Source organism: Alnus glutinosa, chromosome 6, assembly GCF_958979055.1.
Source record: "Alnus glutinosa chromosome 6, dhAlnGlut1.1, whole genome shotgun sequence".
Classification (NCBI taxonomy): domain Eukaryota; kingdom Viridiplantae; phylum Streptophyta; class Magnoliopsida; order Fagales; family Betulaceae; genus Alnus; species Alnus glutinosa.
The window spans coordinates 27121643-27181553 of NC_084891.1; the positions used below are offsets into that span (position 1 = coordinate 27121643).

The 59911-nt window shown below is 36.8% G+C and overlaps 8 protein-coding genes across 14 annotated transcripts; 5 read left to right on the top strand and 3 right to left on the bottom strand.

The window, feature by feature from the left end:
* Positions 1–2969: 2969 nt before the first annotated feature.
* On the bottom strand, positions 2970–7184 carry LOC133870460 (zingipain-2). 3 transcript variants are annotated; one of them, XR_009900739.1, is made up of 7 exons: positions 6698–7184; positions 4881–5116; positions 4593–4733; positions 4078–4509; positions 3701–3818; positions 3376–3432; positions 2970–3245 (listed from the first exon to the last, which is right to left on the bottom strand). XR_009900739.1 is itself a non-coding variant. In XM_062307589.1 (6 exons), exons 1-5 carry the CDS (start codon positions 7104–7106, stop codon positions 3720–3722), a joined length of 1317 nt encoding a protein of 438 aa, XP_062163573.1. In that variant the 5' UTR covers positions 7107–7184; the 3' UTR covers positions 3444–3527; positions 3701–3719. The 3 variants fall into 3 exon arrangements, 2 of the variants coding, with proteins under 2 accessions (XP_062163573.1, XP_062163572.1); XM_062307589.1 differs by lacking the exons at positions 2970–3245; positions 3376–3432 and adding an exon at positions 3444–3527; XM_062307588.1 differs by lacking the exons at positions 2970–3245; positions 3376–3432 and having other exon boundaries at positions 3444–3818; positions 6698–7182.
* Positions 7185–8169: 985 nt separating this feature from the next.
* On the top strand, positions 8170–16602 carry LOC133870254 (pentatricopeptide repeat-containing protein At4g32430, mitochondrial). The gene is made up of 5 exons (XM_062307338.1): positions 8170–11840; positions 13504–13552; positions 13746–15802; positions 15913–15976; positions 16058–16602. The coding sequence occupies exon 1, from the start codon at positions 8504–8506 to the stop codon at positions 10868–10870; it is 2367 nt and encodes a 788-aa protein (XP_062163322.1). The 5' UTR covers positions 8170–8503; the 3' UTR covers positions 10871–11840; positions 13504–13552; positions 13746–15802; positions 15913–15976; positions 16058–16602.
* A 2466-nt stretch (positions 16603–19068) lies between these two features.
* On the top strand, positions 19069–24879 carry LOC133871263 (uncharacterized). Of its 3 annotated transcripts, none has more exons than XM_062308667.1 (7): positions 19082–19334; positions 22165–22306; positions 23177–23324; positions 23402–23477; positions 23568–23679; positions 23852–23943; positions 24394–24879. In XM_062308667.1, the coding sequence occupies exons 1-7, from the start codon at positions 19302–19304 to the stop codon at positions 24439–24441; spliced, it is 651 nt and encodes a 216-aa protein (XP_062164651.1). In that variant the 5' UTR covers positions 19082–19301; the 3' UTR covers positions 24442–24879. The 3 variants fall into 3 exon arrangements, with proteins under 3 accessions (XP_062164650.1, XP_062164651.1, XP_062164652.1); XM_062308668.1 differs by having other exon boundaries at positions 19083–19334; positions 24397–24879; XM_062308666.1 differs by lacking the exons at positions 22165–22306; positions 23177–23324; positions 23402–23477; ... (1 more) ...; positions 23852–23943; positions 24394–24879 and adding an exon at positions 19773–21899 and having other exon boundaries at positions 19069–19334.
* A 427-nt stretch (positions 24880–25306) lies between these two features.
* LOC133871855 (probable GTP-binding protein OBGC2) lies at positions 25307–32735 on the top strand. Of its 3 annotated transcripts, none has more exons than XM_062309294.1 (11): positions 25307–25497; positions 26202–26704; positions 26972–27063; positions 27430–27513; positions 28088–28165; positions 28741–28941; positions 29024–29131; positions 29789–29863; positions 30017–30237; positions 30732–30882; positions 32470–32735. In XM_062309294.1, exons 1-10 carry the CDS (start codon positions 25403–25405, stop codon positions 30829–30831), a joined length of 1557 nt encoding a protein of 518 aa, XP_062165278.1. In that variant the 5' UTR covers positions 25307–25402; the 3' UTR covers positions 30832–30882; positions 32470–32735. The 3 variants fall into 3 exon arrangements, with proteins under 3 accessions (XP_062165278.1, XP_062165280.1, XP_062165279.1); XM_062309296.1 differs by having other exon boundaries at positions 26205–26704; XM_062309295.1 differs by lacking the exon at positions 32470–32735 and adding an exon at positions 31669–32014.
* Positions 32736–32881: 146 nt separating this feature from the next.
* Positions 32882–34465, top strand: LOC133871856 (dehydration-responsive element-binding protein 2D-like). Its single transcript, XM_062309297.1, has one exon. It carries the CDS (start codon positions 33548–33550, stop codon positions 34172–34174), a length of 627 nt encoding a protein of 208 aa, XP_062165281.1. The 5' UTR covers positions 32882–33547; the 3' UTR covers positions 34175–34465.
* Positions 34466–36440: 1975 nt separating this feature from the next.
* LOC133871376 (purple acid phosphatase 2-like) lies at positions 36441–41412 on the bottom strand. Its single transcript, XM_062308819.1, has 9 exons — positions 41286–41412; positions 40926–41172; positions 40418–40618; positions 40214–40325; positions 39328–39557; positions 38754–38892; positions 37938–38158; positions 37018–37139; positions 36441–36916 (listed from the first exon to the last, which is right to left on the bottom strand). The coding sequence occupies exons 2-9, from the start codon at positions 41106–41108 to the stop codon at positions 36718–36720; spliced, it is 1407 nt and encodes a 468-aa protein (XP_062164803.1). The 5' UTR covers positions 41109–41172; positions 41286–41412; the 3' UTR covers positions 36441–36717.
* Positions 41413–45076: 3664 nt separating this feature from the next.
* LOC133871675 (protein NRT1/ PTR FAMILY 8.2-like) lies at positions 45077–49195 on the top strand. Its single transcript, XM_062309100.1, has 5 exons — positions 45077–45112; positions 45441–45549; positions 45667–45884; positions 46663–47222; positions 48352–49195. Exons 1-5 carry the CDS (start codon positions 45077–45079, stop codon positions 49193–49195), a joined length of 1767 nt encoding a protein of 588 aa, XP_062165084.1.
* Positions 49196–51747: 2552 nt separating this feature from the next.
* LOC133871149 (protein WALLS ARE THIN 1) lies at positions 51748–54554 on the bottom strand. Its single transcript, XM_062308526.1, has 6 exons — positions 54253–54554; positions 54104–54166; positions 53899–54015; positions 53375–53789; positions 52410–52561; positions 51748–52282 (listed from the first exon to the last, which is right to left on the bottom strand). The coding sequence occupies exons 1-6, from the start codon at positions 54471–54473 to the stop codon at positions 52084–52086; spliced, it is 1167 nt and encodes a 388-aa protein (XP_062164510.1). The 5' UTR covers positions 54474–54554; the 3' UTR covers positions 51748–52083.
* Positions 54555–59911: the final 5357 nt, after the last annotated feature.

The following is a 59911-nucleotide window of genomic DNA, read 5'->3' on the forward strand; positions in this document are numbered from 1 at the left end:
CGTGGTGTTTGGTTTTCTTCATCTGCTTTGAAATTACCACTTTAATAGCCATGGTAATTTTGGTACATTTGTTTGTTAAGCTTATTCAGAAGTTTTTCTTCAGTAAAGTTCTTCGTCTAGCTTGTAAAGAGGTTTGGGTGAACTTTGCTGAGAGGTTGGATCATAATGGTTATACTGTCGTGTTTAAGAACTGAGTGATAGTAATCTCACAGAATACAGGAACAATTATAGGTTCATGCAAGGCTAATTTCACCTTGTATTTGATTTATCCATATATGCAAACATGACATGGCTATCATTACCTCATTTTTTTCCCCCACAAAATATCTCTTTTACATGCAAGGGTGAAAAATTGTGTTTTAAGTTGTTACTAGAATTGCATATTTTTTTTTTCCAAAAAAAAAGGAGCCAGAAAGAAAGAAAGGAGGGAAATAAGTTCTTTGATTGCTTCAGGATTGTCATAATCAGCAATCAAGTAATATAGGTGATCAAGAGAATCAGTACTTACATGTTGAAATTGTTGTATTTCTAGTTAGGTGTTTCTCTTGTGTACTCCTATGGACTTGGGTTATGTGTTGATTACTTTTATGTATACCTCCTAAACTTCTATTGAACCCAGCAGGGGTAGCACCCTTAGCCTAGTCTTTGGCATTAGTGGTGTTTGGGATGTTTTGGCTAACAGCAGATAACAAAAACAGATAAGTTAATTGGATTTTTAACAAGAATTGCCATGGTTGGGCGTTGTTAGATGGCTTTCCATTACCAAATTGGGTACTATTTGTACATGTTTCTCGAGTGTTTAAACACGTGGGAATTTATGGAATTAAATTTTAGGGTGATCATCATGCATTGATAAATTTTAAGTTGAGATAGAAAGGAATCCATTGGTACTGGTGGAGAAGGACTTATTTAGATTGGGGGACAAATGCTAGGATCCGGCTTCCATGCGGTAAAAAAAACTACCGGACATCTGCAGTAGAAAAAAGTAACGGTCCCCGATTCATTTGAACATATTTTTACTCACACGACGTCGTGGAAAAGCGTTCGATGAAAAACAGCTTAACGCCGTTTCAAATGGAAGGAAAAAAACACGTTCACGATTTCTCCCTCTTGATTTGCTCCATCATGCCCACCTTTATCACCTTCACTTTCGATCTCCACCACCTGTCCACCTTCATCGCCACGCCACGCTCTTCCCGGTCTGCAAGTTCCTAGCGTGGTACACTTTGCAAAATTACTGTGACCCAGAAGCCGACAACTTTCAATGCATGTCTAAGCATTAAGGTAGCTCTTTTAGTTATTCTTTAAAACTCACAAAAAAGTAGAAACAGACAATCGTGGTTGGCTCGATCTCAGGCCTAAGCTCCCAAGCCAAGTCTGAATGAATTTGCTCTCAATTCTTGTTACTCTACTCTCTCAATCCCTCAAAAACAATGACCTCATCTCTCTCTGCTGGCTGGCCTCAAAGTGCTCCCAAACCCAAGACTTTACGTTGGTCCACGATCCCACTTGTCTCCATAGAGATCCAAGAGATAGGAGTTGACCATGACTTGTCCAAGCCAAGCAGGATTCAAATCCAACCTGTCCCATTTCTTGAACCAGACCCTAAACCCAGTTCGCGGAATTAAAAGGCAAGCCCTACTGCCACTACATCTTTTACCCGCATTGACAAGGGACGTGAAGCAGGAAGCTCCAGCTTCATGGGTGGCCTCTGTTTAGATTGTGAAGAACAGGGGAGAGCAGAGTGAAGGTTGTTGAAGGAGGCAACGTATGTGGATGTGTTTTTTTAACCTCCTTTGAAACGCTGTTGAGGTGTTTTTCATCAAAACGTTTTTCCACGACGTCGTTTGAGTTAAAATATATTAATATGAATCTGGACCGTTACTTTTTACTACCGCAGATGTCCGGTAATTTTCTTTACTGCATGGAAGCCAGATCCCAAATGCTAACCCTCCATTTTTTAGATACATGTATTTCCTACGAAATTACATCAGCTCAATCAAATTTTTATATCTTATTGCATTTCTGAACAAACTCTATTTTTCTCACATGATATCCATGATTCTAAACTGTACTTATACAAGTTCTGATTTGGTGTGCATTTAGTGTGCTGAACATTATTTAAAGCCGGGAAACTAGATTTGATCAAAAGGTCCAAGTTGCATTTTTGATGGTCTGTATTGCTTCTTGTTCTTAAAAAAGAATATAACTTTTTCATTGTTTATATTTGGCTATTTATTGGTTAAAGCAGCTGCTATCTATCAGAAAATTGTTTCATACATTTTGATTGCCTTTTGTGGTTCCATGGAGCTTGGAATTTCATATTTATACTGTGTTTGATGATGGTACCTACTACTCAATGGGAATTGAATATCCCAATATTGTATGCTAGCAGAGCACCCAAAATGCTGGCCAAATGTTTGATACGATGGGGTAGAGAGAGTAATTTTGTTTATGGGTTTTAAGTTGTGGAGATCTTAGCCTTTAGGCCATAAGGGAGCTGAAAGAAGCTGTTATGCTGCTTTTCGAACCATTTACAGCATTTGGTTGTGTAAGGTCACTCTAATAGAAAGGTGAGGGGCTCATGGTAGGCTTTACTCTCCGCTTGCTTGAATAGACCTACAGCTACAAATTGACATCCGGGGTTGTATATATAACCAACTCACTGCAGAAAATATTTACCATTTCTTCTTTAGGACCGTGTGCTTTGTGACTTTTGAAATCCAAAACGGCGTTGCAAGCCTTCATACCATCGTTTCAAGACTTCACCCGAATAGCAAATTCATGGCATGAGAGTCGGATGAGACTACACGTTCATTAATGTGTAACCTAATTACGCTATTATTCCATTCTGCACGTTTATAAGTGCTGATGCAAGAAATAATTTTTGCTGTCATATCATACAATTCATATAACAATCTACTAAATAACATTACTCTTTTGTCAATATAAGATCCGGCAATGTAGCTTAACATACTCGCATATTCTTGATTTTTGTTAAAATTCGCCAAATGCTTGGGCATCACCAGATGCATCTCAGAATGCAAAACATATTATGAAACAATAAAAATTAACATAATAAATGGAAGCAAAACTAAAAAATTAGCATCACTCCAGGACTCGAAGACAGCAGGAAAGTTTCAAATCTGGGCCATCTCGTGGCTTGAGAAACCCGACGATCCCTCATTGTAGGGTGGCAAAGCATGCTCCACGCCTCCATCTTCAGTTGGCTGAACTATTTAATCCTAAAAACAGATGTCAATTATTCTAAAAATAGATAGAATTTATAATTTTTTTCTACTCAAATTGCAAGAAAACTTGATCCTTTAGCTCGCTCACTAAAGGTTTAACTTAAAAAGGATCGCATAGGCATACCTATGATACAAAAGGACAGACATGGCAACAGGGCCATTACAATTTGCTGCTTCGAAACTGGAAACGTTTAAAGGCAGAAATATTCTCTTATTAGTTATGATGGGGCTTAAATCTTCAATAAATTCATCCGTACAAGAGCATACCACATCAATCTACACCACATTTTGGCACTAATCAATCGGTCAATCTCAATAATTGAAAACAATTGGCTTCATGTGTACACCAATCCCATATCTTTTCCAAGCTAGATTAAGGACTTATCGTCCTTGTGTGGTGAAACATACAACTTTTGCTACAAAACTAAGGCAAGAAAAAAATGACTCACTGGTAAAGACTGAAAGTCTTTACAGAATCCAAGCCTCAATAAAGGAGCTCCAACTGCCTGACTTCCCAGAAGAGCGTCTGTTCTCAAGTGCTTCCATTCTTGTAATGTTCCCATTTTGCTGCAAGAATTTGGTATAAGATCTATTAAAATTGAAAAACCTCAACCCCATAACAAGGATAAACGACCCGTTTGTAATAAAAAAGAGCCGTCATGAAAAATTAAGTAATCCTTCAGTTTGTTTATACCATAAAGTTTCACATGTGATTTTGTTGTTTTGAGAAGTAATCGAAATTCATTAAAAAGGTATGGGTGCAAGTCAAGTATACAAGAAAAACACATAATCAGAAACAGATGTGATTAAAGAAGTTGATACAAACCTTTAGGCATTGGTTGCTTTTTGTATCACAAACGGGATAATCATTTGGACAACAATGAAGGTGGTCCTTACAACACACGGCAGAATTCGACTCACAACATTTCCATGAAATGCATATTCCGAAAAGGCGCCTTGCACAACAACAGGTTTCTCCTTCTCCACAGAAACTAAAAAGATCACATCTAGTTGGACCTGGGGGAGGTGGGGGAGGAGGATTTGGGCTAGTCTTGGTTGGATATGAAGCTAGCATGTTGATACCACAAAGCCCTTGTGAATTGCCGCTGTTACGCAGCATGTGAACATAACCATCCATTCCCCAACCTGTTCCCCATGAGTTCTTGGTAATCCAATAGTCAACTCCATTTTCTGAACCATACCCTACAATCAATACAGCATGATCCAAAGAAGTTGAACACGGGCCGGTGAAAATCCCCTATCACACAAGTGAAGTTGAAAACTTATCATAACAATGGTTTAAGAAATCTAATGTATCTGAGATTGAAGATTAGGACCAACCTTTGAATACAACTGAAATGCTCTCTCACTGCCACATATACCTACACTCACAGGTTGTGCTGCCACAGCTTGTAGTAGCTGTTTCTCATTATTTGGTGGCACATCAGTGTAACCATCAATCGTCACAACATGCCTTTTTAACTGCAGTACAGAAATATTAGGAATGTAAGAAAATGAAAGAAAGACGAAGCTTGTAAGCAACATGGGAGAAGAGGAAAGAATTGTGTTCAAATGAGATTTAAAAGTATAGAAGTGAATGGAAGAGAAAAAAAAAAATGAAATTATTACCCTTTCCTTATTGCAGGACCTGTCCCGACCTTGATAAGGGTAATCTTCCTCAGTGTCAATGCCATGGTTATCTATCACAAATTGATATGCATAGTCCATGAGCCCGCCTTCGCAGCCACTATTGTAAGAATTGTCACAATCAACTAACTCCTGTTCAGAGAGGCTTAAAAGAGACCCTGTGACAATCTTATTAATACCTTCAATAGCTCCAGTAGCTGAGAATGACCAACAAGCACCTATATAACAAAGCAACTTGATTAATTTCTGAATCACATCAAAATATATACAGCACATGATTTAAAAACATCAAAATTATATTAATTGTAATAGAACAACAAACTTAAACATTAAGAAGCAATAACTACCGAAACTTAATGATTTTGCAATAGTTGCTCCCCCCCCCCTGTTAACTTTAAAATGGTAACCGGAACATTTTAGTTCTTTCCATCATGTAAGGAGTAACTTAAGAACCATGTTTATTGGAACAGTGATAGATCTTAATATTTTCAAATCTGTTGTATACTGGCTAGCTAAGCCAAACTGGTAATTAGCACAATTAATGAAGCAGACAACAACAAAGCAAGAAAACCATATAATAACTATTTGCTAACCAAAATTCAGAAGCCATAGAAAAAGTTTGTCAAGGAAGTGGCATGCTCAATACCATAAGTATTGCCCATAATAGCTAATTCAGTTCCTCCGATCAGTGTCTAGAACAGAAGGTTGTATGATGCAGATATCATCTCCCAATTCCCAGTTAAACCTCTGTTACTCAAGCACACAGACATAAAGATGACAGATGAAGATGAGTGGTAGCCCTCCTGGCAGTGGTATGAGGAGGTTCTTTTAATTTTTATTTTATTCTTATAACAAAAGAATTCAAAAGCCTGAATATATTTATCCAGGTCACAGTGGATTAAAAGATTGCAATTCCACAATATGCAGTGCCTCAATAGAATGGTATCATTGCCAATTATGACTCATACCTTTGGTGCATAAAAGGTCTAGCAAACTTGAATATCAACAAATGGAGCAAACACTTAAAGTGAGTTGCACTAATAGGCCAATGCTTGGGCAAAAAGACCCCAAAATTGATCCCAATATGTTATAAAACCAACATTCAGTATCAATTCAAATTAGAGCCCCTAAAACCTGAATCTGCTGGATTCCATCGAAACATCCATCTACAATGTGGACTAATTTGGAGGAAACACTCAAAGTGGCAGAAATAGGCTCTTCTTAAATGTGATCATGGCACCTCCTCCAAGCACCAGAAAACATCCCTACCATATGGGGTAAGAAATGCAGTAAAAAAAAAAAAATCAGCAACTTCTTTGTCTTGAACTAGATTTTTGCACATTAAAAAAAACAAAAAAAAAAACTCAGTCTAGTTGTATAGGACTCTGCGCATCACTGCAGCCGCAATACAAACGCTAAATGTAACTAAGAAAAATAATCCGATGATGTACTTAACTCAGTATTCATGTTTGTTTTCGGTTCAAAAATATATAACAAAAGCGAAAGTTTGGACAAAATACAAGCAGACATCTCAAAATTTATGTTATGCGGACTGACACCACAAACTTGTGATCCTATTTAAACTCATAGACAAATCACAGCTCAAAGTAACGAAAAGTAAATAATTATAATCAAACAAAGCATCAAACTTTCAAGTCAAAATACCTACAAGAGAATCTTCAAACATAGATATCACAGCTAACAAATAAAACCCACAAAATCTTCAATTCGCAGGCTTTAGAATTTCCCATAAAGTGCTTAGATTTATAACTAAAATATGAATACAAGCACACTCATACCACAACTCCGTTGATCCTTGACATGGGTCACTGCTCCTTTCTTCCTCCAATCCATCTCCGAAGGAATCTCACGAACAACACCGTGCGTCAGAAGCGGCCGGCCCCGATGGAAATTCATCCCAGCAGCCGAGAATCCCAGGCGAGAGGCCCTGAACTCGTGGTGGGTGAGATCAGCAAAGGCATTGAAAGAGAGGGTATAAGAAGAATTGCCCATATCGTTGTGCCGCTTAACGAAGTTGTAGTTGTCCTCAAACACTCCGAGCCTGTACAGCCTTTCAGCTTCTGAAGAGTAAGTTCTGCCATGTTCTTTGCACCACGTTTCGAAGAGTTGGGAGGTGTGTGAAGAAGAAGATAAAGCGAGGAGTGGGAAAAGTAGAAGAATGAAGAGGAAAGAGCACCGAAAGTTCATTTTGGTTCTTTGGTCCAACTTTCTGTATGGATGGTAGTGAGAGGCAACAAATGTGGAGAGCAAAAGAGGTTGTGAAACTTGGCTTTCCTTGTAGTAAACAATTCAATCTTGGCTTTTCCACGCACCCACGGAGAAGAAAGGTGTAATAATCCGGTCCCATATTAGGAAGAGATGAATAGCTCACATAGAGTGAGTAGTTTATAAAGATACTCATGGGCGCTAAGTCCCACATTCCCTAGTTACTAGGTGAAATTGAACTTTATAATAGATTCTTGGACATCTCTTCCCAATATGGGACCAGGGTGTTACAAACTCCCCTCCTTAAACCCCGTCCCCGTCAGGGTCATGTCATGCGGTGCTCCAGTACCACATGACCTGGCGTTACTAGGTGGCTTTGATACCATTTGTAACGACCCAAGGAAAAGCGCTAGCCACATCTGCGCTATCATCCCAAAATGACTAGTCAATTTGAAGTTTTTTCAAGAATCCATTATAAAGTCCAGTTTCACCTAGTAACTAGGCAATGTGGGACTTAACACCAATGAATATCTTTATAAACTACTCACTCTGTGAACTATTCATCTCTTCTCAATATGGGACCGGGATGTTACAAAAGGGGTACACCGTACAATACAAAGTTTTTGGTTTGTTTGTGTGGGATATTGACGTAATTTTAATTTGGCAATATTATAAATTTGGTGTTATAATCTGGAGAAGATATGTGTATTTTTTATTTTATTTTTTCTTATATAAATATAAACAAATATCTCACACATAAAATACAAATTTTATTTTAAAATTGTTTCTCAAATTTACTGCCGTCCCCATATGTTTGCTAGTATCTTTACTTCCTATTTAGAGAGTTTACAATTTTCGTATAATTTTTATAATTTTTTTTAAATTAATTATTTGATATGTAAGACCAAATGTATGAAAATAAATTTAATAATTAATTTTTGAAAAAAAATTGTTCAAGAGTTATAAATGCATTATATCTCATTTAGAAGAGGTGTGTTATTTCTACATTATCTTAAGTTTTACACGTACGAATTTCAGACACAATATGCCTCGGTGAACACAAAGTACACCAAGATAATGTAAAAAAATTATTACTGCAATTAGAAAGAGTAATACTATTTGTACATCAACCGGATGTACACCCACTGTATATGTAAAATCCACGGTTGGGATGAGAGAGGGGAAAGAAAAGAACAGCGGGGGAAAAGAGTGAGAAAAGAGAGGGAAAGCAGGAGGAGGAGAGAGCACGAAAGAGAGAAGCTGAGCGAGAGAGAGAAAGTGTGGGCACAGAGAGAAGCAGTTTGAGAAAAAAGGGAGGGCAGGATCGTTAGATTCTCTCAGCCTCACTTCTCATCCCAACCGTGGATTTTTAGATTCTCATGATTACCCGCCAAATTCATTTCAAAACCCTTAGCGTAGTATTACCCAAGCAACGGTCAAATAGCCTAATAAACTTTCGCTCAATCAATCATGGACACCACCTGTTCGGTCAAATTTCCCACCCAAACGCTGCCTACACTAACCGTTCCATGCTCGACTGTTTGCGTAGAAAACTTCCCTTTCAAGCACTTGACATCTTCAAGAAGCAGCTCCAATTGGGTTTTGTCGACAATGTTGATAAAGTTACTGTGGCGCTCGCGCTCAAGGCTTGTTGTGGAGACCTAAAACCCGGGTGCCAAATCCATGGGTTCGCTGTTTCGTCTGGGTTTGTTTCGTACATTACGGTTTCGAATTCTTTGATGAATATGTATTGTAAATCTGGAGAGTTTGAAAAGGCTCTATGTATCTTTGAGAATCTTACTGATCCGGACATTGTTTCTTGGAATACCGTGCTCTCGGGATTCCAAAAGAGTGAGGACGCATTGAGTTTTGCACTTCGGATGAATTTGAACGGGATTGTTTTTGATCCTGTGACTTATACTACAGGTCTTGCATTTTGTTCAGACGATGAAGGTTTTCTCTTCGGGTTGCAATTGCATTCTCTTGCATTGAAATTTGGATTCTATTATGAAGTTTTTGTTGGGAATGCACTTGTATCGATGTATTCAAGATGCGGACGATTAGTGGAAGCTAGGAGAGTGTTCGATGAAATGCCAAATCGGGATTTGGTCTCTTGGAATGCAATGTTATCAGGGTACACTCAGGAGGGAGATCACTGGTTAGATGCAATTTTGGCATTCATTGAAATGGTGAGAGAAGGCATGAAGCTTGACCATGTCTCATTTACTAGTGCAGTTTCGGCTTGTGGTCACGAAAGAACATTAGAGCTTGGGAGACAGATACATGGTTTAGTTCTAAAAACAGGATATGGGAAACATGTTTCGGTTTGTAATGTTCTGATCTCGATGTATTCAAAGTGCGAGATTGTTGAAGATGCAAAATTGGTCTTTCAGATCATGAATGACCGCAATGTAGTCTCTTGGACTACGATGATTTCTGTAAATGAAGAAGATGCTGTGTCTCTCTTTAACAAGATGATATTGGATGGTATATACCCAAATGAGGTTACATTTGTCGGATTAATCCATGCTATATCAATCAGGATTTTGGTGGAAGAAGGCCAAATAATTCATGGGTTTTGTATGAAGACAAGCTTTTTGTCAGACCCAAATGTTGGCAATAGCCTCATTACCATGTATGCTAAGTTTGAGACCATGCAAGACTCACTGAAGGTCTTTGAGGAGCTTAACTGCAGAGAAATCATATCATGGAATGCTTTAATTTCTGGGTATGCTCAGAATGGGATGTCTCAAGAAGCCCTGTGCACGTTCCTTTCAGCAATCACAGAGTCCAAGCCAAACCAATATACGTTTGGTAGTGTCTTGAGTGCAATTGGAGCTGCTGCGGATCTTTCTTTAAAACATGGCCAGCGATGCCACTCTTATTTAATAAAATTTGGACTTGACACTGACCCAATTGTGTCAGGTGCTCTCCTTGACATGTATGGAAAGCGTGGGAACATTTGGGAGTCTCAAAAAGTTTTCAGTGAGACGTCCCAAAAAACTCAATTTTCTTGGACCGCAATAATTTCTGCCTATGCTAGGCATGGAGACTATGAATCAGTGTTAAAATTCTTCAAGGAAATGGAGAGGGAAGGGGTGAGACCTGACTCAATCACTTTCCTTTCTGTACTGACCGCATGCAGTAGAAAGGGGATGGTTGATATGGGCCGTCAGCTATTCGAGTCTATGGTTAAAGAATATCAAATTGAACTGTCCTCAGAGCATTATTCTTGTATGGTGGATATGTTGGGCCGGGCAGGACGGTTGGAGGAGGCGGAGAACTTGGTGGGTCGGATTCCAGGACAGCCAGGATTGTCTGTGTTGCAAAGCTTGCTTGGGGCTTGTAGGATACATGGGAATGTTGAGATGGGTGAGAGGATCGCTGATGCTTTGATGGAGATGGAGCCAATGGGGTCAGGTTCATATGTGTTGATGTCCAACTTATACGCTGAGAAGGGGCAATGGGAAAAGGTGGCAAAAATTAGGAAAGGGATGAGAGAAAGAGGGGTGAAGAAGGAAATAGGGTTTAGTTGGGTGGATACTAGTGATGCTGGTGGTTCCTTGTACTTGCATAGCTTCTCATCAGGTGACATGTCCCACTCACAATCTGAGGAGATATGTAGGATGGCAGGATGCCTAGGATTAGAAATGAAATTTTTGAGAGAGCGAGCGAGAGGGAGGGAAAGAGACCATCTGCAAGATAACCTCGTAGAAGAAGGGTACCTTGGTGCCCTTCAATATTGAGGGTTAATTTACATATAATTATTTGAATCAAATTCATGATTGTATTTCTCATATTTCCGGAAAAAGGAGGCTTTATTTAAGCAGATACTTTGGAGCCCCTCCTTGTACACCTGCTAGATGCACCATCCAGTCCTGGTTCCAGAGAGGCATTTAATAATGGGTAAAATACATTTTACCCCAAATTTACTCCCGATTTGCATTTCTACCACTAAATTACGACTCGCTGCAACTCGAACCTGTAAACTACTAAAATATTTCGAGTTACATCCTGAGTCCGAATTGGTCGTTAGTTGACATGTGCTAGTCACATGCACATGAATCGTATGGTTATGGAAAGCATGTTAAAGGGTACCGCTTATGGGATCTAGTTTCCTGCAAGATAATTCTTAGCCGGTATGTTAATTTTGATGAGTCAAGAATGCTAGGCAACAAGAAATGAAGATTGGATAGTGTTACATTTCCTGATTTAATTGTTTCCTGTCAAGGAATGGTACAAATCTGTGTGGGTAAGCAGTTGAATAAGGTTAAGCGAAGTGAACTGTGAAGATTTTGAGGATTGAAAGATCTCTATTTGTTTGCTTTCCTGGTTTCCTCTCATTTTCTCAGGAAACAAAAGGAGGAATAAATTGTAGGTGTGATTAAGGTTTTGGTTGAGTGCAATGACTTGGTGACGCTGATTTTGGTTGACAATTTGATATCATGTCAGGGATTTTGTTTAAGAATCAGGATCTTACATTCTGGTGTTTCTGACACTGTACTTGGACCTGTTCACGGACTTTATCTCCGTCTTTAACATGGTGATGAAGCTCGTGTTCATAGGGAGCTCTGTGGCGATCGTTTGGTGCATGCGGATGCACCAGGTGGTGAGGCGTTTGTATGATAAAAGCTCGATACATTTCGCCATCATTTTCTTGTCGCTGCGAGCTTGGCTTTGGCGCTTCTTGTGAATGAGAAGTTTACATATAAAGAGGTGGTTCATTTTAACTTAGTCATCTTGAGATAACTTTTTGCTTAGTGAGCTTGATTATGTCTCTGATTTCTCAGGAGCTATGACGAATGCCTATTGGCCCTATTCCAAATTTCTGGAATAAGTTTCTTCTAGCTTATAGCATAATTTTAGTCTCATGCATTATGGTATGGTTCATTGAGATCTACATTTCTGTTTTTTTCTTGTATGGTTAAACAGTGGTAGTTTCTCTGTGACTCCGTGTTTTGGTTGCAGGTTACTTATTATTTTAAGATTGGTCCCTCACCCAAAACCTCCGTATATTGTTTTGGAAGGCCGTATTCATTAGTTCCACCTTATTTGATAACACAATGACATGAGGTTTATTATATGATGTGTGTCAAAAAGATCTATACGTGGTTGTAGTACTTGGGTTCACCTCAGTTTGCTTTGTTCAATTTAGCTAGAAGCTTGAGCCAAACTGATGTAGATCTTCCTTTAATACCTATCAAAATGTAGCAAAGACCCTGACCAGAACAAGGCAAATTTATTCAGGTTTATGTTTTGATTTTGGATTGTGATAGTTAATATTTAATAGTAATAAACACTTCATTGGCATGATTGTGTCATGATTTTTAAGTTGTAAAATCATGACTAGTAAGAAAATTAGCGTAAGTAATAAAATTAAGCTGTTATCAGGTAAGAATAGTGTTGATGCTATTAAAAGGGCCGGAAAACTTGTTTATCAACTCATTGTGGGTGTATCAACTCATCACAGGTATTAATTCGTCAGCTATTCCAACTACATTAGTTGTAAAGGAGCAGTTATCTTTATGTAGATCAGGGAAGATTTCTCTCCTGTCAAGCCCAGTTGCATTGCGCCCATAATTCTAGAATGTGCATCTTGTACATCACTCCTGCACATGCACACATGTTTGTGTTCCTCTGGTTGTAGGTTTTACACTTGGCTCTTATACATATGTTGCTATTTTGTATTACTTTTAGCTTATCTAGTGTCTGCACGTTGTATGGAAATTTGATGAGGCATTTTTGTTTCACCTGGGGTTGACTTATTTACTTACTGTAAACTGGATTGACTTATTTGACCTTGAATAAAAATCTTGTGTTGCTTACATCACAGTGATCTAAATAAAGGCTTCTTACTAGATCAGTTCCTTTTTTGAAGGAAGGAAAGTGGCTCTAATTATGAATCCTAAAAGAAAGTGGCTCTACGTTTACTTGTTCTCTTGTTGGGTTTTCTCTTCCATAACTTCCTTTTGAATGAGTGGTGACCTCTTGTGCTTTTAATGAATTTTTGTAGGAAAACAAAATGAAAGTGCCTTAGTATGACATTAGGAAAAAGGGCAAAAAAAAGAGCCTCTTCTTTGTCTATTTAGCATAATCACATGTAGTACATTATTATGATATATTTTTGGCCTAATACATCTTTCTTTGGGATATGAATATGTATAATTTTCGTTTGCAGATGTGATACACATTAGAATGTTGTATAAATTTTCATCCAAAACATATCATGGTGTATCATACAATGGCAATGACTACTAATTTTTCTTAGTCCACAGTTTTGATTAAGCGAATCTTGTCCAATTCTTGCCTTAGTGCTTATTGCCTATTCACAGCACAACAGAGAACATTTATGTTTTTAATGCAATATGTTTCTTTACAGTTAAAGCTATTCTAATTGGCTGGTCAATCCTCAGTCCTTCCTGTTACATGTAAGTCAACATTAAAATACTTGGTAAAGACCTGTTACATATCATTCCATTCTATAATTTTGTTCTGCCAAAGCTACCTATCCAACCCCAAGTTTTTATCATACATGCTACCTTTCTAGTTTGTTCCCTCATGTATTATCAAATCATACAGGCGAAAAATTATCTGTAACTAATTTTATTGTAACTACTGCAGATCCTCTGGACATTTTCAATATACTTGGAGGCAGTTGTGATTCTTCGCCAGTTAGTTTTGCTACAACAAAGTGGAAACGTGGACAATTTAACTGGGGCAATATGTGTTCTTTCTTGGGCATGCTTATTTTTTTTTGTATCAGTGTAGCTCTTAGGAATTCTCTTTATCGTGAGTTGACAAAATTAGATTTTTTTTTTAAAAAAAATATTATTGTGTTATTGACTTTATTTCTCCATTAAAATTTTGCTTCCCCAAATGTGTTATGTATTATGATACTCATGTGGTCCTATACCAAACGTCCATAGAAAACAAACCATATTGTTCACTCCAACATTACACACAATATATTTACTGTGATCTCCCCCTTTACTTTAGTGTCTCAGTCACTTTGGTGCCAGATTAATAATGGAAGCTCTAATTTGAAAATTTGTGTTTTGCCTAATTGGATGACGCTTGACAGATTTTTGCATTGGATGATGATGCTTTAAGTATCTCTTGTGGAAGATATATCAGTAAGGCATGCATAATTCTTAGCAGATACCTGAGGAATATACAATTTTTGTATCGGATGGGTTATTATGTCTACGTATCTTACTTAGCACCCAAAGGAATATAAGAGTCTTAAGTAAGTGATAAACTAAGGGGGAGGTAAGCAAGGTGTTCTGTTCATGTACAAAGAAGACCAGTTACTAGTCCACTTAGTAGCGGTTGATACATTTTGAAGGTTCTGAGCTTTGTGTAAAATAACATTTATGGATGTTTCAGGATAAGATATAGTTTCACCTATCAATACGACATGTGATATATATGTGGGAGATTCGGTTGTTTATACTGAGACCCCTGTAGATTTGGCACCTTTTACTGCACCCTGTTGTGTCTGGTTTGTACTACGTAAGGATTGTTTCTGTTGCTCCTCAGTTTTCTTAATGCTTCACTCTCTTTACAAAAAAAAGAAAGAAAGGGTGATATATCTGGATGAATATTGCATGTACGTGCATCAATACCTGTGTTTTTCTTTCTTTGTGTTTAGATGTATGTTCTATTGGTAAGTAACTTAAGAAATAAGAATTTTCTCGGAAAGGAAACACCCTTTACATCCTCCATTGTCTATCTTTCGAGTAGTTTAAATTTAGACCATAGATATGGGTATCTGTGTAACTGCATGCATCTAAAACTCATATTATGCCATTTCTTGGGTTTTCAGCTCGGATAAGAATTCTGAACCCATTTGAGAGTGATTTAAATCAAACTCTCTCTCTCTCTCTCTACACACATTCACGTACCCATACACATAATATAACATTGTAGACATACACTGGCACATACAAACATAACCATAATTTATGGGATGCTGCTTTTAAAAGCTATAATTCATGGTCTTGCATTTATGTCTGACCTTTTTCTCTATTTTGATTTTTTCCCCTCCGTAAATTGGGAGCCAATTGATAATTTTGAGTGTTTGTGAAATACATCATAATATTGCATTTGTATTGAGTCACTGAACCGACGGCAGGAGGCCTTTTGATCCGCCACTAGAGGGAGCAAAAAAGGGGCTTTGCCCCCCTTTTTAACGCTCCTTGTGATAACATATTAGCTTTCAATTGTTATGATTTGGTGTTTCCTGGACCGTTCACTTCACCTTGCCAACCCATTTCAACATAGCCTGAAGGGTATGTGTCTATTGGATACTCCAATGTGGTGGAAAACCTGTGGAGATGGAACTTTTGAAACTCATGTCCATGCCCAAACCTGACGCCCATACCCTAGTTGATGTAACATAGATCAAAACTATGCAGCTTTGTGTAACAGTTTAACGTATTGCTCCTTTCTTGTTTCTGTTTCTGGTTGAAGTGTAAACTCTCTATTTACCTGGTTCTTATATTGTTTTCTATGGCTGACAGACTCTGTCTCTGCTTCATTGTTCGCATAAGCAAGAAAAGATATAGCGTGCATGTATATTAATTGAACTTATGGTGGGAGTACTCCTTATTTTCGTTTTGCAGGGCATATCGTGCATTCTGCACCCGTAACTGGATATACTGCTACTTCACACAGAGGTATTTGAGTCGATGGATATGTAAGCTATGCCTAGAACCAGATAGAAAAACTGTTTGTTGTGTGTCTTGGTGCGTGTAGATATACCTAAAATTATTTCTTAATTTTTCAGCTTGTATCTCTGGTCTTGTTCAAACAGCTTTATATGCAGATTTCTTTTGCTACTACTTTATTAGGTAATTAACTCTCACAATCTTATGATCCTCTCTGACACTTTTGTATTGGATGAATAACATTAAGAATCATTTGTTTTGCAGCTGGAAAAACAATGCAAAGCTTAAGTTGCCTGCTTTAACCAAGCATGGATTTTTGAAAATTTGAAGCTTGTTTAATTGAATCATTGTTAGCATTTGCACAGCACTGCTGGCAAATCGAACTGTAGGATGATAGCAGGAAGAAAGGGATACAGGTTTCATAGTTTTGAATTATAAGATGAATACCCCACGCCACACCTGTGGGTGAAAATTTAGCAGGTTTTGGGTAGAAACACCCATCTTCTAGGCAATTTGTAGATCAGATTAAGCACCCCATGTTTCTATGAGGTGCTAGTTTTTGGGGTGTCTTTTCTTGCCGCTGCTTTTGACTGGTAAAGATTTATTGGGAGGAAAAAATTGCTTAGCAAGAGTTGGCTAATATTATACTCCAGAATAATGTTAAATGTCACTCCCATGTCCCCTTTGTCTCTAAAAAGATTTAGTAGTGATTTTAAAAGCTCCATCGATTTTTTAGGACATAAAGAGGTTATGGGTTTTCCAGGTAGCATTACTTTACTCTACGGTGAATGTTTAATGTTTGGTGTAGATGATGCTAAATCTTTCTTCTTCTTCTTCTTTCTTTCTTCTTCTTTCTTTCTTTCTTTTTTTTTTTTTCTTTTTTTTTTTTCTTTTTTTTTTTAACTTGTATATATATACACACAAGGGGTCCCCGGTGAGAATCATTGACCCAGGGCTATTAACCCCGCCCCACTTAAACCCGAAAACTAACATGGCGTGGGACCAGCGAAGCACCAATAAGACTTGCCAAGTTCGAACTTACAACCTAAAATATACTATACTTACTAATGATTTCGTGTATTTGATATTGCGATTTCGTATATAAAAATGATAATTTTAAATCAAATCTTAAAAAATAAATAGTTTGAAATTGTTTTTTTTTTTTTAAACGGAATATCTCAGCATCTCATTGATAAAATAGTGAAACAAAAACTTATTCCAAACAAATGAATCTAGGGACACATACGTTCCCTAATAATAATACTATAAATATAATTCGATGCCTCCTGTTGCCAACACTTTGAGAGTCTTCGATTCGCAGCTTCCTTAACGAGCACATGTGTAGCTGTGTTGCATTCTTTGTTGACATGGACAAATTTTGCACCCCTGAATCCATTGAGTTCCTCTATAAACTTTCAATCATTTGACCATTTTTTGAACAATAAGGAGGAGACGAGTGTATCTCAGCCACCACTTGAGCTGCATCCCCTTTGAAAACAACTTCAGAAAAACCAGCCTCCTTACCATATAAAACTGCCAAAAGAGCCGCTATTGCTTCGGCTAGTTTTGCTTCAACCACTATGGGTTTCATGACACACCAAGCATCCATAAATTCGCCCATGCAGCCTCTAGCTACGATTCTCAAGCCATTGCATCCCTCTTTACCATTTATTGCAGCATCCCAATTTACTTTAATGGAACCATTTGAGGGAGGTCGCCACCTTAGTTTCCTAGCTGGCTATACACCATCATTCCTATCCCCAGGAGACAAGTCTGGATTATTACATCTTTGGAACTCCCCCAATGCTACTACATTAAAAAAGAGAAATGTTATTTCTTCAACTCTTATTCAACTCCAACAACTTTTTTAAAAATTAATCATTGGATATATAAGACTTACATGTAGGAAAAAATATATAATGATTGATTTGAAAAAATGTTGGATGAGAATTGGATAGGAGTTGGAGAAATGATATGTCTAATTGTACCACTGGTTCCTAGGGTTGGCTTAAATTACGAATCACTCCCTGTAGTACAAAAAGTTCATGAAAAGGTCTTTATGGTAAACTATAATTACAAATTACTTCCTGAACCCGTTTTCCGTCCACCAAGTTAATAGAGTTCGTTAGTGAATTACAATAGAAATGATATTTAGAGGTTGTTTCACTATTTATATGACGTGACAAACTAACGGATTCTGTTAACTTGGTAGACGGAAAACGGGTTTAAAGAGTGATTCGTAATTATAGTTTACTACAAGTACTCTTTATGAACTTTTTTTGTACTACAAGGAGTGATTTATAATTTAAGCAAACCATATGGACCAACTATGAAACTATTCTTCAAAATATTGCGATTTGAAAACGTAAAAAATTTGTATTTTAAGCTCCGTTTGTTTCGGTGTAAAATGATTTCTGGAAAATGATTTCGGTATTTTCCGGTGTTTGGTAGGGGCGAAAATAATGGTCAACGAAAATCATTTTCGGTTTGACCGTAAAAGCTTTTTTAATTTTCGGAAAACGATTTACGATTTTTAAAACCGTAAATCGTTTTCCGAAATGAAACTCTTCGTCCTTACATGCATGTTTGATATCCGATCGTCAGAATTTAACAATTATCAGTCGTCGGAATTCGGTCGGTGTCGGAGTCCGACAACATCCGGTCGTCGGAATCCAGCCGGAGCCGGAGTCCGAGAACATCCGGTTGCCGGAATCCGGCCACGGGATGACCAAATTCCGGTCGGAATTTACCGGTTTCCGGCCAAGCCGGCCGGATCTGGACGGATCCGACTATTGATCCAGCCGGATCTGGCCAAAACAGCCAGAATCCGGCCGGATTTGACCGGATCCGGCCATTGATCCGGCCGGATCCAGAAGATTCCTGCTGGATCTGGGCAAAATGGCTGGGATCCGGCCGGATCCGGTCAAACTTTTCGCCGGATTCCGGCAATAGCGACTGGACGTTGCTGGATTCCGGCGAGATTTGCCAAACTCTGATTTTTGCATTTCGTAATTTTTTCGTGCGAACCATACACCGAAAAATATTTTCAAGAAAATCATTTTTTTTGAAAATAATTTCGTCGAAATCATTTTACGACAGAAATCATTTTACGTCGAAAACAAACGGAACACAATTTTAAACGCTAAGTTATGATTTTAAAGGTCAAATTGTAATTTCGTCAAACCTCTAACCATATTTTTAAAAATTTACATCTTCAAATTACGTATTTTAAAATTAACAATGCAAATTCTTGTAGCACAAAATATCACCCATTACTATGAAATTTCCAAAGCCACGATCGCGACAGAACTCAACATACTGTGCAAGTTATCTATAATCTCTCTCTGTCGCACTCCCTCCCTCCCTTTTCGATAGAGATCCGAGTGCATAGCGAGACTCGTCAGAGAGTCTCAGACCTTGAAGCGCCGCCAAGGGCTCTCTCACCCTTAAGGCACTCTTTGGGATACAAAACCTTTTCTTTTCCTTTTGTTGTGTTTTTGGTTCGACCATGGACGTTGATCCCCGCCACTACGAGCACGTTGTGAGTTTCTGATGCCCCATTCGTTCAACCTCTTGAAATTTATGTTTAAGCATGTGGGGAGGTTTTTATTTTGTAGTCCTACAGAGAAAGATCTTTCTATGCAAAATTAGATTTCATTTACTGTGATAATTGCCTCTGTTTCATCGCATTGCTTATGATGTTGACCCTTTTCTAGATTAATCATCGGAACCCCAATTTAATGTTTTCTTGTTCAAAGTTTTTTTTTTTTTTCTTCTTCTTCTTATTGTACAATGGGTTCGATAGTACGGTGAAATTGTTTGCAAAGGTTTACCTTGTAATTAACGTTGTCATAAGTTTTCCCAGACCCAATTTACACGACACCCCCGGGCCTGATATTTTGGTGGAATACATGGATCCTTATATCCTGCAAGCATTTATATGAGTCCATGTATTGATTGCTATATATAATTTGGACAGTGGCGTGAGCAAGTTGTATTTGACGCGTAAAATGCTTCCACTTCTGGGTGTTGGGTTCTTCCTGTAAATGTCTGATCTGTTCTTTGAGCTTATATGACATTAGGACATGCATATTGCTGATCACAACTTTGGCTCATAGCGTTTGGAACACAATCTTGTGTGTGAAAATATTCGTACTTGGTACTGGTCCTACTGGATGTGGCTCTTATGGAATACGCGGCCTGTGCTTCGCGTATTTGTTTTGTATAAGACTCACAGTTTATAAGACTGTAATATTACTGATGGTGCAATTGTAAAGATACTTACCGGCGTATTTTCTGTGGTGCTCAAGAAGAACAAATTCGACATCTGAGATGTATCTTTTTAGGATTCGAGGCAGCTTCTGGTTTGAGAATTAATTTAGGAAAATCAGAAATTGTTCCAATTGGTGGAGTAGAGGATGTCGAAAGGTTGGCTAATCTTCTTGGATGTAGGGTTGCTTCTTTGCCTATGACTTACTTGGGTTTGCCGTTGGGTGCTTCTTACAAGTCCAATTCCATTTGAAATGGTGTTATTGAAAAAATGGAAAGGAGGTTGGCGGGGTGGAAGCGGATGTACTTGTCGAAGGGTGCCCGGTTGACTCTTATTAAAAGTATGCACTCCAACATTCCCACTTATTACTTATCTTTGTTTCCTATTCCAGTGAGGGTGGCTAATCGTCTTGATAAAATTCAAAAGAATTTTCTTTGGGGAGGCACTGGTGGCGAGAAAAAATTTCACCTAGTGAATTGGAACAAGATATGTACGTCTTTGTATGCAGGTGGGTTGGGAGTTCACAATCTCATCCAGTTCAATCGAGCGCTCTTGGGTAAATGGTTGTGGAGATATGGTAGGGAGAGAGAGGCTTTATGGCGGTTGGTGATTGATGCCAAATTCCAGAGTCTAGAGGGTGGGTGGTGTTGAAAGAAGTTTCGGGTTCTTTCGGAGTGGGTGTATGGAAACATATAAGGAGGGGTGGGAGAAATTCCGCAATTTCGTTCGTTTTGATGTGGGGAGTGGATCAAATATTAGCTTTTGGCAAGATAGGTGGTGTGGGGATGGTTCCTTGAAGCAATGCTTTCCGGCTCTTTTTACTATAGTAAGGAACAAAGATGCGTTGGTGGCGGATAATTTGGTGGTTCATAATGGTGTAATTCTGTGGAATGTTCTTTTCACGAGACAAATCCAGGATTGGGAGATGGATATGGTCCTTTCTTTCTTCGATCAATTATATTCCACTTCGATTCGTCAAGGAGAGAGTGATAGATTAGTGTGGAATCCCTCCAAAAAAGGTTTTTTTGAGGTGAGATCCTTCTACGATGAGCTCATTAAGGAAGATGGCCCTTATTTTCCTTGGAAGAATATTTGGCGTGTTAAGGCTCCAACAAGGGTGGCTTTCTTCGTTTGGTCAGCGGCTTTGGGCAAAATATTGACGCATGATAACTTGCGTAAGAGGAATGTAATAGTAATGGAGTGGTGTTGTTTATGTCAGAAGAGTGGGGAGTCTATTGATCACTTGTTGCTTCATTGCGAGGTATCCCGGGCTCTTTGGAGCTACATTCTTATTTTATTTGGGGTTGAGTGGGTTATGCCACGAATGGTGTTGGAGTTGTTAAAGAGTTGGGGAGCGGCTATGGGGAGTGGTCAGGCTATAGTGGCTTGGCGTTTGGCTCCTTTGTGCTTGTTGTGGTGTATTTGGAGGGAGCGGAATGCTCGTCTGTTTGAAGATATAGAGACATCTATGGTGGAGCTTCGGAAGCGGCTGATCGATACTTTATATTTTTGGATAGCGCCACACCATAGTTCGATTGTATTTACTTATGTTGATTTCTTAAATTTATTTTCTGTTCGACCCTGATAGGGGCTCTCTTGTATACTTCTCGTGTATAAGGGTTGCGCCCCTTTGCGCTTTTTAATAAATGGCTATTACTTATAAAAAAAAAAGATACTTACCGGCGTGTCATTATGTTCTGTTTAAGGAAACTAAACCTACATGTTAAATGGGCATTGGTAGACCTAATGCCTGTAGATTTGGATTATCTACAGTCACTGGAGAGTTCTAATACCCTTCATAAGCCTTTTCTATATGTGGGATCCACCTTAAATGTGGACTCACAATACAATAAATGCTTTTGAAGTGCACCAGACATCTTCAATTACTGGAGAGGATCTATACCTCCTGTTTGCATTGTTGTCTCAAGGTCTTCTATTAGTTTCCTTTCTAGTATTATGATTTTATTTTCATATGCATCTTTTTTCCTTCAAATGATGAAAATCCGCTATGAAAAATCATCATTGGGCTGTTTCTTTAATACTGGACCTCTATTAGGCTTATCTTTCAAAATTTTAGGGATTTTTTTCTTTACGTTGACAGGCTATCAATGACAATGACGTCCGCAACGTTGTTCTATCATATCTTGTTCACAATTGCTTTAATGAAACCGTAGAGTCGTTTGTTGCTTGCACTGGGATGAAGCAGCCTGCTGATTATCTGGAGGACATGGAGAAAAGAAAAAGTAAGTGAAATTATTCTTTGAGTAATACTATATACAACACCACTTTCCCACTATACAGACGTGACATTGCCAATCTACCGTTGGATTTTTTTTTTCTCCTTTTAATGAAGGTTGATCAAAGGATTGATTGAAAGTGTCACGTGGATAGTGGTGTGGTATATAACATTACTCTTGCTCTTTTGGTTGGGAAAGTAGGATTCAGAGCTTTTAAGTTTCTCAAAGACAGCATTGTTAAAATTGGTTACTCACACTTCTGGAGCACATACCTATATTTGTTGCACGCATCAAGCATTTACATCTTGTTACTGAATTTTCATTGTAGTTTCTATAGATGCTTATATGGGGGTAAGCACTTTATGCATTAAATGAAAGAATTTTAGGTACCCTCAAAGTTGGTTGTTTGACTAGCATGGTGGAGCATTGAACACCTAAATAGAAACATTGTTTCTGGAGTGGCTGCAAATTTCTTGTAGATATCTCAGTGAGATTGAGTGTTAAGTTATTGGGATTGCTTCACAATTGGCTGTATGGCATGCATATTGATTTAGTGGATGGCTGGATGCCTACATGGGAAAAAGTCTCTAAGTGTTGCTTACCCTTCCACGTTGCTGCAAATATCTGGTCATACTTTAATGTGGCTGTATGCCTTGCTGATCAATCTGCTTAAAATGTTTATATTTTTGTCATAGATTTGTGGCAACACCTACTTTGGGGACAACTGTAGAAAAAATTAATATGGATTCTGCTGACTTTATTTGTCCTTTTTCTTATTTATTTCCGTAGAAAGTAGTCATCAATATTTTATTTTATGTCCTTGTATCTATTGAGTACTTGTTTGATGATGCTTCCAATTATATCATTTTTGGTCAGGAATTTTTTGTTTTGCCCTGGAGGGAAATGCACTAAAGGCCATTGAGCTGACAAATGAGCTGGCACATGACTTGGTAGAAAAAAATGAGGACTTGCATTTTGATCTATTGGGCATTCATTTTGGTGAACTTGTCCGCTCTAGAAAATGGTAACCAGAGTAGCAATGACATTTCCAAGAGATGAGCTACGTGTTTCCTGTTTTATAAATTTTTGTTTCCTTGCCAGCACAGAAGCTTTGGAGTTTGCTATGACGAAGTTGACCCCTTTTGGGAGGATGCAAAAGTACATTGTAAAACTTGAAGTATGTTTCTTTTTTAGTCAAATTTTGTTGGCTACTTCCACAGCATTTATCTGTTTTATCGTAATGAAATGCATTTGTTGTTGCCATCAGGACTTTATGACACTGCTTGCGTATGAAGAGCTAGATAAAGCCCCAATGTTTCGTCTGCTTAGCTTGGAGCACAGGCAGCAAGTTGCAGATAATTTGAATCGGGCAATTCTAGGTTTGTTACTTGATTTCCTATGTGCTGTTGTGTACCCTTTTCTAAGGATGCTCAGAAGATTTATGTTTTCCCTGCAAGGATCTGTTGCTGAGTATATATTATTGTCACACAATCTATAATATCAATACTTTGATTAATTAATGTGTTTCTTGTGGCTAATGATTAATGTCAGCTCACATGAACCTGCCCAGCTACACAGCAATGGAAAGGCTGATACAACAGACAACAGTAGTTAGACAATGCTTAAGTCAAGAGCTTGGCAAGGTAAGATGCAGTTGATGAAATCTCTTTCTGAAAGGCTCCACATTTTGGCTAATTTCTGGTCATATAGTAATTTCTGGCATAGTTTATCTTGTTATATCCCTGGAAACAGGAAGAGTAAAACTAAATTGGAATTGGATTTCCTACTTTTTAAAGGTTGTGCTTTTCTCTCTCTCTCTCTCTCTATAAATTTATTTTTAAACAAGAGTGGCAGAATTAGTGACACTTGTTTTAGTAGTAAATTCCTCGACATTGAACTGACTTGATGTTCTCAAACTGATGCATGAGGCACTAATTTTTTTTAAAAAAAGCATTAAGTCAATATTACATCTTTGTCGATTAAATAGTGGCCAGAACCAGCTCCATGAACAGGGGAATCCATTTACAGCACATGAAATATGAATGAGCAGAAGTAATGGGTGAATTTACTCTCTTTTTTTTTTTGTGGTTTAGCAGGATCCGCTTCCAACATTTTCCTTGGAGAATTTTCTCAAAAGCTAATAAATGGATGAAGCGTTTGAAGCATTGCTGGCCAGGGTGGGGGAGGCATATTCAGCTTGAGCTTTTGTTGCCGTGTATGGATTTGGTTTAAGGTTTGGTCGTGACTAAAAAGGAGTCATCAATGCCTGCTCATCTATAAAAAGACACAGAGTGGGCTGTCTCTTGTATTTGTTTTCCTGCTTTTAGTGAGTGGGCTGCCCCTTCCTCTCGCATGCTCTAGGAGAACTATGATTGCCCTTAACTTCATGCAAAATGGGCTTGTCTTAATTAGCAATTTAGTTGATCCACCTGTGTGGCTTGTACATGTTGCCTTGCTTATTATACAGACATTAGGGAATCCAGAATATTTTGTAATCTCAGGTTTTCAATTGATCTATCCTAAGAATTTCAGTTTTGTTGCTTAATATAAGATTCTATGGATCCGGGGTTTACTCTCCACTTCTGCTTCGGTAATATTTCAAATTCGCGAGTCCAAAGTGACCTTTATAATTTATGACATATTTTTATGATTTTCTAATTATATAAATATATTATAATTCCCAAAGGGGTTAATCAAGCCCAACTCCCTGTCTCCCTTTATCAAGTGATGTATCACTAACTCATGAGATAATGACACATTTTTTAAAATAATAAATCTCATCTATGATTGACACATCGTTCGGAAATTAACTTTTGAATAAAAAAAAGTTTGGTAATTATCACTTCTCTTAAAATTTTGGTTTACATTTCAAAGTGACGACGTTTTAGCTAATAGGGCAGACCGCATTCGCTTTTACCAAAAGAGGGCGGCATTCTTTTAAACGACAAGCCGTATCCACCACTAAAAAGACGGGTAAAAAGCAATCAATGCCGTATTAAAACAAGACGCGCGGTTTCACGGTCTCATAAACGGTCAGCGATTCCAGCTTCTCCCTCCCTCTGACACTCTCCCACTGACGAGGCTGCTCTGCTCTTTCAGATAATGCTTTCTCTTATTGCTCAACAATCCTTACCTTCGTATCTCAACGTACGCTTTGATAAGAACACGTTTTCCTCCGCTCGAATTTTCCGGGAAAGGTATTCTTTCTTTCTTTCTTGAGAAGAACTTTCTTGTTTCGTTTTTATTTTTCGAGTTTTTCTTTCTTCAATGAAATGAGCTGACAGTTCTTGAAAATTAAAGAAAACCCCTAATTTGATGGCGCGTATTGTCGCGTGGAAAATCTGCAAGAAAATTATGAGAAAGGATAGATACAATTTGGTTCAGCAAGTTTGTGGTTGAGATTTTCTCGGGCCTTGGATGGTTAAGATGTCGAAGAGATTTGAAATTTATTCCATTATTTTTGTTCTTCCCCTAACTTTTCGCAGCAATATGACGAGGGAATTACTGGAATTACAGTCTCGTTGATGGGTTCTATTTTTCCAGAGTTGTAATTGGCACTTTTATGAAGGCACCCGGTGTTTGAGTTTTTAACCACTGAGTTTGTGGTGATTTATATATGCTTGACAAATAGTGATGCGAATGTGCTTTAACTGCACTATCACAAGATACATAAGTTTTCTGAAGCTATTTACCACCGAAACAAGACTAAGGCAAAACTGGAAGAACTATGTTTTAGGTGTGAACTTATGAAATAAACATGGTTATTTCCATTGAAACCCCCCATTTCTATGATTAAACTGAACATAGTTATTTCCATTGAAATCCTTCATTTCTATAATTGAACTGGGAATCTCTTATACAACATCTTTTGCTTTATTTTTCTCGTGTCTTCTTATTGCAGTAGTAGATCCGAAGGCCTTCTTATCTATAGGCATGGTCGACTCAGAAGCAACTCTGGAAATTTTGCATTCTATTCAGTTAAGTGCAGACTTGCCAGGGCGAGCGAGTCTCCTTCCTCAAGCACTGATACATTGATAAAGGAACCTCACAAGTATTTTGATCAGGTTGTCATCACAGTTCGTGCGGGAGATGGAGGCCATGGTGCTATTCTTAACATGCCTAATCAGAGGGCTGGTAAGTCTCAAGGAAAACATGACAAAGAGAAGGCAAGGAAGAAAAGTTTGTATAAAAGGGATTTTGATGGGTCACTTATCCTTCCTATGGGTGGGCATGGAGGTGATGTCGTAATATATGTGGATGAAGGTAAAGATTCATTATTGGAATTTCACAAGAAAGGCCGGTATAATGCAAAACGTGGCGGAAATGTTGATGCAATGGGTGTTTTGACTTCACAGTTGCATGATGGATTCTCTGCACCAACTTTGCGTATTCCTGTGCCTTTAGGTTTGTATGTTATATGGTTTCGTTTTTTTTTTTTTTTCCTGAGCGGTTTGAATGATATATTGTTAATTTTGTGAAACATATCTGCCAGAATTATATTGGAGAATGTCCTTTATTAGATGTGATTATGAAGGTCGTTCCCCCTTCCCTTTATTATCTCCAGTTCAAACAAGGATGAGAATCTGATAGGATTGTCAATACTCATCCATACATTTGGAAAAAGTAGCAACTTCCATGTGTGTTCTCTCATTATATGAGCTAATGTGCCAGGAACGGTTGTGAAACGTAAACGGGGGAAGTTGTTGGCTGATCTAGCGCGTCCAGGTGACGAAGTCCTTGTTGCAAGGGGTGGACAAGGAGGGGTAAGGAAATCAATTTTTTTTTTTTTTAAATTATTTGTCTTAGTTTAAGATTAAGTGCATAGCATTTGTGACTTTTTATTACCTCACTGATGCATGTGCCATATTTGCTATTTCTTTCTTTTATTCCTTTTTAGTAATATTCTTCTTTGATGTTAAGTCATTCTGGTCTAAGATGTTTCACTCTAAAGTTTCAGCTCATTGGGAATTAAAAGATTTTGTACTAAAACTTTACATGCATGTTTAATGGGCCTCCTGGTTATCATCTGGGTCTAAAGCACATTTTTAAATTGTATGCTTAATATTAACATGTAATTGACATCTAGTTTTCTTTATTTTATGTTATTTACATTTTATTTTTTGTTGCAGATTAGCTTGGTAGATTTGCCAGAGCATCAAAGGAAAAAGTTGTTGGCTTTGACCACAAATGTGATGAGAGATGATAGTGATAAGGTAAAAAATGGTGATTTAATTTTGTGTAGTGGATCTTTGAATCTTCCCTTCCCCCTCCCCTTGGGGACAAAAAATTGTGTAGTGGATCTCCATTGAGACATGTTCAGGCTCAATTTTTCTTCTTCTTCGTGCATTTTTTTCGGAGAATCTAATCAAAACTTTTCTTGGTTGGGGCATGTTGAATTGATCTTCTTGCGAGTTAAATGCCTGATAGAGGATGAAATCACCCATAGCTTCTTTAGTGTTGTTTTAATTGGATCAAGCAACTACTCATCTGTCAAATTGTGTTGAGTAATCAGAACTCCTCCTATAAGAACATGGAGGATGTGGTCATGGGTTCAAGATTCATGGGTCACATGTTTAACTTAACATTAAGTGAAAAGTGAATTGCCTCCATGCTTTCATACAGCGACTTTTAGTTTTAATCATTTTTTTATTGTTTATAGGACCTGCTCAAGTAGAGTATTTGTACCCTGTACTTCACCTGTAACTACAATTTGTTTGGGCAGTCAAGATTTATGAGTGAGTCCTTTCATATCACAAATATATGTTAATCTTTTCTAATATCTTGCAGGTTTTGGTTCTTGGTCAACCTGGGGAGGAGGTTAGTTTGGAGTTGATTCTCCGAGTTGTTGCTGATGTTGGTTTAGTTGTAAGTCTTGCTTATTTCCTTTTCGTTTTATGCATGTTTGTATCATGGTTTTCTTATGGATATGTGCTTTCCTGGTGATGCTGTTTCTATTTGAAGTAATGATACTCAAATTTTAATGATTATTGTATATGATAAAAGTTCAATGAAAGAATTGTGCTCAGTACTTACCACGAACAGGCAATATATGACCCAAACTGGAAAACTTGCTCAGCATTATTTGTCAAACCAGATTGACCTGTGTCCTACCTGATCTTGATTTTCAGACACAGTTTGCCTTGTCCTAATCAACCTAACACAATTCAGTTTTAGCCTGATGCTTTGACCAATTTTTGGGTAGGAAACTTTTGCATGGTAGCGTCTAATAATTTTCAGTTATAATTGTGTAGTAGAATTTATTGTCAAATAAAGAATAAGAAGGATAATGGAAAATGGAAAAACCAACAAAGTTCCTTCTTTACATTCAAGGATGAAGTCATTCCAATTGATTTAGTTAAATATATTTCGCATGCTCTTACTTGTAAAAGTTAGTATTATTGTCTTTTAGATTACTAGAGGTTTACTTGCTCTTGTTGTAGGGACTTCCAAATGCTGGAAAGTCAACCCTTTTGGCAGCCATTACTCTTGCAAGACCTGATATTGCTGATTATCCTTTCACAACATTAATGCCAAACCTTGGACGCCTTAATGGGGATCCTAGTCTAGGGGCAGGAATGTACTCATCTGAAGCAACATTGGCTGATTTGCCTGGTCTTATAGAAGGTGCTCATCTAGGGAAGGTATGGCATGTTTTTCATCTTTATTGCCTGCTTATTATAAAGCTAAAAGTTTGCTTAATTTGAAATCTGTATCATCCTTCAGGGTCTTGGTCGCAATTTCTTGAGGCATCTAAGGAGGACTCGGCTATTGGTTCATGTTGTTGATGCAGCTGCTGAGAACCCTGTTAATGACTACAGAACAGTTAAAGAAGTATGTGTTTCTTTCTATAATTATACTAGATTTTTAACTGCTAGCATTGTCGGTTCCACTTGGTTACTCAGAATTTGTGGTTATAAATATCATTGCGGTGGATGGTGATTTACATTAGATTTGTATTCAGTTGACCCTCACTAGATACATGTTGTTGATCAAATCCAGATCCGTATTTTCAGGTCTTTATAACTGGGTCTTGGGAGATCCAACACCAGTAATGATTGTTAGTTGTAGTTTTCTTTTCTGGTCCATTTTAGCAAACTTTATTATGTAAAAAGTAATATCTAGACATATTTGTGATACATGTTTGAAATCCAGTTTTTTAATTCCTAAGAGAGTTTTTTTCCAAGAAAGGGAAAAAGAAAAATTGCTTCTTTCCCTTTTTATGTGTCGCTTTTCAAGGAAGAGAGTTGCTAGCACTGGGGTTTGAGATTGTAGGTAAAGCTGAGTGGCAAATTAGAATTATGATTTTGAGTGGTCACATTTGAAGGCAAAAAGCCTAAGATGTCTAGATCTTGAACTTTATCCATTGTGGTTAGCTATCCCTGGGAGTTCTAATGTGAAACCCAATGAGAATAACTTATCATGTGCTTATTCCTTTATATTTAACTTTTTGTTCTTTCACGTATAAAAGATAGATTCACGGTCTTGCAGGAATTGCGAATGTACAATCCTGAGTACCTTGAACGACCATACATTGTGGTGCTAAATAAGATTGACCTTCCAGAGGTATATGCCTGTGATTGTTCTTTTTCAGGTTTGGGAGCCCAGTATTTAGTACTAATCTTGCTTTTCCCAATGCTATACATATATATTCATATAAAATGTAGGATATCTTCAGTTTTTATTTAAAATTAAGATTTATGCTGACTATTGTTCCAGGCAGTGGACAGGCTTCCATCTTTGACTGAAGAAATAATGAAGATTGGAAGTGATGGCGTATCTACTGAGCCAGAAATAAGCACTGACGATGCTTGTCTGTCATTTCCCTCTGAAGGTGGACAATCAGATGTATCTTATCCAGAGATTAGTAGTAAAGATAAAAAGGATAAAGAAATCGAGGACTATCCATGCCCTCTTGCTGTTGTAGGAGTTAGTGTTCTGTAAGTTCTTTACATTGTTTTTATATGTTTCCTAATAATTGAACTATATGTCTTGCCTCATGTCTTGACTGTAGAAGCAAAAGGAGATTCTTGGAGAAACCTTCCCCCCCCCCCCCCCCCCACCAAATGTCTTGATTGTAGAGAGTCCCTTAATTTTTTCCCTCTTCTTAACGTGTATTTTCTGAGGTGACTTGTTTGCTGCTTTTGTACTTGTAGGAGTAGTGGTACCTCTTTACTGCAGTCGCTAACAAGGTTGCTTGTTCCCAAGTCAGCTCATAATTTATAATTAGCTTTAGTAGCTAAATTACTTTTCATTTTTTTTTTGGGTAGAGAATATCAGGGCAAGTGCACGGTGATATTGTTGCTGGAAGTATGCATCATCATGTCACTAATGTGTTTTAAAGAGATCATAGTTCGTGGTTCTTTTGTCTTCCCCCCTTTGGTTCCAAGAGAAGCATAACTAACTGTATGTCATTTTGTGTTGTTTATTGCAGGAAAGGCATGAGGATAAATGAGATGTTGAAGGAGATAAGGGTAGGCTTGAGGAAGTGCAGAGATCCCGATGAAGCTTTGGAGTTGAGTGTACGACCATGAGAGTGTTCTTAAAGTTTCTGCCAATTTGCACCACCTCTTTTACGCCCTTTGGTAATTTTGGTCCAGCTATTGTTTATACACTGCAAATAGTCATTTTTGTACGTGTCAGTTAGTGTCTATCCATATATGTTCTCTGCAATTAGTTTACGGAAATACTGCATATATACAAGCATGTACAGGTAGTGGTTGGATGGTATAAGTGCAGCTGTTTTGGGATAGGGTTGGGCCATAAGAATGATGAGAATTTGGGAGGATTTTATGTTTAGAAAGTAATTGAGCTAATCTTAAAATATTGTCAAAATGTAATTAAATTTTTTTTATGTTACCTTTCTATATTCTTAGCTTATTTATGTTACTTTAAAAAAAAAGACTCGTACATTATGCTTGTATGGCGGCGCACAATAGTCCTCATTTTTTTTCTTCTAATTTTGCTGAATTTCTAGACTTGTATTCTTCTTTTCCTACTTTTTATTAGGGATCTCTCTTATATACTTTGTGTACTTGGATTGTGCTCTGTGTTTTCTATTGAGATTGATTGAGATCAGACTTTGCTTGCTCAGACAAGATGATTTTAACTGATCCAATGCCTTTTCTCTTTGCTATGAATTCGTAAGTTGATGTGGGATTAGGCCTTGGTCTCCGTAGTTGCGAGCCACCACAACCAAATTCAGGGGGGGTTTTAGAATTTGAACCAAATATCTACACATATATTCATTAACAGCACTTTAAGCTCGGTTATTATTAGTAGATAGAGAATGCACCATGAGAAATCAGGTGACTAACTGAGACTGCCATGTTTGTTGCTCACGTGACAATGAACCTGCTTGAAACATGCAGGATTGGGGTCGTTGTAAACCAAAAGGATAACTCAATCGGTTGAGAATTATGTCTCATGAAGCAGGAGTTACTAGTTCACATCTCTTCCTCCTCTCCTTGGGTCAATTACTTGTATATATATATATATAAGCATTTGAAAGCATTGGAGGTTCATATGATTGTTTTTCCTTCTACGTATGATGGATGTGGCTTTTGAGAGAATTACACTTGGTTATAATGATTTGGTGGTGGGTTCGAAATGGTTTTATGGGAAAAGCAGATGGGTAGCCATAATTATCTTGTTCTGAGGCAAAATTTGATTTTGAAACATATTATTAAGTTTAAACCAAAGCTTTTTACTAGCTAATAGTGCTATTATGTTACTGAAAATGGAATAAGCATTGCCAATTTGCATCATTTTTCATTGTTCAATTTGCGTTATATAAGAAACTATTTTTCTTGACAACACTCAAACTTACTGAATATTAGTAAACCTACTCAATAAAACAAAGTTAAATGTGAAAGTCTCTAAATTACAAAGTAAATACTACGAGATTATTAATGAGGAACTTGATGGTCAAGATTGGTTGACTTGGTTATCTTAAACCTATCAATTCAAGTTAAAAAAGCTTCATCTTCACCATTGCTGTGAAATTATAGTTATTATATTTGTAGTTTATATCCAAGATTTAAGGATAAGCACAAAGCTTTCGAAAAGACGTGTGCGCCAATCTCCCATTTTCTCGAATAAGCACAATCTTGCGAGATGATACGTGCACCAATCATTAATTTTTAATTTTTTATTTTATTTTTTTCTTGTAGGAATAACAACATCTTTGGAGAGAAGTTGTGTTAATGGCATCAGCTCCCTTTAAACACTCAAAGAAATGACCACAGTTGGAGTTGTGGACGCCAACATACTGAGAGAAGCTGCAGCAGTGGTTGGCAGTGGCGACAATGACCTATGGAACTTTTGAGAGAGGTTTTTTTTGTTTTTAATTTAAAAGTGTTCAGATATGCTATAGTTGAAACACAGGTTTTTTTTTTTTTTTTGTTAAAAGTGTTTATCAATCTTTTTGTACTTAAAAGTTTAAAACAGAAGGAAAAAGAAAAAAGAAGAAGAAGAAGAAGAAGAGGGGGATGGTCCTTGTATGCCCACGTTACGTGGTCGTATTTAAGACGTGGATAGGACGTATTTCACGTAGTTAAGCTGCAAAAGAATCTACACAAATTGAGGAAGATTCATTCCGAAATTCGGAAGCGATCTTTATCGGAAAACTCATGTGGGCCCCCTTTCACTGGTCCTAGAATCCCCAAGTCATTGAATCTGTTCAGAGTTCAAACACACTTCCCGTTCCAAAGAAAGCCCCTCGTGGCTCATGGCTCATGGGAACTGGGAACCCCCACGTATCACCCACTCACCTCTGCTATCTGTCATCTGTGACAGGTTTTAGGAAACCTCGATATATATATGTTCTTATCCCCAACCGTTTCCGCCTTAACCCACCGCCTCCAAATTCTAATCCACAATTATCCAAATTCCATTCCTCTCCTCCCTAGCCTCCTCCTCCTCTTCCAACTAAAAAAAAGAAAAAAAGCAAAAAAAAAAAATATATGCTCGATCTTCTCCGTTTGCCACCTGAGCTTGTGTACAGACAATAGCGCAAGGCCAAGTGGGTCTAAGAAAAATAAACATGCAGTCATGAGGTTGGCTGTGGACACGAGCAGTCTGGTTCATCATGCCAAGTATCAAAAAAGCCACGTTTCAGTCGTGTCTCATTACTCTATCCAACCTCTCCATCTCTTTCTTCGCGATCGATATAAATAGGCACGTACCCATCACCAAACCTTTATTACAATATTCTATCCACAATTCTAATTCCGGTTCTCTGCGGGAACAATGTTGAGCTCAGATATGGCTACTCTTGGGCGGAGAAAGCACGCCAAGAAGCCTGCGCAGGCGAGTTCAAGAAAAGGGTGCATGAGAGGCAAGGGAGGCCCCGAGAATGCTCTGTGCACCTACAAAGGCGTCCGGCAGAGAACTTGGGGCAAATGGGTGGCTGAAATCCGCGAACCAAACCGCGGCGCTCGCCTCTGGTTAGGGACGTTCGACACCTCCTACGAAGCTGCCATGGCGTACGATGCTGCTGCACGTAAACTCTACGGCTCGGACGCAAAGCTCAATTTGTTTGACTTGTCACCAGCCACTTCAAACAACACCCAGATCGCCCACATGGAAAACTCAGGTACTGCTACATGTTCGTCGAATAATAACCCAATAGTCTATCAAAATTGTTCTGATGAAAAGCTGGAGCCCCAAGAACTGAAATTCGGCCAGAAAGAAGAGGGAATCGACGGAGTTTGGGGGAATACGAATGCTAGCTTCCCGGTTTTCGACGAGACAATCTGGGCAGAGGCCGCCATGTCATTAGATTTTCCGGCAGGCATGGGTGACTATGGAGTTTTTGCTGGCAACTTTGTCGATGGAAGCGGCTGGGATGCGTTGCAGTCTCCATGGTGCATGTAATTAAAGCTTCATGGGACCAAGAAGCCGCCCAAATAATATTGTCTATTATAAGTTAATAGTGTAGATAGAAATATATAGCATAAGCTGGTCTCGACCCCACATGGGTTAAGGCTCTTGTATGTGATTTTTTCTTTCTTTTTTTTCTTCTTCGATGGCGGCGGGGTTTAATTATAGTTAGGAAATATAAGAAGAAAGAAATCAGTCACCTTCTTCTCCTACTGTTCTGTTCTGTGTTCTTATGTATACAAAAATATTATATTTTTGAGTTTGAATTAATGCCTTTGGACAAAATCCAAGCCCGAAAATGAAAATGAAAATGAAAAGAAAAGACTGCTTTGGCGCAACGCAGACAGCAGACAGCAGACAGCAGACAACAACAATAAAAATCCGGAATCTTACATTAGCCTGCTCTTCTGTCTTTTTTGAGCATGATTGCCTAGCTCCTCTGTCACGAATGCCTGTTCTGTTTGTGCAGTAGGTAGTTATGCGGCTATATATGCTCTTCTCATTTCTTGCTACTGCCCTCTTGGCAACTAATTAAAGAGCTAGGCATAAATTGATCTATTCAGCCAGAAAAAAGAAAAAGAAAAAGAAAAAGAAAAATGGAAGATAAATGCAGATGTAGATGATCGATAGTATTCATATAATTTAAATTAATGTGAAATATGTGTATATTATGACGAACCAAAAGTAAAATGCTTTAATTTTTCAAATATCCAATTTATGTCGTCATGGATAGCTCTTTAATTTGGACCTTATCCAAACCAATATCCAATTGTATTTCTTTTAAAAATCTGAAAAACAATGATCAAGAAAGTATGGACAGGTAAACCGGTTTATTGTTCAGTTTTGAAAATATTTGGTTGTCATGTGCAAAGTAGAGAATGGTCAAAATTAAATCCAAAAGTCAAAAAAAAGTGCATATTTCTTGGTTTCAAGACTGGTTTTAAGGGCTATAAGAAAAAGTGTATATTTCTTAGTTTCAAGACTAGTTTTAAGGGCAATAAGCTATGGGATCGATTTCAAGGGAGAAAATTGTCAGCAATATAGTTTTTATGAGACTTATATGCTAAGAAAGTGTGAAGATAAAGTATCAACTGATAGTCAGAAAGGGAAACGAGTCGTGGATGTGGAGTTTGATAATCAGAGTTCATCTATAGATTAGAGTAATGACGAACAATTTTTTAGAAGCTCACAAAATGAAGAGACTTATTTTTTAGCAAAAGGCGGAGATAAACGTGATCGAAAAGTATTGGAGATGTATGAATTTGAGGATATTGTTTCTTTTGCTTTAGTAGCTGGTAGTGGAGGTCCATCGTGTGTTCAAATTGATATGCTAAAAGAGGTGGAGTCACTACAGAAAAGTAAAACTTAAGAGTAGGTAGAATTGCATAAAAGGGAAAAAGGCTATAGTGTGTAAATGAGTTTACAAGAAGACAAAGTTAACTGAGAAAGCTTTGTGGCCAACGAGACCAATAGAGACGTGTAGTGTTATGCCAAAGTTCAAGCATTAGAAATGCTTGAACTTGAGTGGTGCTTGTGGATTGTGATTGCCTTTAGTAGCTTTGGCTGAGACATCTCGAGGAGATTTGTATTGTTGTAGCTTAATGAGATTCAAGTCAAAGTGGAGATTTGTTGACGTGTGATGTTGGGCCTGACAATATATTATTCTTTCTTGAAGAAGGAGAGGATCGACCTCTCTCTAGCCGACTTTACCCTATATATTTATAAGGGCATGTTGTTCAGTCCTTTTGGCAATATTTGAGAGAGAGCGCGAGAGCTTGAAGCATCACACAAGGAACATTTTGTCTCAGTTTTGTGCCGCGCGAGAGAGAGAAAAGAGAGGCCTTGTGACAATGAGAGACAAACAAAGCCGTTGCTTGTCCACGTAAATTCTAGTATTCTTGTATGGGATTATTGTATTATTTACTGTAATTGGGACTTTTTACACAACGTAATTTTTAAATCACATGTTAACAAGTCAAATTCGGCTCAAATATCATGCAATCAAAATACAATTTCCTTGCTTTTTGCTAGAAGGCGAAGCCCATATCAGTGTACAGTTCCACTACGACAGCTGATTGTGAAGAGATTCGGATTTGGCCTTCTTATATTAAGAGGCTGTTGTGTTTTATTGCTTGGTTTTCTGTCGAAGTTTGTTAAAGAAAGGATGTGAATGCATGCAGATACACATGTTTGATTAAGAATTCTTTGGAACGGCTGTAAAAGCCTGATTGGCCTACCAAGTTTACCTCAAAAACCCAACTTCACTGCAAATTTTACAGACTTGATTGGTTTTATTTGAATCCATATTTATCAAATTGTGCCTACAATATTTGACACATAATCCAAGCAATATTACAATTATTTACAATAAACTCTAACTTAACCTGCAAAATTTTGGATATTATTCAAATAGTTCTACACCCCTCCTTTAGTGAAACTAGACATCAAAGCAAATAGATTGCATAAACCATGAAAGAGGAGAGTTGGGCAGTTTACATGGTTTGAATAACTTCTTACAGGCCAGAGAATGACTCCTATCATTGTGCAGCAAGAAACGATCTTTCTGAGGGGTTCCAGTATCTGTTTAGCAACCATGTAGAATCAGCTTCTACAGCATAGCCATCTTGATTACGATTCCAACCAAAATAAGCATGAGTCCTGTTCTTTATATCTAAAATCCCATGACCAAAGCTGGCTTCGCGGTAAGCAGAGTAGCTTGGCTGGGGCTCTGTCATTCTGCAGCATTGAAAATTTCACAACATCTTAGTAGTAGCAGAACAACATCAAAGTACTAAAGAGATTATTTATTAGAAGACCACTCTATGCAATATACGTACTCAGTCGCCAATCCTTCAAAATTTCCTCCATCTCCGATGGTTATGTAAACTGGTGCAGATTGGTCACTAATGGGAGTGCACAAGCCATTTACGATATTGTATGCAATATTTGATACACGTTCCTGCATTGCAAACAAATCTTGATTTACAAATTTAGTTCCTCATGTGGAAAAAAAATCCTTCCAGTCCATTTACTTAAACAGATCCATTTCCTATCAGAGAAGACATGTTTAATCTTAATCATCTAATTAACTGCAGAAACTGCATTGACTTCTATTCCCAAATAATTTCATGTTCTCTTTTAACGAACAGGAACGTATACCTACAGAAATCTATGAGGCTGGACAATTAGACAATGGTTAAACAGTACTTGAAGCATAATTAGCAGCTACATGCATGACTTCAATCTCATCACGAAAGAGAAACTTCGCGGAATATTGAATTTAATATGGAGTAAGTTCATTATTATAAAAAGGCCTTAAAATATTTATCAAAAAAATAAAAATAAAAAGGCCTTAAATAGGAGATAAAACCTAACAGACCGTATCACCTACTTTCCATGTAGAAGCTGTAGAACTGATATTTCAGCGGTCAAGGAGAAGTATTCAATAAGATAGTCAACTTAATATAATGAATCAGCAGCTTGATTGGATAAAATATAGCATGGAGGACCTTACACCCAGCCCCTAGTAGGCACTACATCGAGAATCCTCAGCGGCTCTTATTGATTACAAAGAAAAAGAGGGTGCAAAGATAGAAAGATATGAAACAACACCTAGTTGAAAAACGATTGTGGTTTGTATTATTTATGTTGAAACTATTATTTCAACAATGTAAAAGTTCAAAAGAACAAAACTTGTACACTAAATGAAGGAATTTGCAAATAAGCAACTATAGTTTAAAGGAGATTTTGCACTTACAGATCGTTCGTAGGCATGGACATGACCAGCAAATACAACATCAACTTTATACTCCACAAACCATTTTTCATAAATCACTCTCATGGTTTCCCCTTCCATATAATGATGTACATAACTATTATACAGGGGAGAATGCATAAGAACGATGAGCCATGGTGTCTCCGTCCTGTTCACTTTTGGCAGTTCCTTCTCAAGCCATTTGTATTGAGGAGTGTATTTCCCTGCAGATAAAAGTTTTCTCCTCTTATTTTCCTTAATAACAAATATCTTTATTTATTTATTAATTATTATGAAGTTTGATATACTTTCATAAAATTGCATATATCATGCACATACAAGCAATTTCACCAGATCAGCTTGTTAGTAGGACTCAGTGACTCACAGAGTCACAGTCCCCAACGTCCTTTTCTACAACACAAAAGAATGTATAACAGTAAAAAACTGGTGGATTTAGGTAGACTTCACTTTTTTACTTTTTTTAAAGTCTCATATGATCCCATCTTGAACTCAAATTTACTAGAGTCTCTAGACATGGTGGAGTGTATCTTGAAGTGCTGGTAGTTCCTCTTTGATCTACTAGGGTCTAGGGAGTTAACCACTTAAATCCAATTTCCAAACAGAAGAGATCATCAAACGCTATATGAGTTGCTTCCACAAAAGTGATATGCTATAACTGCTTAGAACTAAAGCTGCAGAAAACATGAGCTTTACTATTCATGTTAATAGCTATAATTCTCTGGATTGTTTGATAAGAACCAACAACGGAATTTTTTTTAAAAAAAAAAAAAAATTATAATCAAAAAGTAAAATTTTTACCGAAAGCTGAGTAGGAGGACATGACAATGATATATGTTGAAGCTCTCTTGATGGAGTACCAAAAAGGAGATGTACTATCTGATGCTTTATATGGTACATGATAACGATTTGTATAAGGCTTAAATGGTCTAGTTTCACCCTGCAATCAAATCACCATCTATCATAAAGTTGAGAAAGAAAGAGATGTTTGGCAGAAAGAAAACTGTTTATACCATCATAAGTTTCATACGGTTTACAGAGTTTTATATAGAAGAGAGATACAAACTATTAAGGAAAGAAATTAATGGCAGATTACAATCAAATAAATCAAGAAATCAAATCATAACTTTAACACATAAGACTCTTTGCAAAAACATCTATCACTACAATAAGGTGAGCGAAACTAAGTACCATTCCAATTTCTTTTCTTTTTTTTTTTTTTTTTGGGGGGGGGGGCGCTGGGACCGTGTGTACCATTGAATTAAAATAATAGTCATATTATAGAGGAATAGCAAGCACTAAGCTTTGCACCCAAAAAAAAAAACACAAACCAGCAGTCAAGAATGATCAAAATCAGAGATAGATAGATGCATACAATATTAGGAGCAAAATCGATCTCATGATTCCCTGCTGTCCATATCCAAGGTTGATAAGCAGCATTTCTCTCTAAGAACCTTCCCCATGTATCCCACCTGTTGTTGTCATGAAATGGATAGTCATCTGCATAAGAGAGGTCTCCAACAAACAATACCGCCTGGCCTTTTGTTGGGTTTAACTCATAATGCGTAAGTGTCCTATTTGAATCATGAGTTTGACCAAGATCTCCTGCTCACAATGCTTGTTAGAGTGAGTAAATCTATATCATAATAACTAACTTTCCTGCATTAGATATACATATCAGGTTGAACACTACAAATTTGTTACTTTGATGGAACACAAGGACCAAAGTATGACCCTGGATATAATCATATAGTATGTAGAACACTTTCAATGGACTCCATTTGCCATTAAGAGGATAGTAGTATTCACTTTAAAATAGCAGGAAAAGCACTTCAGCCATACTAATCACACTTCGATTAGTACCAATGAGACAAGAGTTTTTCATGAAGCCGAGTTTGTGTTTGTATGGTTTACAGTTTTAAAACGTGCGGTTTGAATAAATAGCAATTTTAAAACACAATTAATGAAAATGAAATTTTTAAACACGTAATTAAGCGCTCGATAAAATTGCGGTTTGACCTTTAAAATCGTGAACTTTTTACGTTTTCAATCCGTCATTTTTTTTCTTTCAAACGCACTCCTAATTAGAACACTTTCTGCAATTTTGTTTAAAAAGCACATTTGGACCAGGAAATCAGGGGCCGAATGGACTCTTTATCTCAATTACTAAAAGTATAAAACTAAATATACATGGTGATCAAGCATACAGCTAATGATACCTTCAAGAAGACGAGTAAAATAAGCACATGAAATAGAATTACCTATCAGGCCGAAAGTATAAGGAACATCTGGGCCAACTTTAGGAGGAGTTGTAAACCAGAACTGTCGCGTGGTATTCCCAATCCCGACCTCATAGTAATATTTGGTGTCAAACTGCAGTATTCATAAAATTAAGTTGCAATGGCCGACCAGATTTATTGTTCTTGAACAGGAAAAAGAAAAGAACACTAAGGACAAATAAACACCTCCAAATTATTGATGGTGCAGTGATGAATATAACCAGAGGTGTAACTGAAGTACTTGTAGGTAAGAACAAAGCCATCGGCCCGGCTTTTGAGCTGGCTGTTTTCGGCCCAGTAAAGCACTGTACTTGAACCGGGTTCATCTGGAGTAACCCAAGAGACAATCACACCCTTTCCCACATGATCTCCTTGTGTTATATGGACCTTCAAACCCAAATTAAACCCAAAATCAGAAAACAAGCACAACCATCTCCCCCCCACCCCCGAAAAAAAAAAAAAAAAAACCGATGTGTTTGGTCAGATATTGGGAAAAGAATCAAACTTTGGATTTCAGTTACTTCATTATTTGGTACTAGAATGAATTAAGTTTCTGATTATCGGATGAGCTTTTTATTTTGGGGAATTAACAATAAATTAAGCCTATGGAGGAAAGAGATACCCGAAATGAAAGTTATAGAAAAAGGCATGAATTCTTAATACAGATATGAATATGAAGAGGATAGAAACACACCTGTTGAGGCGCATTGTAGCCAGGAGGCACTCTGAACACATCACTGTCTAATGGCATATCCAGAGATAAGTCATCATTCCTTACATAGCTACTTGTTATTCCACAATTACAAAGCTCTGAAAAGCTCCAAATCGAGCACATAAGAACAAGAGAAAGACCAATATAGTTTCCCATCTGGGCCATCTCTTTATTCCAATCCAATATCCAATTTGCCACCAAAAAACACCCCCACCAAGTACAAAGCTAGCTGTAAACCCAATTCCCACTAAATTATTGTTTATGCTTTACAAGTTATGTATGTAAAGGGTACTGGGCGCCTAGGAATATCCATGTTTCGATATGAATATACCCGAAGTTTACCTTAGTAGAACTGAGATGGAAGGTGAACCGTGAACGTAGTGGTCGTGGATAACCCGATAAAAGCAACAGTTGTTGTTAGAGATTGAAGAAGAGTAGACAAACTTTATTACAGTGGAGGTTGCTGCGTGTGCCACTGCTGGCACAAGTGCAGCTGTCAGTCAAATGACCAAAATGCACGCCACGTCTATGCAACTAATCTTATCAAAAATTCACTTGGGGCCAAAAGAATGAGGAATGGTAGGACTTTTTTTCTTTTTTTCTTTTTTTCTTTTCTAAAATGACATAAATATAATAAATTACATCAATATCTTTTTGGATGACATGGATGCAATTTTTTAATTTTTTTTATTATATTTACATCATTTCAAATGAATGCTAGAAATACACTGTAATGAGATCTAGCATTCCTCAAAAAGAATATGCATGTATCTTTCATCTAAGTCATTAAAGCCTGATCTAGGTAATAAATGGTTTGGATTGAACCACCTAAATCGTTCTTTTTTTTTTTGAAACAAAAATAAAAAAAGAGAGAGAAAAAGCTAAACAAGTAAAAGATCGAGATGGAACACCCATTTAATCTTTGAAGGATAGTTAGCTATCCAAAATGATGATTAAGGGTGGTCAGACCACTTTAATTACTTTCAATTGAGGTGACTAATAAATCTCTTTAGAGTGAGGTACACTTCCTCGCTTATGGAAACAGATCCTCTCCATTTGATTTAAAATGAAGAGGATCCGTTTACCTCGATTATTAGGAGTGGTCGCACTACCTTTTGAATCAGAATAAGAGCCCTTTGAGGTAGTAATTCTTTAAAATTATATGAATCTGAATTCGATTTTCTAACCGACCAACTTCGGTATATAATTTTGGTTCGTTTTTAAAAAACTTAATTTCAACTCCTGTAATTATCAAATGAAAATGTCAAAGCTTTGTAAATTCTACATTACCCTTCCATGATTAGGTTGTATTTTTTTTTTTTAAGAGTTCTTTTAAAATAAGACAAAAAAAAATTGTAAAATCAATCGTTGTGATTTCACCCGATTGCAGTTAGTTTATTGGGGTATAAAAATTGGTTAGAAATTTCATGTAATAGGAAAAAAAAAGGCGTTGCACTTAATTTTCATTCAAAATTTTGATGAAAATTGTTAAAATGTCATGTAAGCACCAATCATATTAAAGTATGTATCATTTATAATTTTATTTTTTTTTAAAAAAAAGAAAAAGAAAAAATACCGCATAAAACTATCGTTACAAGAACATAAATCTATGGGCCACCGGCCTACACATGCCGGTTGTAAAAGATTTGATTGATGACAAAGTCCCATCGTTTATCCTTCCAATACAAAGTTCAAGATGACATGATGGGTTATGGGCCGGAACCACCCGGCCCCATTGTCACTCCAATGGCTCACAAACCTCTTAGTAATGGGCCGGAGTGTTGAGCCCCAACCACTCCACCATTCAGAGCCCTCATAGCCTTGACCCTTTGCCTCTCAATCTCTAAATTAATCACTTTTGTTATTAACAAGAAAATTTTATTTGGAGATTGATTACATTCATGCTTATCATAAATCAGCCACAATCACATTGTATGTAAGTAATGGTCCCAGAAATTTTTTATTTTTATTTTTATTTTTATTTTTATCCTCTAAAATTAACGTGGTTTTTAGAATCATCATTAAATCAAACGAATGATAATTCTAAAGTCACATAGAATTTAAGAAGATAAAAAAAGAATAAAATACCGTCCCTATCGTTACTCCATTATATGCATTGCGCCTATGAAGAAAAAATGCATGTGTGCATTTTAGTAAGGTTCCTTGTCCACATTTAAAATTCAAACCATCCGTTAAATTTTCCGTCCAAACTCCTAACATGGTAAAAAATCCATTAGTAAAATTGCAAAGCCAATCTTGTAAAGACTACAATCCCAAGAAATAATAAAATAATAAAAACTCCACTCATAGAAGGTTCTTAATTTTTATTATTATTATTTTTCAAGATATAATTTTGATTTTGAAAATTTGGTTTAGACACTCAAGTTGTTAAACAATCAAGATCGATTACCAAACTAGCTAGTAGTTAATCCAATTACTATAGTTATCAATAACAAAATTAAGCAAATAATAAAATCAACTAAAAATGAAGATTTTTGTAACGAAGTGGCAACCTTGTGAATAACTCTACAAAAGTAAAACTACTTCGGAAGCAACCAACTCCAAATGCATCAATTATAGAAGACTTATCTTATAGATTGTTCTTACTTACAAAACATTTGTAACTACAAAGAATCAATTTATATTCATAGTAAATGATACGTTCACTTTCTATTGCAGTAGTTTCAGAATCTATAGCCTTCTTCTATTACAGATCACTTTCACGAATGAACCTAGTTCATCCGTTTCAACCCAGAACTCTGGTGGCTGTGAGTTTTTATATGGTTTAAATGAGGAGAATGAAACAAAGAGAAGTTTTAGATCTATTTAGGCTCAAGAACAAAGGTAAACTTCTCTCAAATCAATGAAATATAGCTTCTCTAAGTATATAGAAATCGTTGTATATAAGACTTATATAGAATGAAAAATGAAAAAAGAAAAAAAAAAAAAAAAAAAAAAAAAGACTTATTAAGCTGTGTCAACTAAGTTTTTTACGAGACTTTCCGCATTCTCGTTCAAACGGGCATTAGTCTAATTCGAACTAGATCTAGAATTTTGCAATTAGTTGTGCAGACATTTGAATGGGCTTCAAACGACACTTCAACCAGAACGTTATGTAATCATCTTGTTCAAGCATACTTAAAAGAGATTGCGAAAGAAGATCTTAATTTGGAAGTCCTTTTAATCGACCATTCGATCAGGACACGATCGGGACTGCAAATGAAGCATTCTGGAAGTCGGTGCAAATTCTTGTTCAAATTAGACTGGTTTGGTTTGAATAAGATCCTCAACATCTTGTTTTTTGCTCCAAAAATACATGAACTCAACCCTAAGTCTAAATCTTACATTAAAATATGTTTGAAAACTGAACTTGCCGACATTAAAAATATAACATATTTTGCAAGGATAATTTGGCGATTTGCCAGTGGAGTTTCTACTACATGCATCAGCAATTTAAACGTAAAAAACTGAGGAGACTGATTTTTAAAGTGTTGAAAACCCAAGAAATAATTTAACTCTTTTATTTTTTTATTTTATTTTTTGTTTTGTAAAATTTCAAAGGCATTAATTTTTAAAGTGTTGACCCATCCAACGCAGAAGTCGAGCTGATCACTCTTACCAAAACTTGGGACGGCAGTTTGACTGGTTCCTAACTGTAAGTGTTTAATTCATGTCAAAAGAAATTAAACTGATCATTGTAATCATCAACACGTTGCCTTATTTTGAGACATTTGTTTTGGCCGGATGCCCACTTCCCAAATCCAGGATGATGGAGTTACATTAATTAAGACCAAACCGCCCATGACAGAACACTCACGACCGACCGGCCGGTTCATGCAGAGGCTTGAGGAAACTTCCAAACCATACATGTCCAACGTTCAGCGCGTTTGTTTTTGTTGTTCGAACTCTCAGCTTATTTAATGGATATATACCTTCTCTTCATTCAATTAATCCCACTTCAAGATAGTTGATTAAGTAAAGCTCGTAGACTGGATCCTCGGCCGCCTCCTTCCAGAAGGCTCAGCGCATGCAAGCTTAATTTATCAGGAAATTAAAGCTCAAACATTGATCCTTCCATGGAGAGCAGCGAACCAGCCACTCACACATATGAGAAGTCCTTTATTCAGCCCTCCATGGACGAATTTGTTGAAGACCATGAGCCAAACAAGGTGGTAATACATTAAACTTACCTCTAAATAAAACTATCTATCTCCAACCAAACCACGTTTTTTTTTTTTTTTTTTTTAAATAACTGGGTATTTGAGCTTCTTCCCAACTAAATCTCTTCAGGACACCGTGTTCGGTGCTCTCTCCACACGAGTTGGATAAAGCTTGAGCTCTATGACCTTAAAATTATTTGCTCTTAATAAAATTGAACCTTAAACATGATGCTTCATGAGATACCAGAACCAGATTCGAGCTAAACTCTTAAGTTTTGCCCAAAAAACCACTAAGTTTGCTTTACTAACACGTCCTTTGGGAAGGGTTTTTTTGCAGGAAGGAAGCCTTTCGACAACTCTGGTAAGCAATGGGTGTGTCGATTTTCTAGGTGGAATTGCTGACAAGCAAACGACTGGAGGATGGAAAGCCTCTCCGTTTATTATAGGTTTCACAATTAATAACAAATTAAGCAATTCTTTTTTTCTTTTTCTTTTTTCCTTTTTTTAATTTTAATCCATCGATCTACATGACAAGGGTGGTAATATTGTTGTTGCGCATATAGTGAATGAGGTGGCGGAGAGGTTGGCATTTTTCGCAATTGCGGTGAACATGGTGGCTTACTTGGTGTTTGAGATGCACCAGTCGCTTCCTGCTGCTGCTACTCATGTGACCGATTGGATAGGGACTGCTTATGTCTTGACAATCCTTGGAGCATTTCTTGCTGATGCTTATTTTGGCCGCTTCAAAACCATCATCATCTTCTCTTGCGTCTATGCTGTGGTAATTAATTACAAAGCACTAAAACCCTCAGTTTCCGTCTTAGAGAATCTCCACCAATTATTATGTATTTTAGCTAATCAAAAAGTATTATTAATTTTCTACTTTACATAATACTTTTTCAATCCAAATTTCAACAAATTTTCATTTTCATTATCTACTTTTTAGAAGTATATATTATTTTATGATTTTCCTAATTAAACCACCTAGAGAAATGATTGTAGCAAAAAGAGAGACAAGCGATTAAAATCAGAATACGTACATAACCTATAATAATTGCCTAAATGCACCGGCCTAATCAAAAAGCACAATATATGTTTCAAATTGATCAGAACACATGCTGTTGGATGTGATTTTGGCCTCGTATTAACTAAATATACATAATATGAAAGTTTTATAGCATGGATCAGAGGAGTAATGCTATAAGGATAACATATATCTTCTTTGAGTTCTCTCAAAATTAATGTAACTTTTAAAATTACTATTAGATTAAAATTCATAAATAATCAATTCCGTGATTTTAAAAGTCATATCAATTTTGAGAAAAGTCAAGGAGAACATGAATCTTCTTTTTAGTATTACTCCTGTTGTAAATGCTCATTCTTCTACATTTTCATATCATTTATAATTTTTAAATTATGTGATAACATATTCATTATTAAATACTATAAAATCTAATCTAGATCATAAACCCCTGAGGTTGTACCTAGATCAATTATTTATATGGTTTATCTTCCTTTTTTGTGGCTATCGTTTAATTAACATGTGATATACATCTCAGGGAACGGTGGTGTTGACACTCTCAGCCTCCATAGACAGCCTACGTCCACCTCCATGCACAAAACGACCGTGCATTGAAGCAACGAACGGCCAAACAGCATTCCTCTATGGTGCCCTTGCCCTTATAGCTCTCGGGACGGGCGGGATCAAGCCATGTGTCTCATCCTTTGGTGCCGACCAATTCGACGAGGCAGACGAAAAAGAAGTCCAGAAGAAATACGCGTTCTTCAACTGGTTCTTCTTAGCCATAAACATGGGCGCACTGCTAGGCATCACACTTTTGGTGTATTTAAAAGAGAAGAAAGGGTCGGGTTGGGGTTTTGGAGTTCCCGCGGTGGCTATGATCGGCTCCATCATTATACTGGCTGCCGGAGTGCCAACTTATCGCTACAAAAAGCCAATGGGAAGCCCTTTTACCAGGTTTCTTCAGGTCACTGTGGCCTCTCTCAGGAACCATTTTAGAGGGGTTGAGGTGGGGCGTGAAGCTGACCTTTATGAGGTCATCACCAAGGAGTCCGATATCTTTGGGGCTCGGAAGCTACCTCGTACCGCGCAATACGGGTGAGTGAAAATCTAGGACCTTGCTTCGTTGCGATGATCATATATGGTTCAGGACAAAGTTTTGTTCTAAATAGTCACTTAAATTGATGTCTTTCCATAGAACATGTAAAAAACAGAGCATGTAATTTTTAAATGTACTTTTAAAAATGCAGATAAAAATTACATGTTATAAAAATATATCATTTTAGTAAATTGAATTAGAAAAATTTCTTCCAACCCAATTTAGTCTTAACTTTGCCCATATTGAAATATAATTCTTACTTCATTAATTTACTTTATCATGAAGCTCAAGATGTGATTATGATTCTCTTAATTCTTTGCACTAACGTTTTTTTTTTTTTTTTTTTATTATTATTATTATTATTTTATAAATCTAAACATTTTAAAACTTTTTAAAAAATATATACTTTATAATTTCGGTATTTATTGATCATTTTATTCCACTAATTTTGTACTTCACTCTCATCTCACTTTATCCCACCGGATTGATGATGCAGTATTTATCAGTTATTGTTAAAAGAAAAAAAATTAAGTATCGATGAATATGGCCATATCAATCTAATAAAGTGAAAGTATTATGAGGGTACGGTGTTGTATATGTAGTATTACCCATATAGAAAATCTTGATGGCAATTATTTAAGGAGAGAGTTTTCCTCCAAACTAAGTTGAATTGGAAGTGTGCCTCCAACCTAGTTTATAAAAATGTCATGAGTTCTTTTGCATGTGAGAAACACTTATTTTCTTTTTAATTCTAAGGGCAAAGTAGTTGTAAGAGCAAATACATTTTTAATAAAATTTCTTCTAACTTTGTTCTTGCAATTAAAAAAAAAAAAGGTGCTTCTCATTTGTAAAGAGACACATAATATTTTGATAGAATAGGTCAAAGGAACTTCCTCCAACCCAATTTAGAAAAAATCTTTATTCATTATCTAAAAAGTAATATAATATATTACATTTTTATATTACAAGTATACCACAATGTTAACGTGGCAATTTCAATAAATCTTTATGTTTTAAAAAAAAATAATAATAATTATAGAAAAAAATATAAATATGAGTTCTAACCTTAATCTTACCAAAATGTAATAAGCTATTTGTTACTAGCTACCATTTTGTATAATTTTGCAGGTTTTTGGACAAAGCAGCAGTCATCACAGACCCAGAAGCCAACGGCAGCAACCGCTGGAGGCTGTGCACAGTGACCCAAGTGGAAGAGTTCAAATCCTTCATCAGAGTCCTCCCCGTATGGGCATCCACCATAGCCCTCTCTATCTCATTCGCCCAACTCTCAACCTTCTTCATCAGCCAAGCTAGCTTCACAGACCGTACCCTGGGCTCCAACTTCGTCATCCCAGCTGGCTCCGTCCCCGTTTTCAGCGCCGTCAACGCCCTCATCCTCATCCCCATCTACGAAAAACTAATTGTCCCCGTGCTCCGCAAAAGAAACGGCCACCCCCGCGGCATCACATCCTTGCAACGAATGGGTGTCGGCCTCTTTGTTTCAATCTTCGCCATGGCTTCAGCCGCTTTGGTTGAAAAGAAACGCCGTGACCATTCGCAGGCAAAACCACTGAGCGTCTTTTGGTTGTTCCCTCAGTTCTTTCTCATGGGCAGTGCCGAAGTATTTACTTACGTGGGACAGCTGGAGTTCTTCTACGATGAAGCTACCGACGGGACGCGAAGCATTAGCAGTGCAATTTTTCTAAGTGAGGTTGGGATTGGAAGCTGGTTGAGCACTGCGTTGGTGAAGATCGTTACGAGTGCGACTGGTGGGGAAGAGAAAGGGTGGCTGAGGAATAATTTGAACAAGAGCCGGCTTGATTACTTCTATTGGATCTTAACGGCTATTAATGTGGTTAATTTTTTGATGTATTTGTTAGTGGCTCGAAGTTATAAGGGCAGGGGTCCAAGAGGAATTGTGCGAGATGAGCCCGTGGATGATGGGTTGGGTGAAGTAAGTGTGATGTTTTAGAATTGAAGCCTGGGTTTGCTTCTAAAACAGATTAAGAAGAACTGAAAAGAAAAAGTTTGAAAAGTGATGCTTAATTATTCTTTTTTTTTTCTTCAAAATTGTTTGAAAGAAGAAATATAAACTATATTTTGCATGTGTAATATTCGGCGTTTTGATTGTGAAATGTAGGTACGTTTGTGCCTACGGTACGGTGCTATGATTATATCGGTAATTAAGGATATTAAACGCACGAATAAGGGTCTTGTTTTAACTCTAATTAAAGAAAAAAAGAGTAATTAATATATAGAAATCTACTTCTTGACTAATAGCTTGTTGATGGATTTTATTTTATTGCATTTAAGGATACATATAATATAATTTCATTTAAAATTTTAATTGATATTGGGGATCTTCTTGCTGAGTTTTTTTCGCTCTCCCATTTTTTTAAGTTTTGTTTTTCAAGTTATGCACAGCATGGCTTATGGCTGAGGAGGCCAGAATGGGGGCTTAAGAGAAAGTATATAGTCATCTCATGTAACTCTTTTTTATTAAGTGCATGCATTGGCATAAAACCTACGTTTTCCTTTGATTCATTTTTAGTGATTGGACATTTATGCTTTTCAGATTAAAACGTTTAGTTTTAATTTGACATTATTTTCTAATCATATGCATTTAATTTAGCATTTAGTTAGTTGCCCTAATAAACTTTATATATAATGCTTTGCGCTCATGTGAGAACAAATTGGCAAACCTAGCCCTAATGGGTTGGGAGCAAGTGTTACAACATGTTTGGTAGTGACAGATATTAACCGTATGCATATTGCAGATGTAGTTAGCAAAAATCACTATCCGCATATGCGGATTCAGAAAACAGTTTAGGGTATGCGAATAGAGTTAATTAATATAAAAGCATCCGCATACCTTTTATATATATATAATTTTTAATAAATTTACCAAAACGTCGACGTCTCTTTGATGTTTAATATAAACATAACATCGTTTTGGATCAAGTATAGATTATGTTTACATTGGTTTGGTTGGCTGGGTTACTTTCTCGTGTAACACTCGGAGAAAAAGATAAAAGTAATATAAAATTAAAATATTTTTAAAAGATTAAAGATTAAAAAAGAAAATTAAAACAAGCTCAAAATGAGGGTGTTACTCATGAAAAAAAATAAAAAAAGAAAAAGAAAAGTGTAAGTAAAAGTGTTCGTGTTTTTAACCTGTCAAGCAAAAACAAGCTAGTTTGCCAAACCAATCTCATCAATCGTCTTGATGATCAGAAGAAGCAGTTCTCGGACAGTCGGACTATGCCCTTGAGAACCATGGAATTTTTTAAAGGGGGAGGAATATTAGAATTAAGAATTCTGACAGAAAAGGTAACCGAAAAAAAAAAAAAAAAAACACACAACACAACACAAGAACAACAACAACGAAGTACTTATTTTGACAAGAGATCGAACTCTAGCTCATCTATGGAAGTTTCTTGGAAGAATTTGAAGTCTTTCAAACGGCAATTTCCAGACTTCACCCAAGCTGAGGGTGTTTCCTAAGGGGGAGGGATCGATATTACGGCCTATCTTGTAATCGGGTGTTAGCATGCAGTAGTTTAATTAGTAGGAATAAATTTTAGTAATTTTGTTAGAATAAAGTCGTATAATTAAGTAGGAACTATTTCGATTTATGTAAACATTGTGCAATATATCCTTTCTAAATCAAAGCTTATTATAAAACTTAAACTTATAAATAACAATAAATTTAATTATTTAATTAGTATTTTAACAATTCTAATCTAGATAAGGTTAATATAGAACGTACGCGGTTTCACCAAATTTGTATAGGAGGATTTGGATTCCTAGAAGAAATTAATCGAGACTCTTCATAGCTTGTCGCTCGATCTAAAGTCTGATTGTTTGTGCCCCTCTTACTTTAGGAGAACATTTGCTTCCTGGCCGGGACCGCCAAACAAGAATTGTTCCTTTCAGTTACCTAAATCGCAATCCGGCCACTTTGATCCATTGAGGTGGGGGTGGGGTTCAATTTGATGAAGATTTTCCTCTTTCCCGGTCGGTCTATGCTTTATCGTTGTCGCAAACTCATCATAGGCATTTCCCTACCCAATTAACCAAGCTCTTGGATATTTTGGCTTTCGTTATTTTGATTGATTTCTCAATTAATTAATCCTCCAAATAAAAAAATAAAATTGGGTTGGTGAAAATATTTTACATGCATAAATTTAGACATATTAGCTTAAATATTATAGACTAATTAAATTAAAAGAAATCCTTCTAAATTAATTTGGAAAAAAAAACTTTGTTCGAGTCTGCGTGCGGTCCCTTGGCAGTGCCTATGTTACTCATGTGGTCGATATTTTACACGCCATGTATGACCATGAATGATTAAAACAAAATCTGTAGATTGAGAAACTTTGGATGATTCGTTTACGACCGAAATAATGCCAAAGGAGTATGGTTATGATGGCAAATAAAAACCAGCATGCTTGGCCATGCCAACTTTAGCAACATAAACAGTGATGACATACAATTGGAGAAGAGAACTTTGGGTCCTTTCACTTCCATGCCATAATGATGATCATCTGCATTAGCTTCATTCATAATGAGCATATCTTTTCTTAGTAAATCAAACCATAAATATAAAAAGCGTCCATATGGGATTTCAGGCCCCATGCATGGCCCCACATGTGCGACAATGATCATCATATTCATCCCCCCTTTAATACTCTCTCGATCTCTCCCCTACTAAAAAAGCCATAAAAAATAAAAAAAAAAAATAAAAAAATAAAAAAAAAAAAAAAAAATCATACACACACAAGCTTTCTGATATAAGGCCAGGTAGTACTTTTTTTTTTCCCCAGGCAAAGCTGTAGTTAAAAGTCAGGAATTGGGGAGTCAAACATTCTCTGATGATGACGATGGTGGGAGCAGTGGCTGAGAAAGGGATGACTTGATGGGGCTTGTTGTTCTGTTGTTACCGTGCTCCGGAGTGGACTGAATCGCAACCTTTTCCAGTGCAATGAACTTCCTTTCTTCGCTTTTTCCCCAGAGGACGAGGTACAATCCCAGTATGATCAACACTGCCCCAATGATCCTGTACATTACATCCATAATTAATTAACCACTATATTCCATAATTTAAATTACTTAATGGTTATACTTACTAATTACTGAGAGAGAGAGAGAGAGAGAGAGAGAGAGAGAGAGAATGTAGTACTGACCCTCCCAAGTAGAACTCTTCGCCCAAAGCAAAGGAGGCCATGATAGCGACAACAAGAGTCTGAACAGGTTGATAAACTGCAACGAAGACGGGGCCACCTCTGTCAATGCACCATATCTGTACAGCGAAAGCAATCCCTGATGCCACGACACCCTGCAATATATTTCCACACGATCTTTCATATCCTCATTTCATTTTCAAATACCCACCACCCCCGGCCCCAACATTATAATTGTATAACTGCTTTTGTACCATTTAACAAAGACTAAAGCAAAAGTTTCAACATATTTATATAAACAGATAAAGTTATCAGCTACGCGTTCAATGAATTTGGCGTGACATGACCCAATCACCCAGTTTCGCCCATCAACAAAGTTACCCTTTTATTTCAGAATGAGACTTGACAGACTTTTTCACGCATGTTGACCTCATGGCTCATACTATAGCGGCTCCTCTTGGGTCTTAACAAGCCATTTCATATTAACAAAAACATGGTACAGCCACTCATCCGTAGGTAGGGCGGTTAATTTTTTATACGATTCGTTAACTCAATTCAAACGTAATCCAAAATTAACTGGTACGTTTGGCTGTAAACCTAATTTATGTCTGGTAGTAGAAGGTTAGCTTCATACAAACTTTAGGACTAATAGCACTCACAGTAGGTTAGCCAAAATAGCTTTTTGTTTTACTAATATATTTTGTAGCAAAAAATTTTCAAATAAGTTTCATATGAGACTAGTTAAAATAGTTAAAAATTTGCTGAGATGCTATTAATTAGTGCTAACCATGCATAATTCATATTAAAAAAAAAAATTGATTATCACTCTTCTTTGAAAATAGTGTAAGTAGATAAAGCAAGAAGAGTATTTTAAATGAAAAAGTGATCAGTATCTTAAAAAATAAAAATGTTATTTAACTAAATATTTAGTGAATGTTAGAAGGCATGAGTTATAGGGTGTGACTGACAGCATAGAGGATAGTGAACAGCTCTCCGCCAGAGTGAAAAATCCAAGACTGTGGGTCTCTCTCACAGATGAGAGCAATGACCACGAACTGTAGAAGACCGAAGAAACACGTGTAGGAGGTGACGGAGAGGCGAGCCGGGTACTTCTTAAGAACCGGGGCTTGCAGCACGAGCCAGCCGGACCAGGACAAGCAATGGCCAATAAGGTAGATGCAACCCAGGGTCCAGTTCTTGCCATTCGCATCCCCCAGCGAAACAAAAGCAGGTGTGCTTGTGCTGATTTGCAGTGGTACTGGTTTTGGGCTGTATATGGCTGGCCCTTTGTATAGAGTGATTACTGTCGCTCCAGCCACGCAGCATATCGTTCCGATCACCTTTCCGATGCCGTCCTTCCGATCTAACCGTACTTTCTCAATCCTGCATTTAGGAAATGAACAAACAAAGATAAGTTTATACGAATGAAGACACGTGTTTGTGTGTTTCTATACATGTATTCCTAAAACTGATCAAGAGATCGAGAACTTGCCGGAGTAAGGCTGCCATGAGAAAGGTAATGGCTGGGACGGAGTTTTGAATTGCTGATGCAAAAGTGGGAGATGTGTTGTCTAAGCCCAGCAAGTAGAATCCTTGGTTTGCTGTGATTCTGTCACGCATTAAAAACATGTGAAAAGGAGTGGTTTTATTTTTCAGTTTTCTTTTTTAACGTGTATTAATTCTCTGATCATACGTACCCAACAAGTGCAAGGAGGAAGAACTGAACGAGAAAATTTAGAGTAATTGCCGGCCTCTCCTTCCTGGTAAAAGAATTAGAAAATTTTGTTACGTACTACAATTAAATTATAAGGTAATGGTTATTTATTAGTGAGCTAGAGGTACGTACTTCTCTAGAAAATATGCAAAGGGAAGGAGCAAAAGCAAAGCGATGATATTCCTATACACTGGGAACACAAGTTTGCTAATGCCCATGTTAAGGGCAGCTCTGGAGACCACATGGAAGCCAGCGTAGCCAAACTGCAAGGCCAGCATGGCCCCGTGGAGTTGCAGTCTTTCCGGTATAGAGCACCACATTCTCTTTGCAGAGGTGGAGCCGGCGTCCGCCATGGAAGCAGAGAAACAAAGATGGACAGACGATCAGAAGTCAAGAGGGAAGTGAAAAAGAAAGGGAAGCAAGCGATGAAGAGGAAAGGGAAGAGTAGGAGATGTAAATATAGTGGAAGAGAGTGAGAGGAAAGGAAGCGAGTGTGGGCCACAGTGGCCCTAAAAAGACGTAATGTCAACTGTTGATAGCCCCTCAAATGTTTCCGGTTGTCTCCCACATTCTTCACCCCTCCTCCTCCTCCTTGGCTGACAAGACAACCCCCCATCGATCGCACTACGTGAAATTTGAAAAAGGGAGAGAGAGAATTCAGAAAGAAACTATTAAGTTAGCAGGTATTGTTTTGGCGCGATGCCATTAATGATGATAATTGAGGAGAGGCCGAGCCGCCATTGATAGATAGCGCGCACGAGGGGGGTGGTAGGTACCCCATGCCTTCTCATACCCTATCAACCCCACCGCAAGCCCCTCCCTCCTTTACACACACTATCAAGCTTTTATATTTGTTGTATTAATTTATCTACACACTGCTATGGATCCTATGCTTTATATTTTATGATCACTATATATTTGCCGATTAAAAAGGGCAAGAATTATAGTATTATTAATTATCAACCAAAAGTCTTACCTAGTAAAGTAACTACATTTATAATATTAATAATCAACTTTTTTTTTTTTAATTGTTGTTGATGTTACTCCTAATTTCCCTAAACTTTTTTTATAATTATATTTTAGGACAAGTAATTAATATTTGGTTGTAAAATATGCTTAATCAGATTCAGTTTAAAGTTGACATGCATGGACATACCATTTTTTTTTTTTTATAAACAAAGTACACATACTGATCTCTTCAACTTGTAAGACAATTTGTAATGTTTCTCTAAACTTTTAACTGAAGTAATGTTTCTCTACCGAAATTGGAATGTACCCCTTCCATACTATAAATGACAAGAATACAGTTTATAATTTTTTTTTAAAAAAAATCACAAAAGATAAAAAAAAAAAAAAAAAAAAAAAAACCACGGCAGTGGACAAAAATACCCTGATAATTTTTTTAAAAAAAAATTACAAAAGATACAAAAAATAAAATCAGAAAAACATAAGTAGTTGAGAGTACTTGCAATATTGGCAAATTAATGAAATGATCAGATTGAACATATATAATTAAACAAATTAATGTCCTGAACTCCTGGTCATGTGAAGAATCCATATATAGCGGCTAAGCTCATCCAGCAACTCCTTCAAAGCCAAGCCTCCCTTCAACTTGAAGTAGCCAGTTTCACGTGGAAATTTCATTGTACACCTACATTCGAACTCCAACAATTTCCTAGTGAACATTCCCCTAATTCTCCTAGAAAAAGTGAAAACAAATCTTTCTTAGCCCTTCCAAACATTTGAAAATATCCTCTATTTCCCTTAAAAAATCTTTTTTTTTAAAAAAAAAAAAAAATCTCTTACTTCCCTAAAAGTTTAAAAATATCACGCCTAAAAGTTTTAAAAATTCTCTCTGCTATCCCCAAAATAATTTAATTAAAAAGTCCTCTCTAACCTCAACAAAAAAAAAAAAAAAAAAAAAAGAGATGAAAAAAATCCTTTAACACCTTCAATTTTCTTTTTTCTTTTTTTTTTTTGGAAAAGAAAAAAGTAACAATTCCAAAACAAATAATACATAATATATGTAATAAAAAAATAAATTTTTTTTTTGGATGAATGTCATTCCATTAAGCAAAAAGTTCAAAATATGAGTTTGGCCCCCAAAGATGAAGAATTGGCGATAAAAGTTAAAATTCTTATTCAAGTGTTGGATTTGTATCGTGTTGAAGCATTATTATAAAACTATATATATATGGGAACCTCTTTGCTAAGCGTCATGACTGATCACCACCAAGAGTGAAGCGTTCATATCATAAAAGTCATATGCTCTTAATTAGTTTTATACTCTACTACCCTTAGCGATGCTGTCAAAAATCTTATGCAAGTATATATCACAATATAGCCGCCGCGTCCAACAGTTTTAAGTAGACAAACAGCTTCAATCATCAACCACATATTTCTCTGACGTTATGGAACGAGAGCCATCCTTTATAAAAGGGTCCACTATTAATGTTTCAGAAAGAGAGAAGAACAAAAAAAAATCTAAACTACTTTGGCTGCCGATCGAGGACCACAGTGTTAAAAAAAAATGGAGCAGCAGGCAACAGGGAGAATCCATCTTTTCTGGGTCTTTTTCTTTTTAATTTGAATAACAAGGGATTTAATCTAATAAAGCTCGTGTTAAAAAAATAGGATTAAAGGAGTCTTTATCATTCGTGTGGTAAGATGTTGATGATAATCTTAAGGAACCTAATGAAGTGTTTCCACTAAGGTTTCCCACTGTTAAAGTTCGCTTAATTCTGATAGCGATCCACTGCTTTAAGAGACATGCTGCCCCCCCTCAATAGAGACCGCCATCATTCCAGAACTCGAAAAGAAGGCCTGCCCAGGAAGAATATATTAAGCGACCCTTTTGATCTTCAAAAGCGCTTCTGCTTCTATCTGACAGCCTGCTTTGTAATAAATATTAATACTAAGAAAGGTGGATGAAGAAGACGACGACTGGCCGGGTCTGACCCGGCCTGCGTGAACCGGTCGGACACCACCCTGACCAAGCCAGTTGTGATCTCAATTGCATTTCCACACCTTCATATATATATATATATATTCTCTTTTGGGTCGCATAACTACATGCCTGACAGCTATTCTAGATTTTGTATGCACGGGAGAATCTCCAATGCCAGTCTCTGGTCGAGGCCTGTACGTGTTGACTCATTTTTTTCCCAATTTTTTTTTCAAATCAAAATATTGATAAATATATATATATATATATGATTATATTCCTTAACTTCCCACATTAATTAAGTGCTGAACTTGTACCCTAAACTTTCATTTATCCCCTTTTAAGTTTACTTGGGATTATGATTTTTTGAAATTTTCTGTTCGAATTTTAAGAAATTCTCATATCATGAGATAGATATTCGAATAGGTTTTTAGGCAGTTTAAAATACGTAATCTACTGTTGAAACACTTTAATAAGATTTGTTTGTGTGTAAGATTTTTTTTGTAAAAGGTTTGAAGAACGTACATGGAATAACTCATTCGCTTACTTTTAAGTGTCATTTGGATTTTAGAGCCGAAAGGAAAAGATCCCTATGATCGAATGGTAGGGCAGAGGAGAGTGTAGTGGACTGTGCACATCAATTTTTTTTATATATGATTCAGCCTTGATATTAAAAAAGAATAAAGTGACACTGTGGGAATGTACGGGGGGATATTCATCCCTTGGGTTATACAGTTAAAAGTAGTCTTTTTTTTAAAAAAAAAATAATAATAATAATAAAAGAATAATTAATAAAAAAGAATGATTTTAGTAGCAATATATTATGGAAGTTTGGTGAATTGCGTAAATTATGACACAAACATTACATGTGCACTGGTAGACGTGGCACATTGACCACGTAGGGTGTGGTCTAAATTCGTACCACATCGGGGCTCCTAGCCTCCTATCCTTTTTAGGCAGCAATGCTAGTTGTTTCAGCTACCACGTGGTGCTCACTCTCCAGGGTGCCAGTTTGGTTAAACTTCTAATTCCACGACTAGAGGCCACCTAACCTAACACTTTTTGTTTTAATTGACATTTTAACAAAATTCAAAAAAAAAAAAAAAAGTGACATTTTAACGTCTTAATTTCGGAAAATATGTCAATTTCGAACAACAACCGAAATAAAAAATTAAGAAGTTCCCAATCTCATTTTCTTTAGAAGAAATGTTTAGAGAAAAATCTTGTTTATTTATGATCTCACGAATAAAGTTATTTTTCAAACTAGTTAAACGACGTTAAAGTATTGATTAAGTGATTAAATTTACCTTTTTTTATTGGTTTAAACTTTTGAGATAAGTGATGATTTAATATGGTAACAGAGCAAAAGGTCTTGAGTTTGAACGTTGACTCCGTCATTTATCTTCAATTTCAATTAAATATTTTACGTGTTAGGCCTCACCTATTAAAAAATAAGTTTGAGTCATGGGTGAAGGAGATCGAGTGTTAAAATATTGATTAAGTGATTAAATTTACTTTTTTCTATCGGCTTAAACTTTTGAAATAAATGGTAATTTAACAAAAAGAAACTACTCACTATTCTAATGCAGTCTATTAAATTGACATATATTTTAAAAAAAAAAAAACGTAATTCTCATATATATATTTTTAAAATTACATATAAAAATTACATGCTCTAAAGATGATTAAAAAGGCATTCAAGAATTATATATTTTATAAATATATATATATATATATATATATATCCCTTTAACAGACTGAGTTGGTCGGAATTTCTTAATTTGTCCATCTCCCAATTTATGTTTTAGTCATTAATGCAGCATGCAGTTTGTTGATGCATAATGAGATATAATTAAGAATAATAATAATGTTTTGAAAGCTATAATTAATAGAGTGTTGTACCGTACTATGTACATTGATTTAAGTTGATGGGTTATGAGTTAACCCTCCTCCAATTGCAAGTTGACCCAAGTTTAAAGCATGATATTAATCACGTCAAATAAACATCCATGATTAAGATGTTGGAAAGGTGGAGGACTGGTGACAATGGGAATCAAATCAGCCCCGCCAGTTGATGAATGCGCCGAAGTCGTCTCCCTCACGCCTTAACGTACACCATGTTGCGCACTTTCGGAGCAACCACAACCTCGTGTTTCCATGGCTACGTTGTTCGCTGTTCAGCATGCTGGGAAAAATACCGTTTGGATCACATTTCGTGCTCCTCTTTAGTCACATTCACTGTCGGGAATCCGGCCTCCATGTGAATCTTACCGTTTATACAGGTATCCAACACCCAATTTTAGGCCTTAGACCTGCAGCGAGCTTGGATCTTCCGCCTAGATGCAGGTTTCTACCTTGTATTTAACATCTTCGCATAAGGGTACTCATCAACGTCAGAGGTAGAAACTATTATAGTAGAGAGTAGGAAAAAAAAAAAAAAAAAAATTGTTGGAGCAGTAGGTTAAAATTTTTTATTTCTTTTTACCTAATTTTGTTTTTTTGTTTTTGGTTTTTAGCAGAGACGGAGTCAGACATCTGGATGGGAGGGGGTCAAACAAAAAATATATTAAAAAATGTTGTTAAAGTATAAATACAAATTTTCTTTAAGACCAAATGATGCAGACATTTGGATGGGAAGGGGCTAAATAAAAAATATATATTAAAATATGTGGTCAAAGTGTAAATACAAACTTTCTTTAAGACCAAATGGTGCAAACATTTGGATGGGAGGGGGCTAAATAAAAAAAATATATTAAAATATGTGGTCAAAGTATAAATACAAACTTTCTTTAAGACCATTTTTTTTTTTTCCCAAATGAACTAGGGGGCCATGGCCCCTACTAGTGA

Excerpts from the sequence above, each read along its gene's own strand:
- LOC133870254 (XM_062307338.1), top strand. The coding sequence starts at position 8,504 with ATGATTACCCGCCAAATTCATTTCAAAACCCTTAGCGTAGTATTACCC.
- LOC133871675 (XM_062309100.1), top strand. The coding sequence starts at position 45,077 with ATGGACGAATTTGTTGAAGACCATGAGCCAAACAAG. Across the intron at positions 45,113-45,440 it reads AAGACCATGAGCCAAACAAG|GAAGGAAGCCTTTCGACAAC; the intron begins GTGGTAATACAT and ends GTTTTTTTGCAG. Across the intron at positions 45,885-46,662 it reads TCTCTTGCGTCTATGCTGTG|GGAACGGTGGTGTTGACACT; the intron begins GTAATTAATTAC and ends TATACATCTCAG.
- LOC133871855 (XM_062309294.1), top strand. The coding sequence starts at position 25,403 with ATGCTTTCTCTTATTGCTCAACAATCCTTACCTTCGTATCTCAACGTA. Across the intron at positions 27,064-27,429 it reads CAAGGGGTGGACAAGGAGGG|ATTAGCTTGGTAGATTTGCC; the intron begins GTAAGGAAATCA and ends TTTTTGTTGCAG. Across the intron at positions 29,864-30,016 it reads ATAAGATTGACCTTCCAGAG|GCAGTGGACAGGCTTCCATC; the intron begins GTATATGCCTGT and ends CTATTGTTCCAG.
- LOC133871856 (XM_062309297.1), top strand. The coding sequence starts at position 33,548 with ATGTTGAGCTCAGATATGGCTACTCTTGGGCGGAGAAAGCACGCCAAG.
- LOC133871149 (XM_062308526.1), bottom strand. The coding sequence starts at position 54,473 with ATGGCGGACGCCGGCTCCACCTCTGCAAAGAGAATGTGGTGCTCTATA. Across the intron at positions 54,016-54,103 it reads TTCCTCCTTGCACTTGTTGG|AATCACAGCAAACCAAGGAT; the intron begins GTACGTATGATC and ends AATGCGTGACAG. Across the intron at positions 53,790-53,898 it reads CTCATGGCAGCCTTACTCCG|GATTGAGAAAGTACGGTTAG; the intron begins GCAAGTTCTCGA and ends TCCTAAATGCAG.
- LOC133870460 (XM_062307589.1), bottom strand. The coding sequence starts at position 7,106 with ATGAACTTTCGGTGCTCTTTCCTCTTCATTCTTCTACTTTTCCCACTC. Across the intron at positions 4,734-4,880 it reads GGTCCTGCAATAAGGAAAGG|TTAAAAAGGCATGTTGTGAC; the intron begins GTAATAATTTCA and ends TCTGTACTGCAG. Across the intron at positions 3,819-4,077 it reads AAAGCAACCAATGCCTAAAG|CAAAATGGGAACATTACAAG; the intron begins GTTTGTATCAAC and ends AAATTCTTGCAG.
- LOC133871376 (XM_062308819.1), bottom strand. The coding sequence starts at position 41,108 with ATGGCCCAGATGGGAAACTATATTGGTCTTTCTCTTGTTCTTATGTGC. Across the intron at positions 40,619-40,925 it reads GCTACAATGCGCCTCAACAG|GTCCATATAACACAAGGAGA; the intron begins GTGTGTTTCTAT and ends TTGGGTTTGAAG. Across the intron at positions 39,558-40,213 it reads TTATACTTTCGGCCTGATAG|GAGATCTTGGTCAAACTCAT; the intron begins GTAATTCTATTT and ends CATTGTGAGCAG.
- LOC133871263 (XM_062308666.1), top strand. The coding sequence starts at position 20,746 with ATGGAAACATATAAGGAGGGGTGGGAGAAATTCCGCAATTTCGTTCGT.